Source organism: Elephas maximus, chromosome 4 (assembly GCF_024166365.1).
Source record: "Elephas maximus indicus isolate mEleMax1 chromosome 4, mEleMax1 primary haplotype, whole genome shotgun sequence".
Classification (NCBI taxonomy): domain Eukaryota; kingdom Metazoa; phylum Chordata; class Mammalia; order Proboscidea; family Elephantidae; genus Elephas; species Elephas maximus.
In genome coordinates this window covers 13458525-13530613 of record NC_064822.1, presented here as the reverse complement: position 1 = coordinate 13530613, position 72089 = coordinate 13458525, and the positions used below count along the sequence as shown (strand labels likewise).

Here is a 72089-nt window from a genome sequence, read left to right as displayed (position 1 = left end):
GAAGAGCTCCCTCCTCAAAATAGAGTCGACCTTAGTTATATAGATGGAGTAAAGCTATAGGGATCTTCATTTTTCTCATGTGGCACAACTCCAAATGAGAAGAAACAGTGGCAAACGTGTAAATTATTACCCCAAAATACTTATTGATGAAGGCCACGTGTAAAGCATTTTAGTATGTGTTGAGAATAGGGAGATGAATAGGCCAGAAATGAATGATACCAGCTTCCTATAAAAAAAACCCTTGCCATAGCATCGATTCCAACTCATAGCAACCCTATAAGACAGAGTAGAGCTGCCCTATAGGGTTTCCAAGGAGCAGCTGGTAGATTCGAACTGCCAGTCTTTTGATTTGCAGCCAAATGCTTAACCACCGTGCCACCAGGGCCCCTACTTGCTTCCAGAAAGTTTATAATCTAAAAACTGCACATATATATACACACACACCTACAAGTGTTATCTATATATACAAGTATAATCATATGTATATACAATTATATACATCTATAATTGTAATCATAAAATACTAAATTATTTTAAAGTTTTGAAAGATCATTTAAGATTGAGATTATTTATTCCTTGGTATGTGTGTGTATTATTTTAGGTAATAAGTACACAAACATACACTTACTGTCTTGTGTGTATATATGTATATTTATGATTATGCATATAAATTTTGAGCTTTTTTTTTTTTATAGTTCTTAAAGCTGTACAGCTAATTGGCCAGAAACTACACTTCGGTGGTTCTCAAACTTCAGTGTGCATAAAAATTTTCTGGAAGGTTTGTTAAAGCGCACACAGAGATATCCTTGACTGAGCCTTGGGAAGGGGCCCAGAAATTTGTTTTTTTAACAAGCTCCTCAGAAGATTTTGTTGAAGAAGCTGTACAACTGGGCATTTCATTTTAACTTTTGTTTGCAAATGCTGTTTCATTAGATGACTTTGGATACAGAACTGTCTGTGGATATTTTCAGCCAAAATTGTCACTGGATGATGGAACCTGTAAAACATCCAATGACAAAGGAAAATATTTTTCATGACATTCTAAATATTTCTGTTTTCTTATTGTTTTTTGGATTGTGTTTTTTATTTTTATGATTTTCTTAATTGGAATGATTCAGTACATTAGGCAGATATATTGTTTGCAATAGTATAATAACAGTTTTGCTCAGAATTTTAACATAATTCATTGTATAATCAGTCCCTTGGGGCTTACATAGCTTTAGACATTTTTTCTTCTTTATCTTTCCTTTCTTAAGACATATCTGGGTTAATGAAACACTCATTAGGATAATCAACTCTCTAATTTTTCCATTTGTTCAATTATTGAGCTAGTCATGGATATTGACTCATTGGGATATTCTAGATTTATTTTAGATATGCCAAATACCCAAATACTGTGCTTTCTGGTTTACAAGATGTTAGATTATCAGATTTTATTGCATGTGGAAATTAGCAGAAACTTCTGAAATAAAAATATATTTGAGATGATGTCTCGAACACTGTGTGTGATCCTTAAGCATGTTTTACTGTCTCTCAACCTGCCCTTGCAAATATTTTAATAGAGATCTGCGTTAGCCTTATAAACAGAGATGAATTACCCAATAAGCAAAGCACGCACCGGCTTTCTTGTGTTAAGTAAACACAAGTAAGCCCATGCATGCATTGCTTACTGGTTAATCTGCCCCTGCTTATAAATATTAGTAATCTGAAAATTTTTAAGTAAATTTTTACCATTTTTGAAATTTTTCTTACCTACAAGCTGCCTTATTTATTTATTTTTGGTTGTTGGTTTGGTGCTATAGGCCTCAGCTAATTTGAATGGCTTTTGAGTAACACTACAGCCAGTGTTCATCTTTTTTAGTTCATTTTCACATAAAATAATGTTTATGGGATAAATTTCTTTCTCTACCCATCTACATTTTCATATCATAGAAAGATTTTTAACTTGACTTGGTTGAAATAAATATGGTCAAATCTTGAAAGAATTGGGTATACTATTTTTGTAAACCTACGTAGATATCTATATGATGTCTAAAATACTGATTTTCCATGGGATTTGAATGCATTCTTAAGCATGTGAAATCAGAGGCTTCAATTAGTTATTTTATCAGAGTATAACTTGAGTATTAAGGGTATATATGTATATGTAGGGAAATCAGAACTTCCATCTACTTTATAACAGTATGTAATTATGTTCCACATTTTGCAATAATTTTCATTTTTTCCTTTAATGTTTTACCAATGTAGTTGGCATTTTGTATTTCTGCAAAGTCCTTTTATCTTTCGGTGTCCTCTGCTTTATATTTATCATCCTCCCATAGGTTTACGTCTTAGATTAAATGTGCTGTGCAAAAAGACTACAACCTTCTTTTTTCTTTTAAGGGCTAGTTCCTCATATAACTGAGAGTCTTCAGTAAGAGACATATTGCAATTATGGAATATTATATTGCTTTAAGACACGAGATGCTATTAAAATTCTTCAGCATGTGATGATATCCTAACCAGATTTAGTCATTGTATATGACCAAATGCCAAATTACCAAATACGTTTTTTTTTTTTTAATTTAGGAATGGGGCACAGTAAGTGTATTATTTCCAAAATATGCTAATAATTTTAAGAGGCAGTCATATGCCTGTTCATATAAATGTTGTGTCTGTTTTGTAGATGTCATGAGACTTTGACCAATACACCTCATGTTCTGTGTTTATTAATATCAATATTTTAAATCCTGCTGGAGAACTATGATTTCATAAACAGTGAGACAAAGAGAAGTATACTTTCTGTGATTTAGCTCTTTGTAACTCCTGAGCGAGCCATAACTTCTGATCATCTCTTCCTGGATATGAAGTTGCACACGTATATACTAGGCAAATACTAGGCAGCAGGCATTAAATGTTGAAGACATTAGGCGTTCTTTACTTTGGTTATTATTTCAGCGTAGGCTCCAGTTTACATAACACACACAGTTCTTAGTTTTAAGGGATCCTGCCTCAAAAGACAAGCACCCTACAGTCTTGTATCCATGGTAACAGCTCTGCCTCTCCTTTTTTCCCTTTTATTAGATAAATAGAAAATACCGTGAGGTCGTGTATTTTATTTTGTTCGTCATTCAACCCGGAACACTAAGAATAAATTGTGGCACAGAACAGGCACACAAGAAGCAGTTATTGAGAACTACCTGAATGGGTAATTCTTCTGGAACTGTGTTCTGGGGAACACAGCTTAAATTATATCAATCGTTCCTCATGGTTAGCACAGTGCCTTACTCAAAGAAACATTTCACTATAGTTTTATTAAATGAATAAATGTAAGAACATGTATCAAAGAAAAGCAGGGCTTCACACCTGTTTGTTCTGGTTCGAGCCCCTGGTGAGAATTTGCATTTCTAACAAATTCTCTGCTGAGAACTTGCACTTCCACCTCAGGTGTACTGAATCAGAATCTACATTTTGACAAGATCCCTGGGTGATTTTTATGTATGACTTCCTGGGAACTTGTTAGAAATTCAAATTCTCAGCAAGGTTCAAACCAGAATGAACCAGTGTGAAACCCTGAAGAGAAGGCTGCTGTTGGAGTGGTCTTGGTTGCTGTTGCTAGCTGCCATTGGGTTGGCTCTGACTCATAGCAACCCCATGCACAACTGAACAAAAACACTGCCTGGCCCTGTTCCATTCCCGTGACAGATTTCAGATCAGACTCTTCTGACCTATTGTGATCCATAGGGATTTGACTGGCTAATTTTTAGATGTAGATCTCCAGGCCTTTCTTCCTACTCCTTCTTAGACTGTAAGCTCCACTGAAACCTGTTGACTATGATAACAACAGGCAAACCTCCACTGACAGACTATGCTAGGGAAAGCTATGGTTTTAGGTCGGGGCAACAAAGCCAGGAAAATGATGTTGCTAATGATGGTCATCCAGCTGGCTACTAGGAGTTCTATGTTCTCCATGAGAATACTGGTTGTGAGTTTATCCCACTGGTGGAAGGGTGCATGTGATTTAAATTGTAGTTTTGTGAGACATTTCATATATATATTAAATTACTCATCTGAGAAAAATCATTTGTTGGATTGTTGATCATATTTTGATTCAAAAAATACATTTGTTAATATTCAAATGGCAGAAGAAGGTGGCTAATTTATGTTCGAATTTCTGGGGCTATGGGAGGACCCTCTTGCTTCTATTTATAGTGATCATTTATTTATTTTTCACTTGAGCCAAAGAGTTATTTCTTCTTCTATTTAAAATTGTGTTGTACTTGGGAGAGGTAACAGTAATGAATATTTTAGCTTGAATGACTTTATCAGCTGTATAGTGAAAACAGGTTTTACTACGGTGAAACATCTGGTGTGCAGAGCAGAGTTTGGGAGAATAAGTATAGCATATATTAGTGTGATGGCTTTCAGAGATGTACTGAGAGAACTGACAACTTTGAATTGTGGTGTTGGCAAAGAATATTGGATGTACCACGGACTGCCAAAAGAATGAACAGATCTGCCTTAGAAGATGTACAACCAGGATGTTCCTTAGAAGCAAGGATGGCAAAGTCTTACATACTTTGGACATCTTGTCAGGAGGGATCAGTCCCTGGAGAAGGACATCATGCTTGGTAAAGTACAGGGTCAGCAGAAAAGAGGAAGACCCTCAATGAGATGGATTGACACACTGGCTACAATGATGGTCTCAAGCATAACAACGATTATAAGGATGCCACAGGACCGGGCAGTGTTTCATTCTGTGGTACATAAGGTTGCTACGAGTCAGAATCGACTCAGCAGCACCTAACAACAACAACTGAGAGAGGCGGTTGGAGTATTCAAGATTAACTTGGCCTCCAGAGGAGTGAACGACCTCTAATCCTGAGGTGGATTTTTGCAGCCAGTATATAATAATAATAAATCATTAGATTATAGGAACAATTTTATTATAATTGTCCTGAATAATAAATAAATTACTAACTAGATATAAAATGTCATTTTTACCTCTTTTAAAACCTTTTTAATCTAAGATATGAAACCTTTTTCATATCTAAGATAAATTTATATAAAAGTGCTAGTTTTTCAGTGTGATTTAAATTCTATGTCTTTATTGAAAAGCATATTTGTCTGGTCATTATTAACTATTGGAATCTGGAAGCGCACCTTTGAGAAAACAATTGGTGTATCTAATAATTACCTTTTGGTGTGTATATTGTTTATGGAGTCCATGGGTGCTGAAAGGCTGGTAGATTCAACTCACCCAGAAGCACCTCAGGAGACAGGCCCAGCAATCTGCTTCCAAAAGGTCACAGCCTTGAAAACCCAATGGAAAAGTTCTACTCACGGGGTTGCCATGAGTCAGAATTGACTGAACAGCAACAAACAACAAACAACACCAATTTAGTGGTTTTAAGAACGTCTTTGTAATTACCCTGACCTTTATTGATGCCAATCTTTGGTTGTGATGGTATATCTTTTAATAATACAATCAGCACTACTCCATGGACACGGAGAATGACAGATATGAGTTGAAGATAGTTATGTAGTCAGCTCATTAAGCAAGGGAGATGTGTCACCAGGAGAACAAAGGATATGATCCCTGACATGGAGAGTTCAGAGAAGGCCTGTGGATGGGGCATTAAAGATGACTCAAGAACTCCGTCTGATCGCAAAGAACTGATTAAGTATTCTTCTGTTCACAGGTGATATTTTAATTAAAGAATAGTTTAGTGACAAAAATACTTTATTTTGATCCTAAAACTTTTGTGGAACAAATTGCACAACAGGTATACAAACAAGTTTCTTCAAAAAACAAACTATGTTTGTTGGGAGGAAGGGGGCAGGATAAGTCATCTTATTAAGCATTTTCGACTCCCTTTTTAGAATCTGGCAAATTGATATTTTCTTAAGACCTCCTAGAAGCAAAAAGGCAATACTAAAAAACAATGATTCGCTAAATCTGAAGGAAACATAACTTCTTCCACATACTAAACCTTTCCCCAATTCCGCATTCCCTGTCCTACCCCATTCTCCAAGTTTCCAACTAAATCCATCCTGCGGGACGAGTATCATCGGTTTAATTAAAAACACTTTCTTCATCCAGGCTGGGTTTTACCAGAATCTGTTATTCAATTTCTTAGAACAAATTGTTGCTAATGGTTACACCAACTGATTAACACGGGAACTCCTTTCACACTTGCTAGTTTGTGACCAACAGTGTATCTAGGTCAACAGTGATCTCATCTTCAGTCATGCCATTTTATTGACATTATAACGAAGAGTATCATCACTAATTTAAGGTAGATTTCAATTTACTTGCTCACCTTTTTTTTTTTTTTTTGCTTTTACCTTTTTCATTGTATGGAACTTATGCTGAAGAAACTTGAAATTTTTTCTCATTTATTTTCTTCATTATAAAAACAATGTCCAGCACATTAAATAAATATGAAAGAATAGAAAGAAGCTAAGAGTTTACTGAAAATCCCATCACCTGTGTACAAATACTGTTTATATGTTTTATTTTGAAACAAGTTTAGGACCTTCATGAACATTATTTTCATAGGTTTCAAATAACTGCAGATGAGAGCTCTTTTCTTTTTAATCTGTTCTGAAAAATGCATTCCCAAATGGTTAAATCCCAAATATTTGAGTTGAGTTAAATTTTGACCAACTAGGGTGACTAGTTTACATGCTGCGAACCCTTGCCAAATACTTTGTATCAGCGAATACCACAAACTCTGGATCCCTTGGAGTGTATACTGTGTTTGTATTCAAACATAACCCTGAAATGTTTTCTTTTCCTAAGTGTTTCAGACACATTCTTCTTATTTGAAAGCTTTGCCTATTGCTCAACAATCCCTGTATCTAAACTATGTTAAAGATACATAGAAAAGAAATGACATCATGTAACCGATTTTCTTCTTTTAGCTTTCTGTTTAGCTAATGCTGAGCAGTGCAGTGAGTCATGCAATCCTGTGACCAGTCAGGCACCTTTCCAATTAAAGGGACTGTTAAGATCTTTGTCAACAGAACCTGTAGCTATTTGAAAAGGAGATATCAACAGTGACCAGCATGCTTGGTAATACCAGGTTTTGTGGGCAACAATATTTGTTCTTATTCCTGCTGAATGACAAAACATAAATAGTGAGATAACCCTTTGTAAAAGCTGAGTCACTTCCTCATTTACAGAGGAAAGGAGCTGTCCAAGAAATGACTACCTCACAGGTGTGTAATGCTTCCTTTAGGTAATACCTGGCTGACAAAGTAAGGTTGAGTGTAACATTGGCACGTCAGTTCCTAGGTCTAGTCAAAAGCACATATGATTAGGAAATAATATCATCTGTTCGAACACAGGGCCATTTTTGTCCTTGACTCTGGGACAGTTGCAGATTTCAGATGCTATTCAGAAGAAATAGCTAGATCATGTTGCATAATCGGTTGCAAAGATGATTGAAACCTTCCAAATGATTGACATGTGAAATGAACGCAATACTTTATGCTTTATTTTCAGTGCAAGTTTTAGTGGTGGTGCTGTAGCTGTTTTGGGGCATGTCTATAGAAGATTCTCATGGCTTATCTCCTCCTAGGTCTGCAGGAAATAGGATCTGTAATGCTGCAGAAGGGCTGGATGGAGGAAGCACAGTGGGGGAGGGCCACACACCACCACATGTATCTGCGGCCACATAATTGTATGGATACGTGGGATTTTCAGTCATGTTGCATTGACCAGGTCTGACTCAGCAGGCGACCAACGTCATGGGAAAGGAACCCTTCTCTCCTTGCAGTGAGGCCTCTGCGGGAACACTGTGGGAAATCAAGCAACTTCAGCCTCCCTCGCTTGGTGTGATCTCTTGGGCTTTACCATCAGGCAGCCTTTACAAACACATTCCTCAAAGCTAGTTTGGATCATATTTATTTTTAATAATCCAAGAAGCTAAAAATAAAATATTCTTAAAAAAAATACAAGAAGCTAAATATGTTAGAAGAAAAACTTGAGTCTAGTGTGTTCCTCTCATCATCATCAAAAGACATATCTGTTTTCTCCTAGACTAGATTTTAATAGGACTTTATGAAAATGGAAGTAGGCTTCTCTAGATGGGATTGATTTATTTTCATTCATGTATAACATGTGCCTTGCCCTCTGTTGCCTCTTCCTCTGTTTGCTATGCCTGATTCTGAACTCTTGTGTAATTTTGACAGTTGTACAATTCTTTTTGTTGTTAGGAAATCACAAATTGTGAAACATGTTACTTTGAGCACATTTAAAAATAACATAGGGTTCTTCACTGTTTGGGTAAGGCCACTAGCTTGTTTTGGGTTGCTAATGAGAGTAAGTTGCCATGTGTGGCTAGCTCTAGAGCCAGCTTGTTTTCTTAGGAAAAAAAAAAAAAAAATCACTGAACAGCCACAGACTGCATTCCAGAACATTAGCCAACTACTCTGCAAATGTGTACTGCTGGGTCATAGCACAAGCCATCACCACTCCTGGAAGGGCAATTCAGAAAGCATGCCCTGTGGACAGAGATCTTAGTTTCCTGATAAAAGGCCAATGGAATTTTTAGTGTCTGGAAATCCAAGGGACTCTGCTTCCTTCAGAAGTTTGCTTTGCCATGAATTCTTCTGTGAACGTCAATCTGTGTACTGTATTGCTGGGAGGGTGGATGATTTCAAATATTTTAGGGTCCGTGACATATTTATCCCATTTTTTTTTTTTTTTTTTTTTTATTCATCTCCTAGCCCAGTAACAAATCAGATACCCAGTGTCATATCATAGCCTGAGAGATGGCAGGGATACCTCAATGGCCACCCAAGAGGCAAAGTTACAGCTCCAGGTAGGCCCTGCATCTCCTGGCTCGCTCACCACTCTTCTGTTGCTTTTATAAATTGCGCAACCCTACTTTGATCTGTTTTACAGAGTGGGCTTTAGTGTAAGAGTTAATATGAAAAAAAAGAGGGGATAAATAAATGTTTTTTTCAAAAATTGTTTAGAAGAAAATGTCAAAGAAAAACCTCAGAAAGAAGCTTGCATAGCCTCACCCAGCAACTCAGCAGAGAAGTCCAAGGCAGAGAACCACCACGAGTTACCGTTCTTGGTGTTTCTTTCTCTAGGTTCCCAGGATCTTGTCTTTAAAATAGCATAGATTGATTCATGTTTAAGAGCATTATCGTGGTGCCAAGTATTCCCTAGCTGAGTCTGGGCTACCTCGGTTACTTGCTATATGGTTTTAGGACGTTGGTTAAACTCTGTAAAATTCAGATTTTCTGTACAATGGTGACAGTAATTAGTCCTCTCTTCATAGTGACTTTTGAATGTAAAGGAGATAATGCTAATGAGGGTTTAACACACTGCCTGGGATGTATTATTTAAAAACAAAACAAACAAGAAAGACACTTTATATGAATAACTCCCAAATAAATAACCCTGGGAAGGATCTGTCCTAAATTTTGGACTCACATTTCCATTTGTCTGGAGGAATTTTCTACTTTGATGTCCTATTGATATCTACACTCCACGTGTCTGAAACCAGATTCAGTTATATTTATTGATTATCTGGTAAGACCTGTGCCCTGCGCTGCCCTAGCCAGGAGGCCGTGATGGTGAATAAGGCAGAGTCTTTGCTCATAGCCTGGAGGTGTATTAAAGAGCTGCCATTTATGCTGAGCTCACAAAGTGCTAAGCACATTATATACGTCATCTCCTTTAATCCTCATAGCAGCCCTATGATTTCGATAGTCATTATTCATTAATAAATGAGAAAAATGTGACTTTGTAGAGTTAAGCAACCTGAGGAGATTCACACAGCAAGTAAACTACCAAGTCAGAACTTTTTCTTTTGGATCTTTCATTTCAAATATCACACTGTTAACCGTATAGTATAACCTCAACATAAACAACTTCGAAGTAATCTGACAAATGCCACAATGAGGCCAGCGTGGTTTCCTAAGGAGAGTGTGAAGGAGGAGAACGTAAGCCACTAACCATCGTCCAAACTAGACCTCACTCTTAGTCAATGGTAACTTCTTTCTCCCAAACTCTTAAATTTGAGATGTCAAGAGTCATTTCTCAAAAAAAAAAAGTGATTTCCCTATCACTTCACACCCATATTACAACCTATTGCTGTCAAGTCGATTCTAACTCATAGTGACCATATCAGACAGAGTAGAACTGCCCCATAGGGTTTTGAAGGTTGTAATCTTTATGGAAGCAGGCTGCCACAACTTTCTCCCTTGGGATCGAACTGGCAATCTTTTCTTCAGTTAGCAGCTGAGTGCTTAACCACTGTACCACCAGGGCTCTTTACTCCCAGGTTAGGATAATTATTATTAAAAAAATTAATAAAATAACAAGCATTGACAAAAACGTGGAAAGATTGGACCCCATATTCATTGCTTGCGGGAACATAAAACGGTGTAACCGTCCTGGAAAACTGTGGTGGTTCCTCAAAAAGTTACACATGGAATTACCATATAATCCAGCAATTCCATTCCTGGGTATATACTCAAAAGTACCAAAAGCTGGGACTCAAACAGATACTTACTTGTACACCGATATTCATTGCAGCATTATTCAAAATAGCTAGAAAGAAGAAACAATCCAAGTGTCCATTGACTGATGAATGGATAAACAAAAGGCACACACTGGGGCAGATTAACCAGTATGGAAGGTATGCAAGGGCTTGCAGTAAATAAGGTACACTGATCTGAAAAACAGGTGAAATTGCCCACTACAGATTAGTAAGCACAAGGAAACCCGTGAATACCTTAAAATAACGCTAATAAGCTTTTAACACACTGGTTGGGATGTATTATTTAAAAAATGAAAACAAAGCAAACAAAAACAATCACTTTACGTGAATAACGCCCAAATAAGTAAGCCTACTCATGGTCTCTCCTAAATTTTGGACTTACATTTCCAATTGGTTGGAGGAATTTTCTACTTTGATTAATTTTATTATTTTAATTTGATTAATATTATTCTGCCATGAAAGGAATCAAGTTCTAATACATGCTATAACATGGATGAAACTTGAAACCATATGCTGAGTGAGTTTAAACAGACACTAAAGGATAAATACTACATGATCCTGTTTATATGAACTATCTAGACTACACAAGTGCACAGAGATAGAAAGCAGATTAGTGCTGCCGTGGGTTGTGGAGAGGAGAGGAATGGAGAGCTGTTGCTTAATGAGTAGAGAATTTCTGTCTGCAGTGATAAAATAGTTCTGGAAACAAACAGTGGTGACGGTTTCACAATATTGTGAGTTTGACTAATGCTGCTAGATCATACACTTGAAAATGGTGGACGAAAATGGTTTTTTCTCTTGCCTATCCTGACCCCTACCACTTTCGCCTTCCAAAGGTTTACAAGATTTTTTCAGTTTTGTCTTCCAAATAACTTTCAGATCTGTCCACACCATTCTATTCATATAGTGTGCTACTACTGTTCATTGTGTCGAGTCAATTCCGACATGTAGTGACCCTATAGGACAGAGTAGAACTGCCCCATAAGGTTTCCAAGGAGCAGCTGGTGGATTCCAACTGCCAACCTTTGGTAGGCAGGTGAGCTCTTAACCACTGTGCCACCAGGGCCCCATATAGTGTGCTACTATTCTGTTTTGGGCCCTCACTATGTCGGGTTAGGAGCCCTGGTGGCACAATGGTTAAGTGTTCAGCTGCTAACCAAAAGGTCAAGGAGTTCGAACTCACCAGCCATTCTTTGAGAGAAAAGACTTGGTGATCTGCTTCTGTCAATATTTCAGCCTAGGAAACCCTATGGGGCAGCTGAACTCTACCCTAGAGTTTGCTATGAGTCAGAATCGACTTGATGGCACATGACAACGTATCAGGCTAGTTTCCCTCAAACCACCCTCTACCCTCTACCCACTTCAGTTGATCATGAATTCTGCACATTATGACCAGATTAATCTTAAAATGCTTCTTTGAAAATATTGCTTTCCTAATAAAAATCTTTCCCATTTCTTTCAGTCTGTTCATATTTCATTTACCCTTTCATCTATTATTGTATTTACTTATATAGCTAGTGACTCTCCTCTGCACTAGCGTTTCATTGCTGAACAAGGGAGACACAGATCTGCGTGTGCGTTTCAGTGCACGTGTGTGTTTGAAGCCTGAGAGATTTTAACCTCCTCATCTTTTTTTTTTTCTCGCAATTTTTAATTTTTTGAATTAAAAGCAAAGGCCTGGAAAGTACACATTAACAAAATTGGTGGTGTAAATCTGACTCTGAGGGTATCACTACCGATGGTAAGTGGTAGCTTGTAGAGGTGCTCGACTTCATGAATCTTAAAGAGACAGGCCTGGCCTCATCCATCATGCAATCCAGGCTACCTGGACTCCTATTTGAAAGCCCAGTTCTTTCCCTGCCTCCTCCTTGCCATAAGACTTCTTTCACTCCTGAACTCCTCTTTTGAGCTCCTGTAATGCTTTTCCCACCACTTATATGGCACTTGTCCTTTACTTGTGGTGCCATTGGCTTTCTTACCATGTGTTCAAGTCTTACCTTTTCAACTTGATTATAGCTCCTTACAATTAGGACTTGGGTTTTATAATTTGTACCTCTCTCAGGTACTAGCCAAGCATATTTCATACACTATAAAAAGGAATATTTACTGATTGATTAACTAGTCTGAGAGATAATTAATTAAGTGGTAACTGATGTGATAGAATAGTTTGTTTTTACCTTGATTTCATTCAGGATTGGGAAAGAAAAATTGGGAGAATTATGTATATGATTCTGTATTTGAGATGTGAGAGAGTTGGTTTATTTTTCCCTAGGATCATCCAGGTAATTATCTTAGTTCTGTCCTCCAACTTATGTAAATAGATAGAACACAGGACTCCACATTCTACATAAAAAAAAAAAAAAAAAAAAAAAAACTCATTGCCGTCCAGTCGATTCCGACTCATAGTGACCCTACAGGACACTGTAGAACTGCCCCATAGAGTTTCCAAGGAGCGTCTGGTGGATTCGAACTGCTAACCTTTTGGTTAACAGGTCTAGCACTTAATCACTACGCCACCAGGGTTTCCACATTCTACAAAAGGCTCTTTAATTTTCCCTGTGTGGGGGTATTTATTGAGCGCATTCAAATCCCATTAAATTCTCTGATACTTGACCAGAGTGCTTCATACTATTCTCCTTTTTAATAATTTAATCTCTCCTTAGTAAAAAAGAAACTGTTGAACCAGACATGATTTTTTTTTTTTTTTCTACTTTAAGAGTGCTCCATTTTTCACTCTGGATGGAATAAATTTAAAAGAGAGAAGCTGAACTCTGCTCCAGTCCACACTATTTAATATAATGACAGAATTTTCAATTAACTGCAATACCCTAGAATTGACCAGAAAATAAAGGACATGTGGACAGAAATCACAATAGATTAACATCTTTTAATTTTTCTTTTAGAAGGCATGCATATGTTGTAAGATAATTGAAGAGAATTTTCATTTACATTCCTAACCTAAAATGACCGTGTGCTTAATTTACAATGCTTGATATAGGTAATTAAATCATGGCTTACCTTTCTATTAAACTGTCAAAGCATTTTTAGTTCAGACTATATTTGGGACTGTTTGTACTGATTTGATACTAAAGTTCAGAACTTTATTATCAGTGATACTGATTCTATGTAAATTTTGCATATATATATTTCATTAAGTCATGTATATTTATTATTAATAAATATATTATTAATATATATTTAATAAATATTTCCTGCAACCATTTCATTAAACTACAACATCCCAGTGAAGAAAGGTAAATTAAAACCTCATTGGTCAGTATAACTTGCATGAGCACCACTGAACTGAAGACATTGACTAGATACCTGGAAGCAAATTGGAAGAGAAAAATTGCTTAATTATCTGAAGAATTTTGGCAACTGTCTCATCCCTCAGCAAAACAAAATTGGCATTTGAAAATGATAAAAGTAATTGACATTATAAAGGTTTTCCTTTGATTGCCTTATTTCATGTCATTTGAAAACTTCTGCTATGTCAACTTTATTTAAGAATGACCATGAGTCTTAATGCAGTTAGAACTGTGTTCAGCTGCAAGTAACAGAGAGCACAACGGACACTTGTAGACCTGGTTAAGATTGTTTTTAGCTCATATAACAATAAGGGCAGTAGAAGAGCTTTCAGAATTAGTGGAGCACCTCAGTAACAGCAAAGCTCCCGTTTTCTTCTTTGATACATCATCCTTGCCTCACACCTTTAATTCTCTTACAGTTTTTGCTCTAAAATGGCTGCTGCTCCCTCAGGCATTTTTTTCAAGTTAAGTTTAGGAAAAAAAAAAAAAAAAAAGGTGTAAGAGCCGAAAGGTTCCTAATGAAGAAGATTTTGTTTGTTTTTTAAATCTATTTGGAAAGTAGAATGCTTCTAGGAAAACTTTCCTACCTTCCACAATCCAGAACTGTGTCCATGTCCATGCTTAGTTGCAAAAGAGGCTGCTAATTAATTTTCCAATCTCTACAGTGAATTAAGAGTGGTTTCACATAGCTAATCCGCAGCAACAAACCTGTGTCTTCTAAGTTGGACAGTAATTTCCATCTACTCCCTATCTTCCAAAAATCTCTTGTAGTTTCTTTATTCTTTTGGTTTATTCCTCCTTAATAAAACCACTTACTAATAGTTAATGATATTTCAGGTGGTTGGGGATAATATGTATTTTTAACCCTCTTACCACATCTTTCCTCAGAAGCCCATGACTCATTTTAAGCCATTGTGTTAAATACTTCCCCAAACTTCAGAAATTCAACTTTTCTAGGCAATGTTTCATTTTTTTACTCATGCAAACAGATCCTGCGCTTTGGGTTTTGCAAAATACCTGTCATGTTCCATGTTCTGGCGGATGTTTTCCCTAGGGAGGAATGAATAACTATGGATTCCAGTGAGGAGGCATACCTCAAGTAATGAAGGATTAAAACCAATTAGAAATGATATCTGAAGGGTAGGAGACCTAGGGGAAAGCCAAACTACAAAAATCTCTATAGGATGCATGGGAAAGTGTCATGAGAGTCATTAACAACTGAAGGAGGTGAAAATAATTAGAATAAGAGGTAGGGAGTCAGGAATCCATGATCTAGAAGACTATCAAGAAGGACCCTAGACAGTACAAGCAGAGCGTAGAGAGGAGTAGTGCTTGAGTAGGACTGCAGAAACAAACGGGCTAGAGTGAGGGAGAACTCGTTTGTGCTATTCACCAGATATTTCTGGTTCTCTTATAAACGTAGAAGAGCTGTATATATCCACTTCCTGAATTCAGTAGTAGTCAATTTACTCTGTCAATGAAATAAGAAACATATCACTTCTAGTAGAAGTTTAAGAGGTTTCCCTTATAATACCCTCCCTCTGTGTCTGTGGAAGTGACTACAAAGTCCATATGTTGGACATATAGAGAGAGTGAAAACTAACATTTTGTTGTGCATGTTCACAAAGTTACAGTTCATTGTTACTGAAACATAACCTAGACCATGCTGACTGATGCAAATGACTGGTCAGAAAATATGAAATTCCCAACTCTGTTGTGTTGCAGTTCATTATGAAAAGTTCCCTTCAATAACATTTTGTAATTTATCTCTTTTTTTCAGCAACTGTTAAGGTCAGGCATTTCACATTCATTATCTAATTTAATTCTCACACTAACATAGACATTATTATTCTCATTTTAATTTAATTTCATTATTCTGTTTAATTCCGTTACCTAATTTAATCCAATCCTCACACTAAGATAAACCGAAAAAACCAAACCCATTGCCATCGACTCAATTCCAACTCATAGCGGCTCTGCAGGACAGAGTAGAACTCCCCCACAGGGTTTCCAGGGAGCGGCTGGTGGATTGAACCACTAACATTTTGGCTAGCAACCCAAGCTCTTACCCACTATGCTACCAGGGCTCCCATACTAAAGTCAGTGTTGTTATTTTCATTTTACTGACAAATAAACTGAAGCTCAGAGAGATTAAGAGACCTATTGAATACTGTACTGAAAGTATCAGAATCTGAATTTGAGCCTGGCTCTAACTCCAAGGCATCTGGCAAATAAAGTTGCAGAGATCAAGATAGCCTTTAACGTTACTTCCAGTTTTCTCATATGTTTTGAAAAGTTTCACAACATAAGGTAGTTCAGATAGCAGGAACAAAATTCTCTCCAATTTTGCTAAGAATTTATAGCAGAAATAAAGTTAATTTAATAATTTAAACACACGTAATTGAGTATTTTTTTAAGCATCAAAAGCTTATACATTTGTATATGGCCTTTCTACAAGCCACTTAAGATGGATACCTGATCTTATGTTAAAAAGAGAAATATACGAAGTGCATGTATGTATGTATTTATATATAGGTATACATACATGCAGTGGTTAAGAGCTACAATGAGCTATGGCTGCTAACCAAAAGGTCAGCAGTTGCAGTCCACCAGCTACTCCGTGGAAGCCCTATGGGGCAGTTCTACCCTGTCCTATAGGGTTGCTAAGAGTAGGAATTGACTCACAGCAATGGGTTTGGTGTTTTTTTTTTTTTTTATATATATATATGTATATATAGTTGTAATATATACATATTATACAATATATTATAATAACTATATAAGCATAATAATATATATGTATACGTAATATAAGGAGACTGGTGGTGCAGTGGTTTAGTGTTCGGCTGCTAACCAAAAAATCAGTGGTTCCAACCCAACAGCTGGTCTGTAAGAGAAAGATGTGGCAGTCTGCTTCCAGAAAGACTACAGCCTTGGGGACTCTATGGAGCAGTTCTACTCTGTCCTATAAGGTCACTATGAGTTGGAATCGACTCCACGGCCCACAAGAACAGCAACATACATGTTATACATATATATGTGTATGGAGATTTCTGGTTCTCTTGATATTAAGTTTAAAAAAAAATTTTCAGATGATCCTTAAACCAAAAACCAAACCAAACTCATTGCTGTTGAGTTGATTCCAACTCATAGTGACCCTATAGGACAGGCAGAATTGCCCTACAGGGTTTCCAAGATGCGGCTGGTGAGTTTAAACTGCTGACCTTTTGGTTAGCAGCTAAGCTATTGACCGCTTCGCCACCAGAGCTCTAAGTGATCCTTAAAAACCCCGTTACTGTCAAGTCAATTCCGACTCATAGAGACTTTAAGTATGATTTTTTTCCTTCTTGGGGTTTGAATACAGAGAAGAGAAAAGATAATTAAGCATATAAATAAACAAACCACTATATTTCTCATGGAGCCCTGGTGGCACAGTGTTTAAGAGCTCAGGCTGCTAACCAAAATGTTGGCAGTTTGAATCCACCATCTGCTCCTTGGAAACACCATGAGGAAGTTCCACTCTGTCCTGTAGGGCCTCTATGAGTTGAAACCAACACAATGGCACACAGTAACAACAATATACTTCTCATGTTGCACACAAATAAGGGCACAACTTTACAAATTTATTCAAGTGGATATTTGCCACAATTTTTCCACTATCACAAACTTTGAAAAAGCAAACAATTCAAGTTAAAATTATGTTTTAATGTAAATTATCTGAATAATTGTCTTAGGACTTCATTTCTCCTGAGCATTTAGAAGTCACAGAGTAATTTTGACTTTTATTTGAAGAATCAAAACAATCATCCAAAACAATCAGTACAACCATGCGTCACTTAAAGTCCACGATACAGTCTGTGTAAAAGGACGTTATGTGATTTGGACATTGTGTCAAAACCATATTACATACTTAGCAAAGCTATATGGGATATCTTTTGTTTCACTTCCAGCTCCATACTTCTCCTTTGCTTCTTGCTGCTGCCACCACTAGCACTGGTTTTGCTACATTTGGGAGCCATGATGCATTTCAGGTTAATATTTTTGAAAGAAAATTAAACAGAAGGATAATTCTACCACACTCCAGAGACGCATGATACACGAGATGGGCTGCTGCTGCCTACGAGTCAAAGCATACACTGTTAATACAGTACACGTTTAATTTGTAAGTAGGGAAAGTTCACTTTAAAGTAACGACAGAGGGGAAGTCAGCACAACTGGACCAAAACAAAAGCACAGAAGTCTCCTAGACACATTCAAAGACTTAGAGCGACCAAGTAGCTGGGGCTGAGGCCTAGGGACCAGAGTCACAGGGAACATCTAGGTCAATTGGCATAACAAAGTTTATAAAGAAAATGTTCTACATCCCACTTTGGTGAGTAGTGTGTGGAGTCTTAAAAGCCTGCAAGTGGCCGTCTAAGATACATCTATTAGAACAAAGGAGAATGAAGAAAATCAAAGACACAATGAAAATACTAGCCCAAAAGACTAAAGGACCACATGAGCCAGAGACTCCACCAGCCTGAGACCGAAAGAACTAGGTGGTGTCCAGCTACCACCAATGATAACCCTGACACTTAGAGGGACCAAGTAGTTGGGGCTGAGGCCTATAGACAATAGTCTCAAGGAACATGTAGGTCAATTGGCAAAACAAAGTTTATAAAGAAAATGTTCTACATTACCAGAGAGTCCTGGACAGACAGAAAAATAAAGAAGAGAATTCAAATTCACGTAAAAAAAAAAAAAACAGACTTAATGGTCTGATAGAGATTGGAGGAACTCCCAAAACTATGGCCCCGGGACTCTCTGCTAACCTAGAACTGAAACCATTCCTGAAGTCTGTTTTTCAGACAAAGATTAGACAGGAGTATAAAACAAAAAATAACACACATGAGGAACATGCTTTGTAGTTCAATCCAAAAGTAGGAGAAGAGGTGAGAAGGCCCAGGAACTGGAGGAATGGACACAGGGAATCCAGTGTGGAAAGGGGATCATGCTATCACATTGTAGGAACTGCAACCAATGTTAAAAAACAACATGTGCATACATATTTGGAAATGAAATTAACTTGAGCTATAAACTTTTACCTAAAGCACACACACACACACACACACACACACACACACACAAAATGACAGAAAGGACAGTATAGCACATACATTAGCCAGTAGCATAAGTGTTTATTATGACTATGAAGACATAGGTGTTATAGGTTATGTATGTACTGTACATTGTAAGCCTGGCAGCACAATTGCTTTGTATACAAGAGGCATGAGATACACGTGTTGCCTGCAGGAAGTGGTGTTCACAGTGTCCGGTTGCATCCCATTTTTCATTTCTGAACTCTGTTATAGCCGTATGGAACCACAGACATACAGGCAGTGGCAGTGAAAATGGAGAAAGGGCAAGGAAGAATTGGGAAATCCTGTACTGCGAAAATGTATTAATAGTGGAAACGGAATAAATGCAGGGAACCTTCCTCAAGGAGAGCTAAGCCCAGCACTCATGGGGATGAAGGCGCCTGCATTTCCTTCGCTCCTGGGTGTATGGCAGCAATTATGCTCAAGCCTCAATGTTGACAGCTAGTTCTATCCACTGGGTAATAAAATAACAGCTACAATTATTGATTGAATAAATGACATTGTTAGTCAAAGGCTAAATGTATACATCTTATGACAGATTTTCCCTGAATCATGAACCTGTTAAGAAAATTCCAGAACATTTAAATCCTAGGCCAGTGATGTCTCCTTGCTCAAAACAGGTTGGAATTCTCCTTTTCGGTGGCCTTCAAGGTCTTTCTAACTTCAGGGTCTTTGAATTAATTATCTCTGAGACACAGTCTTTGGACTCTTCTTAGGTTTAGCTGGTGATTAATCTGGGTAATATTGACTCTATGAAAAAAAGAAAAAAATCCAAAGTTTAAGTCTAAAGTCATGAGCCTGACCATCTTGTTAATGAATTCAGTCTGAAAACATTTTCAAAAGAGGAATTCCTTAAGTGATTGGGGGACTTTGAGAGAGGAGACTTCTCATTAAATCTCTTGAGTTTTAAACCATGTGACTGCCTTACCTACTCAATTAAAAAAGTAAAGTAAAAACAGAGTAAGTGCATTGCAGCCCTTTATGCGTGCAGATAGACTCTAGGGCACCTGTGCACGCCCAGGACTTGGTTATTATTGCAGGGGAAACCCTGCTGAATGCAAGAATTCTCATATGCCTATTTTTATTTATTTATTTGTAACAATAGTCTTGATACTGTCTTGTCAAAGCACTTGTTCTGTATAGCATGTGCCCACATCTGCTATGAGGCATTAAATTTCACTTAATGGAGATGGAATTCATTCACCACACCGCCACAAGCACTTTGGGCCGCAGTGTGAGTCACAGATCACGTTATCTTCGGTTCAATTGTATGCTAGTCATTTGAGCTCACTGAGTCCACTGCTAGTGTCACAGGACTTACAGTAAATCCAGAGATTTCTCCACTCCTGCTTAAGCGTCTCATGCTCAGCTGTCAACGTTGAGGCTTGAGCATAACTGCTGCCATGCACCCAGGAGCGAAGGAACTGCACTCTTCACGCCCCCTGAGTGCTGGGCTTAGCTCTCATTGAGAACGGTTCCCTGCATTGATTCCGTTTTCACTATTAGTACAGTTCCGCAGTACAGGATTTCCCAATTCTTCCTCGCCCTTTCTCTGTTTTTTCACTGCCATTGCTGCCAAGAGGAGCCCATAGGTTTTTTTTTTTTTTTTTTTCTTGCTGATGAAAGTGCGCTTGCTCTGCATTTAATGGCACTGCAGGGAAGTCTTCCGTGATGATTCGGCACTTTCTCCACTTGTGAGAAACGTCAGCAAGTGGCAGTCAGCTGACCCTTCACTTGCAAGGGCTAGTGTCCCCTTCAGCCTGATAATTTATGGTAACTTGTGCAGGTGCTGTGTGCTCCAATGCTCCGTATTAGCAGCACTGGGTATTGGTCATTTCCATCTCCAGTTCTTTAGTTTTGGACATACAATATTAATACAATTTGTCCCTATCCCCTAAGGAGCACTTATTATGCTGGGATTTTAGTATATTTTACAAATTTATTTTTGAGAATGGCTTGCAAGTGCCTTATTTTTCAGATCTTTTGAGATGATGACTATAAACAGAGTTTATTTTCATAATAGACTGGCTCTATAATGTACTTCTAAAAAGCCAGTGGAACTTAAAACTTCGTTTTGCATATTGAGATTTTTAGTTTAGGTATTAATAATGCAACATTATAATAAAAATAATAATAGTAAGGATTTAAAAATCCATTACAAATCTCCTTAAACCCAGGTGAACTCATTAACTCTTAGATAAAAGAAAGAATTTAAAAAAAAAAGGACTTTATTTAATTCTACTTAACGTGTTGACTCTGAGGAAGAATGGGAAATAGAAACCGTCCTTCTCACTTCAAACCTAGACTTCAACTTGCTAGCCTGGCCAGAAAATAGGCTTTTAGATTTAAATATGAAAGCGAAGAAAGAAACACCCTCATCACTCTATTGACTCAAGGAGATGAAAATGATGGTAAAAGGCCATGATTTCAGCTGTTGTCATCCTGGGAAAAGTGGATGAGCGGAAACACAGGAAACACAAGAAAGAGGAATTGTGCAGCCCCAAAGGGTACAAACAAAAACAAGCTGCGATTTTCAAAGAGTGAGCCTTGTCAGGACATGTTTCCTAGCCCATTTTACTATCTAAAATATGTACTGATCCATAAAGACTATAAGAGCATAGATTCACTCAGCAGGCCTTGGGAGGAGTCTTCTAGACTCATAGGCTTTACTAGGCTCGGAGGGACTCACAAGGCTGGTCTTAGCAAGTTTCACGTGGTATTTAGTGAGCTATCCACACAAACTCTTACTAATAACCCTTGAGGCAAATCATTCATTGACTGAAAGTACAAAGAACACTTTAAACAATAAATGCTATTAGAATTCAGACAACAGCAGAGAAATGAGGAGGGTGGCAGCCCAGAAGAGTCCCATGGGTGGAAGCGTGAAAGAAATATCTGAGGGCTGTGTACAGGCCAAGAGGAGGAACACCAAGCACAGGAAAGTGAGGGACAAGAGCTTAGGCGAAACCTCTGAGCTGGCAAGGGGCCGACCTCATGGATTCTGATCTGTGCTGGGGAAGAGACCTGGGCTGGGCAGAAGCGTAAGTCGAGGAGGAGTTCCAGGAGATGGGACTGGGAAGGGAACATGCTTCATTTTGTGGAAGACGATAAGGTCATTTATGGTGCTTAACATTTCCAGCAGGACGGACATTTACTCTCTTTTTATGCCAATTTAAACAATAACATTAGAAAAGTAAAAACATAAAATTTATTTTGTTACTTCCATAATCACTCTAAAATTGGTGTAAAAATGTAAAAGTAACATGCGAGAAATAACACAAACATACTTATTGCTTTATGCCCACGGTAAAAACGTTGTTTAAAATCATTGAAGAAAATTGGATTTGTTTATAAAGATGAAAACATTTCCACTTGTACAGCTTATTAAAACTCATAGTATTTTCTTTTATTACATTTTCTACTATTCAATCCCAAGTAATGTGAAAAAGTTTTATTTAATAATTGACTTGGATTTTCTTTAAATATAATTTTGACCTGTTTTTGAGAGTTTTTTTTAAGTTTTCTGTCAGAGGGCATAATCGCTTGCTCCTGTTTGCAATGACACAGAGTAGTCTATATTATCCTTTCAACAGCTCATTCAACTCTAATTTTACTGTATAGGAAACATCATCAGAGTTTTCATTTTCATCTGAGGAAATCCCAAAACATAAGTCAAAATGCCAAGGACAGTGAGGCAAGGGAACGGCGTAAAACCAGGATGGAAATTTAATTCACACTCTGAAACTTTAAAAGTTGCAGTGTGCCACTAAAAATAATTAGTGGTCTCTAAGGCTTTGCAAGATTTCTTCTTGGATGTTCTGTAATTGTGAAATATGCTGCAAAGAATTCCCTGTTACTTAAACTCCCTGATTTGCTACGGCCAATTGAGACTTGTGATGGCAATCTGTGGCTGGCATGCAGCAATAAATGTATTTTTGATAAAATTGTACATATTTCTTTCAGCAGCAATAACAACGGAGGAGCTTTATCTAGGCCAGTGTGCTCATCAAGGATAGCAGTTTTATAACTTTATTTATTGCATTAAAAATGGCCCGTGAGTAGTTTTTGCCTTTCTTGCTAGAGATCCGAGTTTGGTCCCTGGCCAATGCCCCTCATGTGCAGTCACCACCCATAAGCCAGTGTATGTTATTACGATGTTGAACATGTCTCAGTGGAGCTTCCAGACTAAGACTAGGAAGAAAAGCCTGGTGATCTGTGTCTGAAAATCAGCCAAAGAAAATCCTATGGAACTAAAGGAACTCATCTGCAACCAATCACGGGGATGGCATAGGACCAAGTGGTGTTTTCTATAGTTGTGTATGGGGTCACCATGAATCAGGGACCATGTCAATGGCAGCTAACAATAACAACAATTCTAATGTGTTATTGCGGTAATTAAAATATAGATAGAAAGGTTGATATTATACTTAAAAATGGACATTGGAAGGATTGGACAGAGATTTGACAAAATGACAACTTGTTTAATTTGCTTCTAGATCTTCAGGTAAATAAAAGCCAACATATTAACATTTTGTTTGAGATATCCTATACTATTTTGCTTGCTGAAAGTGAAGAGGACTTGAAGCACTTACTAATGAAGATCAAAGACCACAGCCTTCAGTATGGATTGCACCTCAACATAAAGAAAACAAAAATCCTCACAAATGGACCAATGAGCAACATCATGATAAATGGAGAAAAGATTGAAGTTGTCAAGGATTTCATTTTACTTGGATCCACAATCAACAGCCATGGAAGCAGCAGTCAAGAAATCAAAAGACGCATTGCATTGGGCAAATCTGCTGCAAAGGACCTCTTCAAAGTGTTGAAGAGCAAAGATGTCACCCTGAAGACTAAGGTGTGTCTGACCCAAGCCATGGAATTTTCAATCACATCATATGCATGTTAAAGCTGGACAATGAATAAGGAAGACTGAGGAAGAGTTGACGCCTTTGAATTGTGGTGTTGGCGAAGAATATTGAATATACCATGGACTGCCAAAGAACGAACAAATCTGTCTTGGAAGAAGTGCAACCAGAATGCTCCTTAGAGGCAAGGATGGTGAGACTGCGTCTTACATACTTTGGACATGTTATGAGGAGGGATCAGTCCCTGGAGAAGGACATCATGCTTGGCAGAGTACAGGGTCAGCCGAAAAGAGGAAGACCCTCAACGAGGTGGATTGACACAGTGGCTGCAGCAATGAGCTCAAGTATAACAACGATTGTAAGGATGGCGCAGGACCGGGCAGGGTTTCATTCTGTTGTGCATAGGGTCGCTATGAGTCGGAACAGACTCGATGCACCTCACAACAACAACAACAACATACTACTTTGAAGACGAACAGCAAGTTATCATTTATTCAAAATTATTTTTTCCTAAAACCTCGTTCAATGTTTTGATAATATGGGCTCTATCTGTTAATACCTGTCTGTAGTTCAGTGGAAATAAGTGTCTTCATATAAATTAACCAATGATACTGTTTCTCATGGTGTTTACTGTGCTGTTGCTCATAATTTATCTCAGAGATAAGTGACATGTTTTAAAGGCTAAGTGTACTCACCACTACCCGTCTGTCAGTTTTATACTTCTGCGGTGGCTTGCATGTTGCTATGATGCTGGAAGCTATGCCACTGGTATTTCAAATACCAACAGGGTCACCCAGAGCCAACAAGTTTCAGTAACATTTCCTAAGACAGACAAGGAAGAAACGCCTAGTGATCTACTTAAAAGGTTGGGAGGCACACAAAATACACAGTGGATGCAACAAGGGGCTCTAGCATATCAAGAATAGTGAAGATGACACAGGATAGGGCAACATTTCCTCCTGTGATACACGGGTCACCATAAGTAGGAGCTGACTCGACGGCAACCAACAACGAAGAGAAGCATAAGCAGTCTTGGCTCCTGCTGCAGTGCTCCGCCAGAAAGTGCAGAGACGACTTTCCAACGGACGGCAAAGATCGGAACTATTCTAAACCACAGAGCAAGTAATGTTCTGAACGTTAGTCTTTGGTTTGGGGACAGCTTTCTCTTGGCTATTGCTCCCTGTGACTTCATATCTCATGACTGACCATTTACATAGAAATATCTTATCTGAAAGGAAGCAAGCAGGGTTGGCTCACCTAGAATTTTGAAATAGTCCTTAAATGCAGCCACTTTCTTAATCTGTGTTTTTGTGAAATAAGCTTGTTTTACGTTGGGTGATAACTCGTCTCAATTCACATAAATGCTGAAGGTCAGTTGCAACTGAGTTTAACGATGATCTAAACTAAAGGTCTCCAAATATTTTGGGGGACACGTGCCATCAGCAAAACCTTTTTGAGCATAAACAGCCAAAGACATCTGTATTTATTGATCTGTACATTATAGATACGCAACGTTGTGAACATTCTAAAAGGTATGCAATTAAAAAAATGAATCAGATAAAAATGAATGTAAGTGAAGTTCTAATGTTTCCTTCTTGTATTCGAATGGACTGTTTCTGTGCAGCCTTTGGGGTGCGTGCACGAAACTTTTGAGAGCCCAGAGATAATGGGAGGCCTGAGTTGCATAGGGTTGCTATGAGTCAGAATCAACTCAACGGCACGGCACTGGGTTTGGTTTTTTGGGGGTTGAGTTGTTTAGTGGTGCTCAGAATGGAAATAAAGTGCCCTTCCCCTCTTTGAGCATGTTTCCTCTATTACCAAAGTAAAGCCACTTTATCTAGTCACTCTGAATTAACAATAATGTCTAAATATTCATTAATATGATTCATTTTAATATTTATTCTTTGTAATCAGGAAGGATAAATTATTTTCTTCTAGGTAGAGTGCAGCTACATTTTTTTTTTTTTTACAATAATCACAAGAGGGGAAGCAGCAAACGATTTTATATTAAGGCACAGAAAGCCAAGATCATGGATACATGATCGTGAATAAATCTCCTATGTTGGAAGAAGATGGGAGCTGAGATTTACTGGTTACGTACCATGTGCCAGGCACAATTCCAAGTGGCTTAAATATGTTAAGATAGATTATGGCTGTAAAGCCCTTTACACAATGCTTGGTACATAGCAAATGCTATTATTATGTGTCTCGTTAAATTGTTAAAATGACTCAGAGAACTAGATGTTATTATCATCATTGATCCTGGGTGGTACAAACGGTTAACATTCGCACTCTCATTTTAGATGGAAAGGTTGGAGGTTCTAACCCACCCAGACGTGCCTTAGAGGAAAGGCCTGGTGATCTACCTTTGAAAAATCAGTCATCAAAAACTCTATGGAGCGCAGTTCTACTCTGACACACTTGGGGTCGCCATGAGTTGGAGGTGACGCGAAGGCAACTTTTTTTTTTTTTTAATATATTTTTTACTGATAAGTCAGCTAAGAATCAGAGAGGTCCAACCACTTGGCCATGGTCACATGCTAGTAAAAGTAAGAATCAGAATTTAAACTCAGGACTTTCTGATTCTATGGCTAAATTTTCGGATTTTGTTTATTTGCTCTCATCACCGTCTAATTGCTCATGTAAGAACCCCGAGCTACGGGCTGCCCCTGCTTGTTTTGCCACATCGTACTGGCAACACTGGCAGATAGTGGTTATTTGAACAAATCCACAGAATGGTTCATTGTGTCCTTTGCTGTTTTTCCCTCTGGCTCTGGTGGCATGTCCATAAAGGAGGCATTGTGATTGTATACTAAATGCCTAAGATCGTGCTTAAAAATAAATTACGTTTATGTTTCTAATTGTGTTATGTGGGTGATTATGGGTTTATGATGATTATATTTCAACAGTACTCTAGGAAAATGGGTTTATTGCAGCATTATGTTTTTCAAAATTTGCATTAATAATCTACTGCTGTCTACAATTACCTCAAAACTTAGTAACTTACAATAACCTTAAACATTTGTTATCTTACAGTTTTTTTGGCTAGGGAATTTGGTAATGGCTTAAGTGTGGGGTTCTGGCTTAGTCTCTTACTAGGTGGCAGTCCAGACGTCTGCTGAGGCTGCAGACAACTGAAAGCTTCCCTGGCACTGGAGAATTCTCTTAGAAGATGGCTCCCTCGTGGTTGAGTGTCCTTACAACATGGCAGCCGACTTGCCTCAGAGAGAGGGATTTAAGAGTGAGAAAGGATGATGCACTAAGGTCTTTTATTATTTAGTCTTGGAAGTCATGCACCATCCCTTCTGCCATTTTCTATTCATTAGAAGCGAGTCACCTTTTGAGGGGAATGTGCAGATGTATTGCAACACGACCACACAATGTATTTGACAAGCTTATGATCATAGAATTTCAAAACTGTGAAAGGGCTGAGATTTTATCCCATTTGTAAACTTAACAGTTAGCATGCCACGCTTTCATGGATGCTGGCAAAAGACATGAGCCCTCTAGGTCAGAGACAAAAAAAGGCTTTATTACTGAAGTCATAGAAATGGCCAGGTAATCAATAATTTTACTTCTTCTCCCCCAAAATTCCACATGGGTGACTCAAGGAGGGCCAGGTGACATTTGCACATGAAGGGGATTACGTTTCAGGAGAGGAAGCTGAGAAGAGAGAGGGAGAGGCTGTCTTTTATAGTGCATAGTAAGCATGCCTGCCCTTTGCTCCAGAGGACACAATGCCTCTCTCTTCTAAGGCAGTTCCCTAAAACATCCCAGGAAAAATGGTCCAGAACCAAGGCAGGGAGTGCCTCTACTCCAAAGACAGGTGAGCAATGTCAGAGGCTTATGGAGAATTTACCTTCCAACAGAAAGTACTTTCGCCTTGTTGGAAAAATGGTCTAGGATAAAAATGCTGCATTCTTTAATTGCAGGAGCTGAAAAACAAACAACAGAACAGTATTTCTTTTGCTTGCCGACCTTGTATTAAATGAGCAGCCATTTTGAAATCATTCTCCTTAAAAACAAACAGTTGCCATCCAGCTGATTCCAACTCATAGCGACCCTATACGACAGAGTAGAACTCCCCCATACAGTTTCCAAGGAGCACCTGATGGATTTGAACTGCCAACCTTTGGGTTAGCAGCCATAGCACTTAACCACTACGCCACCAGGGTTTCCTCATTCTCCTTAGGTAAGCTGTATTTCGAAATTGGATTTGGATGAAGTCTTCTTCTGTCTCTTCATTTATACATATATCCATTCATTCAGCATACTTACTGTGTGCTCAGTACGTAACAAGGCATTAGGCTGAGGGGCATAAAGGTGAAGCCTAGCTGCTCCTCTATCATTAGATATCTTCGAAACATATTTCCAAATTGAAGGGGATGATTTGATTTTTTTTTATATTCTCATTGTAATATTTCAGATTCATATTTGGTAATTTTAAAGCACATACTAACATTGTTTTCCCGAGACAAATAGGCTCAAAGCTTTATAAAATTAGAGAGTTGGATGAGACCTTAGATATCTTGTGGTTCATCAATGTAATGTTACAGCTTTTTAAAATCATGTAAATAGTTATTTGCAGGTCTGGAACTGCCAACTGGGACTTCTGACCCCCAGCTTGGCACTGTGCCCTGCCCAGGAGAGCTCTGAACCATGGTTCACGGAACCCTGAATTTATCAGCGGTGTCTCAAGAGGCCTTTAAGAGAATGGGAATGGGGGATGAACTCTAACTTAGCTTCTACCTGAGATCAAAAAAATCCAAACCCATTGCCTCCAAGCCGATTTCAACTCATGGCGACCCTATAGGACAGGGTAGAACTACGTCATATGGTTTCCGAGGACCGGCTGGTGGATGCAAACTGCTAACCTTTCAGTTAGCAGCCAAACTCTTAACCACTACACCATCTGGGCAAAGAGGTAGCATATATTGTATTGTATTGTACTACAATATCTGTAGTGTATATTGAAATACCATGAAAAATTTCATTTGAAAAAAAGATTTTGCTAAAACAAGCTTGAAAATGGCCCTCTTTCTTTTTTTATTCGCTTTAAGTGAAAGTTTACAGTTCAAGTGAGTTTCTCATACAAAAATTTATACATCATTATGTGACCCTAGTTGCTCTCCCTATAATGTGACAGCACACTCCTCCTTTCCACTCTGCATTTCTTGTGTCCATTTAACTGGCTTCTGTCCATTTTCATCTCGCCTCCAGACAGAAGCTGCCCATTTAGTCTCATGTATCTACTTGAGCTAAGAAGCACACTCTTCACTGGTATCATTTTATGTCTTATAGTCCAGTCTAATCTTTGTCAGAAGAGTTGGCTTTGGGAATGGTTTTAGTTTTGGGCTAACATGTCTTCCATGGTCCCGCGGTCTTAGTCAGACCATTAAGTCTGGTCTTTTTACTAGATTTTGAGTTCTGCACCCTACTTCTCTCCTGCTCCATCAGGGACTCTCTGTTGTGTTCCCTGTCAGGGCGGCCATTGTCAATAGCTGGGCACAATCTAGTTCTTCTGGTCTCAGGCTGATGGAATCTGATTTGTATGGCCTTTTCTATCTTTTGGGCTTGTATTTTCCTTGTATCTTTGGTGTTCTTCATCCACCTTTGCCCTAGGCGGGTTGGGACCAATTGATGCATCTTAAATGGCCACTTGATAGCTTTTAGACCCCAGACACCACTCACCAAAGTGGGATGCAGAACATTTTCTTAATACACTCTGTTATGCCAATTGACCTAGATGTCCCCTGAAACCATGGTCCCCAGACCATCTTCTCCCTTGCTACTCTGTCCCTCGAAGTATTTAGTCATATTCAGGAAACTTCTTAGCTTTTGGTTTAGTCCAATTGTGCTGACTTCCCTTGTATTGTGTGTCATCCTTCCCTTCACCCAAGATAGTTCTTGTCTACTGTCTAGTTAGTGAATTCCCCTCTCCCTCCCTCCTCACCTTCGTAACCATCAAACAGTGTTTCCTTCTATGTTCAAACCTTTTCTTGCATTCTTATAATAGTGGTCTCATACAATATTTGTCCTTTTTGTGACGGAATAATTTCACTCAACATAATGCCCTCCTGATTTATGCATGTTGTGAGATGTTTCACGGATTCATCGCAGTTCTTTATCATTGCTTAGTATTCCATTGTGTGAATATACCATAATTTATTTATCCATTCATTGGTTATAGAGCACATAGGTTGTTTCCATCTTTTTGCTATTGTGAACAGTATTGCAGTGAACATAGGTGTGTGTATATCTATTTGTGTAATGGCTCTTATTTCTCCAGGATATATTCCAAGGAGTGGGATTGCTGGATGGTACGATACTTCTATTTCTAGCTTTTTAAGGAAGGGCCAAATCAATTTCCAAAATAGTTGTACCATTTTACATTCCCACCAGCTGTTTATAAGTGTTCCAATCTCTCCACAACCTCTCCAACATTTATTATTTTGTGTTTTTTGGATTAATGCCGGACTCGTTGGGGTGAGATGGTATCTCATTGTAGTTTTGATTTGCATTTTTCTAGTGGCTAATGATCGTGAACATTTCCTCATGTATCTGTTAGCCACCTGTAGTATCTTCTCTGCTGAAGTGCTTGTTCATATCCTTTGTCCATTTCTGAATTGGGTTATTTGTCTTTTTGTTGTTGAGATTTTGCAGTATCTTATAGATTTTACAGATAAGGCCCTGATCAGATTTGTTGTAGCCAAAAACTATTTTCCAGTCTGTAGGTTGTCTTTTTACTCTTTCGGTGAAGTCTTTGGATTAGCATAGTGTTTGATTTTTAGGAGCTCCCAGTTATCTAGTTTCTCTTCTGGTGCTTGTGCATTGTTAGTTATGGTTTTTATTCTGTTTCTGCCATGTATTAGGGCTCCTAACGTTGTCCCTATTTTTTCTTCTATGATCTGTATCATTTTAGGTTTTATATTTAGGTCTTTTATCCATTTTGAGTTAGTTTTTGTGCATGGTGTGAGGTATGGGTCTTGTTTCTTTTTTTTGCAAATATGTCCACCTTGTATTCTCATGTTTTGGTGAACTCTTCTATTAGTTCCAGTAATTTTCTTGTGGATTCTTTAGGGTTTTCTGTGTATAAGATTGTATCATCTGCAAATAGAGATACTTTTACTTCTTTCTTACCAATTTGAATGGCCTTTATGTCTTTTTCTAGCCTAACTGCTCTGGCTAGGACCCCTAGCAAAATGTTGAATGAGAAAACCAAAAAACCAAACTCAGTGCCATCGAGTCGATTCCAACTCATAGCAACCCTATAGGATGGGTAGAACACCCCATAGAGTTTCCAAGTAGTGCCTGGTGGATTCAAACTGCTGACCCTTTGGTTAGCAGCCATAGCACTTAACCACTATGTCACCAGGGTTTCCCGTTGAATAAGAGGAGTAATAAAGGGCATCCTTGTTTGGTTCCTGTTCTCAAGGGGAATGCTTTCAGGCTCTCTGTTCAGGATGATGTTAGGTGTTGGCTTTGTATAAACGCCCTTTATTATGTTGAGGAATTCCCCTTCTATTCCTATTTTGGTGAAAGTTTTATCACGAATGGGTGTTGGACTTTGTCAAATGCCTTTTCTGCATCAATTGATGAGATCATGTGGTTCTTGTCTTTTGTTTTATATAATGGATTAGATTGTTTTTCTAGTGTTGAGCCATTTGTTTTATATAATGGATTAGATTGTTTTTCTAGTGTTGAACCATCCCTGCATACCTGCTATGAATCCCACTCGGTCATGGTGAATTATTTTTTTGATGTGTCATTGAATTCTATTGGCTAGAATTTTGTTCAGAATTTTTGTGCCTAAGTTCATGAGGGATATTGGTCTGTAATTATCTTTTTTTGTGTGGTATCTTTACCTGGTTTTGGTATCAGGGTTCTGCTGGCTTTGTAGAGTGAGTTTGGGAGTATTCCATCCTTTTCTGTGCTCTCTTATTTTATCTGTAATAGGTGTTCTTTTGCTACTGACCTATTTCAGTATGTGTAGTAATAATTCAGTTTCATATTTATTTTATTTAAAAAATTACAATAAATTTAATAAGATAATTAAAGTTGCCTTTTTAATAAAAAGGCAATAAATATTCATGAAGGAATTTTGGAAAATACAGAGTAGCAGAAAGAAAAAAAAAAATCAAATGTACCTATTACCTAAAGACTGCCTCTGTCGGTGTTTTTGTGTATGGCCTTTCAGTCTTTTTCCTACGCGTAGATCTCTTTCCTTACGCGGTGAGCACACTGTGTACATATACACCATTACATGTGACTTTCATAACTTATGTATCTAAGCTATTTTCCACGTTATGAAAAAAAACCCAAAACCCACTCCCGTCGAGTCGATTCCGACTTATATCGACCCTATAGGACAGAGTAGAACTGCTCTGTAGAGTTTCCAAGGAGCACCTAACGGATTTGAACTGCCGACCTTTTGGTTAGCAGCCATAGCACTTAACCATTATGCCACCAGGATTTCCAAACCCATTCCTCCAGAATGTTATGAAAGAGCCTTGGGAACATAATATTGAATGACAATGTAATTTTCCATTAGGTGCTTATAGCAATAATTAATAATTTGTTTTTGTTTCCAATTTTTTTTTTAACCATGAAAAACAAAGCTGGGATAATATCTTTGTGGATAAAATTTGCCCCATCATTCCCCCATCCCTTGTATCTTGCTTACCCACGTACTTGCTCTGTTGTCCCATTCAAACCTAACTTAAAAACGCAAGCCTGAAGACAAAATAATTAAGAATTTCAAGATGGCCACAGCAGATCATTAAACCAAGCAGGGGGCCCTCCTGAGTGTGGTGCCCACAAAGTTGGCCCTGACTCTAGGCATCTCCCCTGTGTTGTTCATATATTGGCATGAACATTTTGGCATTATTCCCCATTATTTGTCCCAGCCCAGAACAGCTCTTGGAACATGACAAAAATAGTCAATAAACATTCCGTGTTGTTGAATATGTTGTGATATGTAACTGACTCATTGTTGCTGGGTACTGTGGAGGTGATTACAACTCACAGTGACCCCATATGACAGAACAGAACTGCCCCATAGAGTTTTCTTGGCTTTGGCCTTTACAGAAGCAGATTGCCAGGTCTTTCTCCTATAGAGTTGCTAGGTGTGTTCAGACCACCAATATTCTGGTTGGCAGCTGAGCGTTTAACCATTGTACCACTAGGGCCATCATTTATTCCATAATGTCTATTACCCAGGTGTGTGGCACGTTAGTCATATCAGGGAATTGCAAAGGTGAATAAGACACGGACATTGCTTCCAGTAGAATGAAAGGTCGCCAGGAAATCAAAGTCACAGATTAGCAAAAAAAGGATTTGTATTCAGTTATGATTTCAAACGCTCATAGCATTAAAAAAAAAAAAAGATTTTTCTTTTAATAGCCCAATTTAAAATAGTATTTGGTAATTATAAGCAGGGCTTTAAAAAGCATTCTTCTATCTCAAAATGTATTAAGTGAAACATGCTTTCTGCAATTTCTCCCCATTTTAACTCTTTTAGGAAAAGTTATTTGGCCTGTAAAATACTATCAATGTGCAGCTGAGTCAAAACCAGTTTTCAATGACTTTTCTTGTTAAGTGTAAATAGGTTATGATTTGGTCAGTTAAGGAGAAGAGAGAAACTAAAAGAAGGTTGTAGAAGACACAATGAAGATTTTGAAAACAACTTAGAAATCATATCATGAGTCAAAAGATACATAACAATGCTTCTCTTACAAGAAAATAGATTTCTTCCTCTCTCCATCTCCCTGTCTCTATTCTTTTTCTTAGAATTCATAGGTTAGGTTTACATGGTTCCCCTTTTCAGTATCATTATTTACAACACTGTTACTGTTTCCATAGATATGCAGAAGGTCTGTTTCCATAGCAACATACTTAGTTTCCTAAACAAACAGTATCACAGTGTTAATCTTGTTTCAGTGTTATCGTACTATATTATTAGATACAAAATTCAAAAAATAATTTAAGCAGGGTTTGAAACTAGGTGGGTTGGTTTTATTGCTTGGTGCTTTAGGTATTAAATTTCAATTCCACATTAAAGTATATATCCATTTGAAAAATAGCAGGGATTTTGCATAGTAAACATGATATCAATTTTAGTCACTAGTTATAAAACACTATAATTTCACGAGAGGATGTTCCAATACATGAGCAATATAACATGGAAAGGCTTACAGTCTTTGGATTAAAATGACTATTTTTCAGTTGGCCTCAGTAATTTACCCTCCTCAGATCTCTAAGGTCATTTATAACCTACCCACAGCAGCATTTCCCTTTGCCATTTTTATATTTTAAGTAATTTCTACCAATTTAGCTTCTTATTTTACAGCCTCCAAGAAACAGCTATGAAATAGACTTGAAGGGATCTTTGCTACTTCCTTTTTCTCCTACAGATACAAAAGGAAAAAAAAAATTAGGTTTTTTTTTTTTTTAAGTTCCTTATTATTCCCTTAATTCCTTCTGTCAGGAGCAAAATTTGTGAACTCTTGAAAAGACAGGACTGTGTCTTACTTAGACTTAGCTCTCAGCACACATCTGACATAATACGTTTTTGTTTAATTGAACTAACAATATTTAATTCCAAAAGGTGGACATTAACACATGTATGGTGAGAGAATTGTCAATGCACAGGGTGGTGAGAGGATTGTCAATGCACAGGGTGAAAGGAAATGAAGATATTATTTTTATTTAAAAGAAGTAATAGTTGCTCTGTGAAGAATCCCTTAGCGATACCATGCTCTCTGTAAGATGGTTGGAAAAGCCCTGCTTAGCTGGGCACATCTAGTCATTGTACTCTGACCCATTTAACAAGCCATGTCAGAAACTTGTTTTTCACTTTCCTTTTGAATGTCTTCATCTACGAAAATGTGTAAGTGGGTTTCCCCTCCCTGGGTTAGCACTAAATGGGATTGGTATGGGGCTATAATATAACAATTTGCAAATGTAGAATAGATTCCGCTGCTTTAGGAACTTAAGTTAATGTCAAAATGTCAGATGGGCACCAGTCATGATCAGCAGACTTGTACTATCACAGAAAGTCCCAGGGAAAAAGAAGGCCTTTGCTTACCTCAATCTCCTCGGTATAATTTAAACCAGTGTTTCTCAACCTAACCTCAAATGAGCGTAGTAATCATCTGAGGATCTTGTTGAAAGGCAGGTTGTGATTCAGTTGGTCTCAGTAGTAGTTCAGCATTTCTGATACTAAAGTTGCTGGTCCGGAGAACTCACCTTGAATAGGAATGAGCTAAACTCCCCAAATCACAGTTTCTCAAATTTGCTAAGACTCTATTTAGGGGCCATTGCTCATAACAGTGGATTATCAAGCTACTTTGACCTAGGTGTACTTAGAATTTCTGTTCTAGTACAAGGTTCAAGCCTTTGTTACACTGAACCTTAGTTCCTTGTAAAAGGAAGAGTTTGGGTTGAACGGAATCGCTGGGGTACTTTTTAGTGATCAGATGTGTCACAATTTCTTTTTTTATTCAGGACAAATAAGGGGAGGTGCAAAGTTTCACCATTTCAGATTGGCATTATCCTAATTCTCTTCAGCTGGTTTGAGTCTTCTGCGTGGGTTCGGATCAATTCGATTCGGTTGTATTGGGAAAAAAGGATAATAGAATTGAATGATCAGAAATAGGTTAAAATACTGACATATGAATGAATATAGAAGCTGACTGTACTGTGTAATCATCAAAACTTACAATGTAATTAATGTTTCATGAATTTTAAAGAAAATGTGGTCTCATTGCCTTTTATGTCCACAGTACAACAAAACCAGGTTAAGTATTTTTAGGCAAAATTGTGTTCACCTCTGTGTTAGAATCCTGTTGGTGTTATGTTATGTTGTAATAACAATGTTTCTTTGAATGGGAACCTTTTAATGGCACTTTACTCTTTCCTGAGATTGTACTTAAAAGGAAAATGTATTTGAAAGGTCAAAAAAAAAAAAAAAGAACCTTGGGCTTTCTAGGGGATTTTGACCCCTGGGTTTTTTTGTTTTGTTTTGTTTTTTTGCTCATGATTTCATTCTCCAGGATTTTAAATCATTCTAAGAATCAAAGAAATTGTGGGTCTTAATAAATACATGTAAACAAAGAATTATTTACATTTTTATTCATATGCTGAATACTTTCACTCAGCTGGCACTGACATCAAAACAAATGATGGCAAACCCTTCTCAAAAATAACAATAACGTTGTAACACAGGAAATTTCATTGGACAAAGGAGGAAGCCACTTCCCTAACAGTGGCTCTGTTGAGTGAAAGATACCTCAACGGTCAATGAAAACCATATAAACAAAGCAAAAACGCGAATGAAAATAATATCATCTTTACATAGTGAGGAGTATATGAGCTAACGAAGCAAAACAAAACAAGGCACTTTGACCAGTACTTCGCACATACAAAGTGCTTAATAAGTATTTTCTATTGTGATTATTTCTGATACTGTCATCTTGATGTTTATAACAAGCAAGCCACAGTAGCATTGAGCTCTCTAACTCTATGGATGTGGGGGTTATTATTACTATTTCTTTTGAGTGGAACTTTTCACAAATGATGATATTAGTTGGTTATGGAAAATCTGGCACAGTATAAAACCATGCCAGCCGTCTTCTAGTCAATCCTGACTCCTGGTGGCCTCACGGGTGTCAGAGCAAATCCGTGCTGCGCAGGGTTTCAGTGACTGGTTCTCAGAAGTATGTCACCAGGCCTTTCTTCTGAGGCAGTTCAGGGTGGACTGGAACCACAGACTTTTTGGTTAGCACTCGAGTGCTTAGCTGTTTAAGCCAGGAACTCCGACACACTACATAAGAGCAAATAACGCCAATATTCACTGAAAGTAGAATGTCCAACTCACAGACCATAATACTCAATTTTCTGTGTTCATAGACTGTCATGTAGAGGATCACAATTTGTAAAGAAATTGTCTTCTAAATAGAAGAGCAGTGTACCTCAATGGAGGAAAAAAAAATGGTCTACAACACATACAAGCACATGAATGTATAGATTTCCATAAGAAATGCATATATATTTTTCTTCTAGTCATATTGAAAAATTAACATCACCCAGTAGTATCACTAGTAGTGTTATAGCGCTAATGCTAAAGTTGGGTTTTCACAAAACAAAAAGATAAACTTAGCAAATAGTTGGTGTTGTGAAGTTAACCTACCATTCCAAGTCACCTAAGCCAAACATTCTTTAGGATGGATAGTTTTCACTTATTAAGACTATTAAGTCACTCTTTTATGTTTGCTCTGTTTAAACAGGAAGAGGGATGCAAAAGGAAATTCTCCATGGTTCTGTAGGTGCTTCCCCCCAGCTTTGGAGCCCTGGTGGCACAGTGGTTCAGCGTTTGGCTGCTAACCAAAAGGTCGTGGTTCTAATCCACCAACTGCTCCTTGGAAACCCTATGGGGCAGCTCTTCTCTTCCCTATAGGGTCACTATGAGTTGGAATCGACTTGAGGGCAAGCTATTAGTTTTTTTTTTTTTTTGGTTTTCCCCCATAGTTTATTTATGCAAAGTGAAGTTCATGGTATTTTCCCTGTATAAAAATACATCATGCTAGAGTTCAGGTTTGCTGAAGATGCACAACAGCAGAGGAATGACTTAGAAGAACTCTTTGAATAAAACAGTAAATCAGATTAAATAATTAGTAAATAATTAATCAATATCCCAAGATAATGATTAAATTTGCCAAGTCACCTATCGGACTTCCTAAGTGCAATTCCAGGCTCAGCCATTTATTAACTGTTTGATTTTAAGAGTTTCCTAACTTCTCTGTGCCTCAGGTTATCTACTCCTCTATGTAATAGGGTTACTAATAGTATCTCTTTCAAAATGTGATTGTAAGAATAAACATAATCATTTATATGAAGTGGTTAAAGTAGTACCTTATATATAGTAATCAATAAACCTCAGTGATTATTAGAGAATGAATAGCATTTCCTGTAACTGTCATTAAGATCATTACTCATATGTTGTAGTTTTATGAGTTGCTTACCATTTTGTCAAAGCTGATTATATACTTACTATAGCTCGATTACATAATCTTGGTAAACACTTAGCAAGCGTAAGGCTTCTAGGTCAAGTTTAAGTCTCAAATTCTACAGAGAGCTTGGTAATCGGAATCAAATTCTGTCAGTTCAAAAGGGTCTGTGAAGATCAGGAATTTTAAGATAACGTCCAGACGACTTGGATAGTAAATAATTCTTAAACTTTCAGCTTAACAGAATTCAGATAGTAAGCACATAACCAGCCCTCAGGTTTATGTCTTTTGCATACATTCTGTACATCTGGGATGACGCTCACAGACTCTCCCCAATGTCCCTTACCAAGTCTCACTCTGCCCAGCCGTGTCTCCGTGGGTAGTCTATCCTAGTCTGCGCTCATGCTTCATGGTGGGTACAGCTTGCGGACGTACTCTCAGTGACTCAGAGGGAAGAATGGGTCTATTCTTTTGTCTGATAACTTGTAGTGTCAAATGTCTATATATGATTTAATTTTTTTTTCTTGTAGTCTTTCGGGTCATTTGCTATTAAGCCACATTTTGCTTTTGTGAAGTCCCTGCAATGATTGACAGTGGTGAGTTGCACTACCTTAGTTTTGTTTTTTGCTTTCTTTCTTTGGATGATCTCACTCATTCTTTTTCTGTTGGAGAGGAAGCAACATAAATGTTTACTGTTCATATTTGTCTAGCAAGTATTACATGCTTCTCATGTGGTCTCTGTAAGGTTGCTTGACACTGACAATCGCTAAATTTTGGGAATACAGTTTGGGCGCCATAAGTGGTGTTACTTGGGAAACCGACTGTGAGAGAGAGATTTGTAAAAACATGAGCAAGAGCTACTGAGGGGGGCGGGAGTGAAGTAGAGGGGCAGAGGGAAAAGCTGAGCTGTGACGCAGCAGCAACCAGGACCTCAGCCCATCTCACAGGGAGCTCTGAATCAGAGATGGGGCTTCAGCTATGTTCCCAGATGAACCAAGGATGCCAGAATTTTGTATCTCTGCACGGGCCAGTCACTGGATCTTGGCTGCCCCCAGGGACTGGGTCTGAACTTGAGCCCATCAGCTTCCATCAGCTGAGGTCAATCCTGTAGGAACTCAAGGGTAAGCTATCAGCAGGCAACACTCCCTGGAACTAGGGAATAAAGGCCTTTGTCCAGAAGGGGAATCTGGGTAGCACACCACAGTATCCACTACAGGAGGTAAAAATTGGATGACTCTGCATTTGAATTAGATATGGCAGTTATGAAAATTCTTCTCTGGATTTTACTGGTCAGTTAATCAATCTCTATTTGGCAAGCTACTTTGTTAAGCTGTTGCCTAAGCCCAAGTATGAGAGAAAATCTTACTCATGAAGGCTGAGATACCCACTTCACAAATGATGCCTTCTGATTGGTATTAATAGTTTCTAAGATAAGTTAAATGATCCAGTCAGGACACAGAGACCACACCAGTGATTTGAACAGAGGCCATTTCATATGCACAGCTGTTAACTACACATAAAGCTGTTAACTGGATAACAAAAATAAAAAGAGAACTCTATGGAAACTCTGGTGGCATAGTGAGTGGTTAAGAGCTACAGCTGCTAACCAAAAGGTCGGGAGTTCGAACCCACTAGGTGCTCCTTGGAAATCCTAGAGGGCGGTTCTATTCTGTCCTATAGGGTTGCTATGAGTTGGAATCCCTCGAGGACAGTGGGTTTCAACGGGTTAAGGTACCCTGAGAGTAGCTATTGCAACAAGCATCTTCCATCACCAGGCCAGAGGAACAAAGGGAAGAATTTGAAATGATTAACACTTAGGACTGCTGTGAGGGGCCTTGCAGAGCTGAAATGCAGGTCTCTGTGGAGGTGCTGCTGCCTAGCTTTTGTTGGTATCTCTCAGCTCAGTAAGGACCCTGTGGAGCCAGGACACAGGTTTCCCAGAATTGGGCCCTGTGGGAATGTGCTGGTGTCTTGGGGACAGGGGTGCAATGAAGACGGTTGTGAATGTGTGGGAAATGCTCCCAACTGGCATCAGCTGCTGCTAGAGGAAAGAACCGCTGCTGAGTAAAGAGGCACTGCTGGGAAGATGGTCAGAGTCAGGTAACAGGAAGAAAACAGGAGGGTGCTTGTCTCTTCCTCCTCCAGCTTGCAGGCCCCATCTAGCGCCCCCTACTGGCAAAACCAACTGTCAGCGGAAACATGGCTTGCAGGGTCCCAACTCCAACACAGCAAAGCAGAGGATAGAAGTGTGGGTGTGGAGCTGAGAGAAAATAAGTTAATAACAAGTACAATAAATAACATTTTACCAAGAAGAAAAACCACCAAACAGTGAAATGTTTTCCTTTAATAAAATCATAAGGTTGATACATAGACACCTGTAACAATTTATTGACAAAAGTATCAATGATGTTAGACTAGACCTCCCTGATGTGAAATAAAGAGAATACTTTCTTATGTTAACTGCAGTTTATTAACAGTGTTTTAACTAGCAAGTATACCATCGGCTGATGGATTAGAGAGAATGAAGAGGAATTTAGCACTGAGAATAAAAGAATTGATTTTAAATAGAAATATTTTCTTTCATTCACAGTAATTATGTGATTTTATAAGATGCTTGTCTTGCAAAATAAATCTCCAACGTTACTTAATAAAAATTGCTAAAATTTTGAAATGTAGTTCTAATATGCATGCAAATCAGGCAAAGAAAGCCACAGACTCCGATACTGTGGGGAAATCCCATGTAAGTGAGGGTCAGGACAGATTGGAGGACAAACAAATGGAGGGGAGTGTAGAAGCACTACACGTACAGCTAGAGTGTTCCAAACCAGAAGTTAAAACAGCGTGATATCGTATTGCTGAAGGAGTCGAATGCTGCAAAGCAGTGTTCGGGGGCAAGTGGCTAAGAAATCACTGATGAACAGTTGTTTCAGGTGGCCGGTTGGGGCAGAAACTACAGCAGCAGAGTCTCCTGGTTTAAAGGGAACAAGTAATAGAGAAATGGCAAAGGCAAGTTGTCCAACACTCATTTAGACAGGAGAAAATTCGCCCAGCAATGGGAGTATAAAGAGCCCTGGGGGCACAATGGTTAATGGCTATTAACCAGAAGGTGAGCAGTTCAGACCCCCCAGCTGCTGCATAGGAAAAAAGACCTCTTGATCTGCTCCCATAAAATTTAGGCCAAGAAAACCCTACAGGGGAGTTCTATTCTGCTGTATAGGGTTGCTATGAGTTGGAATTGACTCAACAGCACACAACAACAATGGGAGTACAAAGCTGGTTCTATGACGTCTTCCCTCGTTGAAGATAAAATCGGTCCTAATTTAGAGGAAGCAAAGAAGAAGGCAAAGCAGACCAACCAGTTTCTGTTCAGTCAGTCCTGACTGATGGCGACCTCAGGTGTGTCAGAACAGTCACAGGGTTTTTTCCATTCCCCAAGCCCACTCTTCAGATAAAGATTAGACAGGACTATAAAACAAAAAATCATACATGTGACGAGTGTGCCTCTTAGTTCAATCAGATGCATGAGACCAAATGGGCGGTTCCTGTCCGGAGGCAGGATGAGAAGGCAGGAAGGGACCGGAACTGGTTGAATGGACACAGGGAATCTGGGGTGGAACGGGGGAGTGTGTTGTCATATTGCTGGGATTGCAACCAATGTCACAAAACAGTATGTGTATAAATTTTCGTATGAGAAATTAACTTGGGCTATAAACTTTCACCTCAAGCAAAAAAAAACAAACAAAATCAATGGCTGATTTTTTGGAAGTAGATCACCAGGATTTTCTTTAAAGACACCTCTCTGAGTAGACTCAAACCTCCAACTTTTGGATTATCAGCTGAGTGTGTTAATCGTTTGCACCACCCAGGGACTCCTAAAGTAGAAAAGAAGAGGATAAAATGATGGGATGGTGGTGAAAAATGAAGGAAAAAAAAAAAAGTCTCCGAGTAGGAAAGCAGGGAATTACGAGTAGGGTAGCAGAGGTGGAGGAATTGGGTTTAAAGATGTGTGAATACAGACGGACAAAGTTAAATAACAGGTGAAGGAAAAGAGCATCAACGTGGAAACCCAACTCCGTTTCACAGCCACCACAATGTGTAATCTATAGCATGTATACTAGGTTTTCATAGCAAGTATCTTGAGACTCCTAAACTTAGAAAAATGATATTGATAATTTCATACTGAGGACCAAATCTAATTTGGGTGGCATTTGAGAAGAAAGATTTCTGTAAAGTTAATATGGCCTAACCTTATTACATTGTCTTTATGGAAATAATATTTGCATTCAACCTTTCTGAATTATACAAGTCGTTTAGCTTCTTTACGGTTAGGTTATTAACACATCCCCCATCCCCCACCACTGACACAAAGTGACACTGACTTTTGTGGTTCTGTAAAAAGGAAAGCGCCCACACATCTGCCCGCCTGGTCTTAGCGCCATCAATACCATTGCCGTTTGATTCTCTGGGAGCTCTTTGAACTGAACCAACTTGGCTAATGACTTTCAGTCAGAAATAACTAACTTTCATCAGAGTCAAATACACCTTAAGTACTTACTCTAAATTTTCTCCCTCTCTATTTGCATAGAAGCCTGGTGGCTGTAGTGGTTAAGAGCTTGGCTACTAACCCAAAGGTTGGAAGTTCAAATTCACTAGCCACTCCTAGGGCAGCTCTACTCTGTAACACATGGGATCACCATGAGTCAGAACTGACTCCAGGGCAACAAGTTTGTTTTTCTGTTTGCTTGTGTTTTACTTGCATGTGTCCTATACCAACGAGTGAGAAACACGATTATAAAATGAGATAGTCTAACCTCTGTAATGACCACTCCCTTTTCTTTACTCCTTTGTTTCAAGCAGCTCCCTATCTGGTAACTGGTTGGAGCCAGCATTTACCAATGGTAAGATATTCAAACAATTTTTTCTGCATTTTTCTGTCTTTAGCAGCTCTGGAGCCAGCCTGACTCAGGACCACCGACAGGTATTTGATGCTTTTTCAGGTAGCAATATATTGAAGGTCTGAGGGGTAGCTTGTGATTCTTCACCCCCAGTTTACCAACGATAGAGCCTAGTTTCTTTTCCCCTTGGCTGGCTTACTCGAAGCCTTAAATGTTTCGCATTATTGTTTCTTTGTAAAGGAGGAAGTGTGAGCTCAGTTTTCCTTGTGCTAAAAGAAGAAGGAAGAGACAGGACAGGAGCAATACCTGCTGCGCAGGAGGGAAGAAAAACCCCCCGCCCCTCGCCCCCCGCCCCCTGCCCCCTGTACTGGCCCCTGCTTCTCAGTGACCTCTGAGCCCCGCCCACCCCTCTGAGCCCCGCCCACCCCTCTGAGCCCCGCCCAACCAGCGCTGACAATCTTCCTTTGTTTCTGAGCTGCTTGAGAAGCTCACGCTGGGACAGAAATGAAATCGTTTTCATTATCCTTTAAACACCAAGGCTTTCAGGGAAAGGCTTTTTGGGTGTGTGTGTGTGTGTGTGTGTGTGTGTGTGTGTGTGTGTGTGTGTGAGCATGAGAAATACTGATTTTTTTTCCTGTCATATTTATCTCCATTTTTTTTTTAACTCAGTACTGATATTTTTCTAAAATTATAGTGCCCTTCATTTTTCAGAAATTTCAAGGAACTTCTCTTATTCCCTACTTTTATTGATCAGCACAGTATCCACGCTGAGCTGACTGCCTTCAGGTGAGGAGAGAGGTCACATTTGCAACTGCTTTGAAATCCAGACACTTCCAGCAACTCAGAAAAAGGGTTTGACCTCGGGGTCTGAACAGCTAATGGGAGTTGTTTGCTGATGAGGTAATCTGTGGCTGACTCAGGCTGAGCCTGCTTTCCTAAGGTGACTTGCTGAGGAGGGTTTTGGCGAAGGTCTGTGTTAGCTCAGAGAACATTTGCATTACAGGTTACATTACAGTCTTATCCGAGGTGGAAAAAAAGGCATTAGAAACTCGCCTGTGGACTGTTCCTTAGAATTCTGCATGTATACTCAGGTCTCCCAGGGGAGCTCTCTCTTTGGATATTTCCTATTCCTAATTATGTGCTAAACAAGGTAATGATTTCTGATTGCCTTTTCTTTTCAACCTCTGCTTTTGGATCAGCAGCCTGGGGACCTAGATAAGTAGGTCAGTTATTGCTGACGTCAGAGGGAACTCCAGGCCTTAGGTTAACCACGCAAGATACAGAGTTGGAAGCAAGACATGGAATGGTATGATTAAAAATGTAAGTAGGGCTAGTTCATTTTTAATGATGACAAATTCTAGCAGCGGAGGAAGAATAAGAATAAATCATGAAAGTTCCTCCTTGAGCCATATAATCAGGGAATAAAATGACTCATTTTTATTAGCTAATTTTAAGGTGTAATCACATGTGTGGGGGTGGGGAGATCTGTCAATTCCTGCCCTGATTCTAGCATATTCCTTTCCTCATTGTGGGTGTGTTCTCTTCCTCAAACCTGACTGGTCAAACCAGACAAACGGTCAAATACCTCAGATTACTTAGGGAGTAACCATTGTTTCCACGGTACTTTATTATCACAGTCTCAGGGGATTTGCTGTGTTTCACATTTTATTTATCTGTACTTTCAAAGTTCCAGACTTTTCCTGAGACTCCTGCATTCAAGGCAGTAGTGGAAGGAATAAGTTAGAACAGACTAATCCTTCTCACTTAGGAGAATGTCCCAGCAAATTTGAACTTCGAATGTCATGTCTAAAACAAAAACAAAAACAGAAAAATCCATTGCCATGGAGTTGATTCTGACTCACAGAGACCCTGTAGGACAGAGGAGAGCTACCCATAGGGTTTCCAAGGAACAGATGGTAGATTCGAAGTGCCGACCTTTTGGTTAGCTGCTGAGCTTTTCATCACTGCGCCACCAGGGCTCCATGTGGTGTCTAAAAAAAACCAGAGGTTAGTTATTATTACTGCAGTTCTAGGATTTATGAACCACCAAGGCTTAAAGTTGCCCCAGATACAAAATAGTCTTCCCAAACTCTTCAAAGTATCCCCAGCCCTCTCGCATTCTGTTCCCCATGTTGTTAATTCGTTTATTCTTTGAATAGACGTTATGTACACTATGCTAGCCACTGAGGATAGAGCTGTGGCAGTGGTGGCTCAGAGGTAGAATGCTCACATTCCATGCGGGAGGCCTGGGTTTGATTCCAGGCCAGTGCACCTCATGGGCAACTACAACCTGCCTGTCCATAGAAGCTTGTGTGTTGCCATGATGCTGAGCAGATTTCAGCAGCACTTCCAGACTCAGATGAACTAGGAAGAAAGACCTGGCAATCTACTACCAAAAATCAGCCATTAAAAACCCTATGGATCACAACCATCATGAGGATGGCACAGGACCAGGGAAACTTTTTTTCCCTTGAGCATGGGGTCACGTACCCACCTGATGACAGCTAACAACAACAACAAGGACTAAAAAAAAAAGTTGCCATCAAGTTAATTCTGGCTCATAGTGACCCTATAGGACAGAATAGAACTGCCCCCCACAGTTTCCAAGGAGCAACTGGTAGGTTCAAACTGCCGACCTGTTTGTTAGCAGCTGTAGCTCTTAACCACTGTGCCACCAGGGCTCCAAACCATGAGGATAGAGCCATAAAAAAGCGTATTCCTTAACCTCAAGGGGTTAACAAAATAAATAAATGCTTACATGCAGTGTGATAGTGGTAACACAGGATGCATCCGGGGGAGACCTCCCTGCGGGCAAAGTCACAGTGGGTCTGTTTTGCAGGCTATGTGCGTATCATTGTGCCTGGCACATAAGACCTCTCTATAAATACATGTGACTTAAATAAGTGAATGAATTGGAGCAAAAAGATAGGCAGCTCTTTTCCAGGGCACTTATAGCATAGTTACCCTGCCATGAGACCAAGATATACTTGATGCCCACGATCAAGCAACACAGTAGTACAGTAGTTTCTGGATGGACGATGACATGGAATTCGTTAGGAAAATGTAAGATATACATACCCAAGGAGCCCTGGTGGCACAATGGTTAAGTGCTCAGCTGCTAACTGAAGGGTTGGCAGTTCAAACTCACCAGTGTCTCCTCAGGAGAAAGCCCGGCTGATCTTCTTCCATGAAGATTGCAGCCTAGAAAACCCTATGGGCCAGTTCTGCTCCATCCTAAAGGGTCACTATGAGTCAGAATCATCTCGACAGCACACAACAGCAACAAGGACAACATATATATATATTCCTTAAATTTCTATTTTTTATATTCTTTTTGAAGTTGTAAATTTTAATATTTGCAATCTGAAATACTGAGTTTCTTTTAACATCAGCAGTAAATATCCAAATTTCCTTTTTACTTCTGCATACTTAGCTGGTCTTGCTGAAGCTACATTAAAAAAACAAACAAACCAAACCAAACAAACAAAAAACACACTACTTTATTAGTGGTCTAGTTTGAACCAGTCATTTTGAACTGGTGGAAACATGTAATATTTTTTCATTATACAGAAATATACCAATAATTTTGTATCTGAATGGAAAGTTGAGAATAATCGCTCCTAATGGATTGTGAACACGGCCTTCACACACACCCCAACATACACACACACACACAAAACCCTTGTTGTTGAGTCAATTCTGACTCATTAGCAATCTTATAGGACACAGTAGAATTGCCCCACAGGGTTTCCAAGGAGAGGCCTGTGGATTCCAACCTTCCGGTTAGCAGCCAAGCTCTTAACCACTGAGCCACCAGGACTCCCCCACACACCCCAGTCCTATGTAAAAGTTACACTGAAACAGATTTGATACATTCAGTTTTCTGTAATTTTATTCAGTCCTAAATACCTGGATTGTTTGGGAGCTACTGGCATAAAGAATTAAGATTCTTATCACATGAATAAATTAATGGGAATTTCTTTCCAAGATCAAAACCAATCTTTATTTCTATGAAGTTCCTTTTTTTTTTCCCCAGTGGTGGTGTTTATTTTTTGTATACATTGTTCTTTTCGTTTGTTATCTAAAATATAAAAATATTACTGTAAAATAGCAGAATCCAGTTGCGCTCTTTGGTGTCACATTTCTCTGGAAGTCTGTGTTCACAATGGTCCCTGTGCAATTTCCCGGGTTCACCTGATCTAGCTTTTGCCACCAACCTACCTTTTCCCTGGGACCATCCATCATGCCCACTCCCTTTGTTATCAATGGCTCTTTATCTTTAGCCAGAAGGAAGATATTTCAGCTTCATTGTGTTGTGTGTTGGACCTCAAGAATGTTTAGCACGAGGAAAAAAAAAAAAGATTAGTTTCACGTGAGACCAGATGACCTCAGAAGTCCTTTCCCACAAATGACATGGCTATGGTTTCAGCTTTCTTATGACTGCCTTCTGTGATAGCATCAGAACATCTACATTCCACGTTCGTGAATTAACCAACCTAGTAAATTTTAACATCAGTAAGATACATACCGAGCGTCTAACCCCCTCTCCTTTCTGCCCCAGTCTCCTCGCTTCAGTAGATGCAAACCAGCAAGCAGATTCAGCTGTTCATATGCTTTCCTGGCCCACTATATTGATCCACATGGTGTTTTAGGGGAAAAAAAAAATATGAACCGACATTTTAAAACGGGAAGATTTCATAGACACATTTCAGTGTCCACTATCCCTTGAAAAAAGTTGGAAATTTAACAAGACTAGATTTGCACTTCCCTGATGCAACAACTGGCCAGAGCCGAATACCCGCTGGCCTCTTTAGGAGACAGACTCAGTCTCCGCTTTTCCACAGTCTTCAGCACTCCCTATAGTTGCCTACTGCTGAGTTTGAGAACTTGCCAAACATTACGATGCATATTTATTTTTCTTTTTCCCAGCCTGCGCTTCACATTACATGACCTTCTGGGTCCATGTAGACATTTGAGTTTGTAACTCCTACTCCATATCCTATTTTATTCATAAAATACTACCTTTGGGGGTTATTATAGAGATAATCCAATGAAACTAATACCAAACCAAACCAGTTGCTGCCAAGTGGATTACAACTCGTATTGGCCCCATGTATTGCAGAGTAGAATTGTGCTCCACAGGGTTTGCAAATCTGGGAACTTTTGGAAGCAGATCACCAGGTCTTTCTTCCAATGTACCTTGGATGGGTTTGAATTGTCAACTCTTGGGGGAGTAGTCAAGTGCTTAGCCTTATGGGTCACCCAGGGACTCTTAAACCACTGATAGTACTTTGTTAATGGCATTGACTTCCCCTACCCTTGTGTCACAGTTATTATGATTCCTTTCACCCTCTTTTATTAGGAGCAAGTTAGTATCATTGGCATCACTTTTTAACACCTACATAAAAAAACCCCTGCTTATCGATGTCATTCTGTCTGTATTTGGTAGATAACACTCACGTGGTGTTTCAAAGTGCTTTTCAAATGTCTGAGCTTACTTAAATCTCGGGACAATTCCACTGGAGAGGCTTGACCATCTCTAGTTTGTAGGTGGGAAACCGAGGTTTAGAGGGGCAGCTTAGTAACGTGCCCAAGGTCACACAGTAAGTGATAGAGCTCAAACCCAGTCCAAGACTTCCTGACACCAAATCTCACAGTCTTTCCGCTGTGAATGTTGCCTCCTTGATAAGCTCTGGGCTTTACAGTTTAAAATTTCTTTATGTTATTGGCAACTATGAGTCGGAATCGACTCGACGGCAGTGGGAAGTGGGTTTTAAAACAAATGGACATCTGAGCTGCCTGCTAGAACTGTCCAACTAGTTGTTTTGAAGATAAGAGTTCAAGTATTTAATAATAAGGCAAAGAGGAAATTTACTGCAAGGAGTGATTTCTGGGTTCAGAGACTCTAGAATGATTTTTTTCAAAGAACTGGATACATTATGAACAATAAACTTCTTTATTAATATAATAAATACATTAGTGCCATCATCTCCAGTGTGTTCATGAGGGCATTGATGATGGTTCAGTGGTAGAATTCTCACCTTCCATGTGGGAGACCCCGGTTTGATTCCCGGGCAGTGCACCTCATGCCCAGCCAGTACCCGTCTGTCAGTGGACGCTTATGTGTTGCTGTGATGCTGAACAGGCTTCAGTGGAGCTTCCAGACTAAGGCGAAATAAAAAGAAAGGGCTGGTGATCTACTTGTGAAAACTGCCAGTGGAACCCTATGGATCACAAGGAAATGTTTTCCGACCTGCAACTGATCATGGGGATAGCACCGTACCGGGCAGCTTTTTGTTGTCTTGTGCGTGGCATCACCATGAGTTGGGCTGGCTTGAGGGCATTTAACGACAACAAGCGTGTTACTGCGTGTGTGTTGACTGGCAAATAATTGGTGGCGTGAGCTAAAGGACATGCTGATTTTTCGATTTTCAGGTTTGGTGTGGGTAACATAAATTGTTGTTTACATGTTTTTTTTTTTTTTTTTCTGAATAGCTCCGTACTTGAGTTACGATCTGCTAGTGAAAATAAACTGAGTCTGATGTTATAGACTTGACTTTAACCGGTTTAGAATAACAATAACGAGCTGGCTAACGGAGTGCTTAACACATTTATGTATTCATCTGAGAACTATGTCGTTGTCCGTATCCTTTTTTCTGTGTAAAAGTTTAAAGTTTCAAAAGAGTGGGCAGCTCTTGCTAATTTGCTCTAAACTGCCTGTTTCCTGCTGTGCCCAAAAGCTCGGTGATGATCCTGATGACAATTGCCAAGCTGCCTGTGCAGAGCCGCGTGCTCTTTGTGCGGTCAGTCAGCACCCTCTCCCTGGGCGCGCCCCCCATCCGGAGCAATTAGCGTACACTGAAAGAATCCAGCAGTGTGGGTGTACTCAAGGCTCAGGACAGCCCCAGAGGCTACTGTGTGGACCACTTCCTAGCAAATTGTGTTTAGCAAGACCCTCTGCTCTATTATTTCTCAATTATATGTGCCTAAGACGTTTTCTCTTCATTTTGACATTTCAGAAATGCCATTTGCTATGTTAACTGTCATTGCCATTTTTGCTCAAACACTTTTTGAAAAGGTGTGTTTCTTTTCAATTACTGACTTCTCCAGGGATTGTCACTTACACTTTGGAGGACTTTTTCCTCTCATATTAAGGCTACTGTCTGTAACACATCCACAAAAAATAATGGCAATGCTCTCAAGGTTTATAACCCTTTCATGTGTTCCAGCTACATTTTCCGCCCCTGGAGGGTTACTGGCAGGCATCTGAGCCACTTTAGTACATACTAGCATAGTGGCGGATACTGACACAACTGCCTAAAAACTAAGGAAGTTGATCTGAGCCACACCGGAGTGTTGAGAGCCATCCGTATGAGGGGATGCTTCCCAGAGGGGTGATTGTGTGAAACCTTTCTGTCTTTTAGGCTTGTAAGTATGTTTACTATTTCCTTTGTGTTATTGGGAAGACAGTCACTGGGATTCAGAAATAGTCAAGTAAATGAGTTATTTTTGGGATGAAAGCAGTTTGTGATGCACTTTCTTGGCCATGGTACCAATATGTACAGCATGTGTGATATGCTTCATGGTACATGGGACTGATGGCCTACTTGCATTAGTCACCTCCCTGATGGGACATTTTATAAAGTGCTCGCTGGAAAGTCAAGTAAGGTATTTTATGGCTCAAGTGTAACCAGGAGGTGTGATGCCCTTGTCTGTGATGTACTTCCTGGAACATTGTACCGATATGGACCACTAGCAATTGGCACCCTATTTTTTTCAAATAACAAAAAACTACCAACAAACAATGATTCAGCAGCCATTCCATTAGTGAGTAAACACAGCACTACCAAAAAAATTACAAAAAAAAAATTCACCCATGATAGCGTTTTAAAAGGATTTCTCTGAAATAGAATATCTAAATACATTGATGAGTTTCAATAAAATCCATTTATACTGAAGGGAAAAATGATTTCTGTGGCCCCTCTAACTTGTCACCTCATTCATTTCTGGACAGTGACTTTGAACAGAGTCACAAGAAAGGAGTTGTTGCTGGCTGTCATTGAGTCAGTGCTGGACTCACTGCCTCCTCAAGAACAATGGAACCAAATGCTGCCTGCTTTTGGATCAGCCCGTTACGGTCCACAGGGTTTTCACTGACCAACTTTCAGAAGTTGAGCACCGTGTCTTTCTTCCTAGTTCCTCTTAGTCTGGAAACTCTGCCGAAGCCTGTTCAGCGTCATAGCAACATGCAATGTCTCCACTGACGGATAGGTAGTGGCTACACCTGAGATGCATTGGCTTGTTGGGAATGGAATCCAGGTCTTCCACAAGGAAGGCAAGAGTCCTATCACTGTACCACCGCTGCCTCGAGAAAGCGGTAACTCATATCAATGCTTGCATATTTCCTTTTGAAAATTTAATTTATACCAACGAGTTAACTTTCAGAGAAGTTTCTTGGCTTAAAAACAATTGGATAAACACAATCTGATCACACACCCAAACTATCAAAAGTGTTTCTACATCAGGAATTAACTTACTGTATTCGCTTGCCTCTCTTGTTTTCTGGGCCACGCAGGCATCTCCAGGCCCATCCACTGGCTTTCTGTTGGGACTTCATGTTCCCTAAAAAAATTTTTTTTTTTGGTAAGGAATTACAGTAAGAAAATTTGTCAAAGTAGGAAAGAGTTAGTTGTCATATTTACTCATATTTAGCTCTGGACTGAATATTGACTGGGATTCACAGAGTGGAACTTTTTACAGCTGCAGTGAATTAGAAAAAAAAAAAAAATCTTAGTTTGAAAAAAAGAAAACCACAACAGACTGTTGAACTTTGTTCACCATTGAAACTACATTTAGCATCATCAACTAGAACAGAAAATTCTAAAGGGGGAACTACAGATGACATAATTTGTTGTTACCTTTCTGACATTCTAAAGACATATGGAAATGAAATGACATTGCCTGAAGATAGTGCCTATATTTAAGGTTTGCTTTTGAGCTATTGTTGTTTCCACTTCTAGGCGTATATAACTTTATTAGAGTAGTCGGTACATCAGTACGGTAGGAGGGTTGAGGAAATTGTCAGGGCTGAGACCCAGAAGGGGGTGACTGGGTCTGGTGGATGAGGACTCCGCATCTGCCTCTCCCTGCTTGTTCCCTCAAGTCTTTAGGAGAAAAGCACATGATTTTTCATTATGAATCTAAATAGAGGTTTTCAGATGAGATGTGTTCATTCAATTAAAAAGAAAACCAAAGCTATTGTCATTGAGTCGGCTCCGACTCATGGTGACCCCAAGTGCATCAGAGTAGAACTGTGCTCAATAGGATTTTCATTGGCTTGTAGTCTCCTGGAAGTAGATCACCAGATCTTTGTTTTGAGGTGCCTATAGGTGCATTCAAACTGCCAACCTTTTGGTTAGTAGGCAAATGCTTAAACGTTTGCTCCACCCAGCAACTCCAATTCTGTCAATAACATCTTCTAAAAAGTCTGCCACCTGCTAGCAAGTGTATTAGCCATGCTGAGGAGAAAATTGCAGGGGAAAAAAAAATATAGATATGGTCTGATTTCTGCTGGTATACCTGGTCAGCCCCCAGTTCTTCTTCCAGCTGTTCTAACAAAATCTCCCATCTGACTGCAACCACATGACAGACACCAAGTTAGAAATCCTCAATCAAGCCCTTCTCCAATCCCCCCAAAACAAAAACCTATTGCCATCGAATCGATTCCAAGTCATAGCTACCCTATAGGACAGAGTAGAACTGTCTCACAGGGTTTCCAAGGAGTGGCTGGTGGATTTGAACTGCCAACATTTTGGTTAGAAGCCAAGCTCTTAACCACTGTGCTTCTTGGGCTCCCTCCAATCCTTGATCCCCCAAAGTTGTAAGCAAAATCAAATAGCTATTTTATACCAGAAATTTTGGGGTAATTTATTACATGGCAATAAATAACCAGAAAAATGAGTTTAATATATTGACTAAGAATGGAGACTTGGGAATCTGGGCATAGTTTTCCTGCTACGACCTAGTCACAGGTACGTTTTACCCATGTGTTTTATTTATTATTTCTAAGCCGATCACAAAATTCATTGCTGTATCTTTTAGCAGAATTGATATGATTTATTTCAAATAGGATAATATACCTCTGAAAAAAATAAAAACTTTAAGGTGAATGCAATAGTATTTTTAAAGTTTTGCAGAAGAGGTGATAAAGTGAAATTAAGGTATTTAAGTAGATGATTCTAGAAAAAAAACTGAAAATATGTTATGCTTTTGTGGTGTGTGTATAGGAAGGAATATTCTATTCTAACTCTGTTTACATTGATCCTTTTTACTACAGCTGTATATTATCATTGTTGCTGTTATTATTATCATTATTTTGAGAAGTAGTTAAATGGCTCTCCAGTCAACCTGTCTGGATTTGATCCCAGTTGCATCATTTACTGTTCAAGTCATGGTGGAATCCCTGGATGCCACAAACAGTTAAGGCATTCAGAAGCAAATGGGAAGGTTGGAGGTTCGAGCCTACCTGGAGGTGCCTTGGAAGAAAGTCCTGGAGATCTACTTTAGAAAAATCAGCCATTGAAAACCCTCTGGTGCACAGTTCTATTCTGACGCACATGAGGTCGCCATGAGTTGGAGTCCAACTCAGTGGCAAATGCTTTTGGATGTTGGACAAATTACCTAATAAATCTGTTATTTGATAACTGCTAACTCAACACGGTTGTCCCTCCTGTAAGCTTTTCAGCTTCTACTATCCCTTTCCTACTTGCACACATCATTCTTTGACTACACAATCCCTATTTGTCTTAGTCTTCAGCTCCGACTTATCTTTAGACCATCTCAGGGTGAAAGACCCTCCCAGCAGAGTCACAACTTCTATGGGGCCCACACTGTGCTTACTTCTTTGCTAGCACGTATAACAATGAGTTGTTATCCACTGTTGACTTTTCTATTATCCTGAGTAGAGTGTGACCCTCAGGGAAGAGACCACGCCCTATATTTTTTTCTATCTGCTGGTATCTAGTGTCTTACACAGAGTACAGCACAGAGAAGCTGAATTTAAATGAATGAACGAAAGTGAATGGATGAATTATACATTTTTCTTTAAACACAAATAATGCAATTTCAAAAGTGTCTGAGGCAAAATACTTCTAAAACTGCACATATGCCATGTGTAAAGTATCTTATCCTGATAAGTACAGGCAATCCCTGGGTTACAAAAGTCTGATTTATGTGCCATCATACAAACACTAGTTACAGACCAACCCTCGTAAAGCTTATTATATTAAAACAGTATTACTACAGTTATTACAGTACTATCACATTAAAGACATTTTTGTGGGCCTGGAGGTGTTTCTTTAACGTTTTTTATACATACAAAAGTACACTATATGCTGAGACAAACATTTGACTAATGTTAGATATGAACCTTATTTAACTGTTCTGATTTATGTACAAATTCGACTTAAAGACAGATTTAGGAATGGAACGCCTTCATAATCCAGGGTCTGTCTGTAATGTGGTAATTTATTGAATTTGCCATAGCTTTAAAAAAGAAGTTGTAAGGGTTTGGAATTCCGATTGAAGAATTTGTGACATTTTTCTAGCCTTTTTCATTCATAAGGAACCCTGATGGCACAGTGGTTAAAGTGCTTGGCTACTAACCAAAAGGTCGACAGTTCAAACCCAGCTGCTCCGAGGGGAAAGATGTGACTCTTCCTACAGGGTCGCTATGACTTGGTGGCAGTGGGTTTCTTATCCATAGGCAGTGTCATCAGATAATTATAATTAACATTTTCCCGTGAATGGCAACCTGTGCATTTAATTAGAGGCAGATATTTTATGAAGTTAAAGAAGATTCTGGGCCCCTGGGAGGGCCCTAGCAATGAGTTTACGTGGTCATATGTTTGAGCGTATTTTTTCAAAAGGGACATGAGTGCATGGGTTAAGGCCTCTGCCTTCTTTCCTTCTACATCCTTACATTATGCCCCTGCTGTCAGGTGGTGTTGGAAGGCTGTAGGAACTTTTGAGATCTGGCGAAGGGTAAGTTCAGTAGGAAATATGCCATTTTGACAGCAATTTGGAAAGCCAGTTTGGACTATTTCAATAAAGTCAGAAATTCCAGGCTTCTCGTTCTGTGAACAAAAAGAAAGGGCACCCTTTCTAGTCATCTTTAAATCTATTTACTAGAGAACTAAGGGAAAAATTGAGATAAAAATTAGTGGAATATAAAACAAAACCAACAAATATGAGCAATGACATCGATAAAAATTATTCTCATATTGAGATGCAAATTGTACAAAAATTTCAGTTCATACTGAAAGCAGCATTTTCTAAAAGGAAGAGATAAATTCTAATAAGAGGAACGAATAATAATATATAATTAGTAATTTGCAATAAAACATAAAATACTATGATGTCTTTACAGCTTATGTGTGAAAGAAGTTGATAGACTATCCCAAATTTGATAAGGAGCCTAGAAGTCCACACGTTTTTATCAGCAAGGAGTTGTGAAGTTGAAACAAGCTTTTCTAAGCAATGACCAGGAAAAAAACAAGTTTTGATCATATATGTGAGAGGGAAGACTGAATTTTCTATTATCTCTATAGAAAATTATGTTAAAAAATCATTGACATAAAGGGACAAAGACTACGTAACTTAAAAATGTAGGAAAGTAGTGTTAGATAGGTCAGCCAGTTAATTAATCAAATATTCTGTGATTCCTTTGGAAATTCAATATTTGTGGTATTTGTTAAGTTTATAGCACTTATTGTTTGTTTTGATTTCTCTGCTATTTCCTCATAAACATTGATTTGTGTATTTATATATTCCTTGTTCATAAAGTGGGACCCATAAACTTCATACCTGTTGCCGTCAAGTCAATTCAGTCTCACGGTGGCCGTATTGGACAGAGAAGAACTGCCCCCTCAGGTTTCCAAGGAGCAGATGGTGGATTTGAACTGCTGACCTTTTAGTTAGCAACCAAACATTTAACCACTCTGCTACTACCAAAGCTCCACCTAAACTGCATGGGCATTAAAAAAATAATATAAAAACCCATTGGCATCAACTCATAGCAACCCTATGGGACACAGTAGAACATCCCCATAGGGTTTCCAAGAAGCAACTGATGAATTCAAACTGCTGACCTTTCGGATAGCAGTCAAGCTCTTAGGCACTGCACCTCCAGGGCTCCGCAGAAGCGTTGGACCCCACAGATACTAGCTCTACCCCTCGTATGATTATTTTAATTGTACACCCTATTTCTGATGTCTATACTTTCAGTGTATTGTCTAATACCCCTGAACCTGAGAGGCTTCACATCACCACACAGTTTCTAGTTAATTAATGGTTAATTTTCATTTAAGCCTGTGTGAAAAAAATCTTTCACCTCTCTTCTAAAGGATATTTACCTTTTTATTAGTGTTGGCTAAACTTCTTTTAGAAGACAACATTGATCAAGGAAGAAAGAAGTAAATGTAACATGGAAATTGGGTTGGCATGTATTTAAAATGATACGTATATCTGGGGACTCAAATATTGATTCAGTTGAGTGACCAACAGTGCTAACAAAGCATTAAGGTCATAGCATACGATATTCACTCAATGCAGCCACTAGTTCTGTACACTTAAAGCAATGAGTTCTGGATTTGGGGGACCTAAAAGATTTTTTAAAAGATTTTTGTAAATAGCAATTTGCATCAGCAAGGGACTTAAGTGTTGGCAGGAAAGAAGTTACCAGCTTTAAAATCAGCTTGTGGGCAACTATGCCTCATGGTAGGGTTAGGGTACAAATTGCTAAAGAATATGTTGGCTATTGTTAAGCAAACTCAGTTTTCATTTCAAAGAAACTAGCTGACATGTCCCCTTTATGACAAACAATTTTTTAACAGTAAAACTAGTTTGTCTTGAAACGTTTTCAGCCTTTATCTCATGTACATTGTGAAAATAAAATAAATTAAAAATGGCTTAGCCCTGACTAGGAAATACAGATATTTCTATTCAGGAGGACCACTTAAACTAGATTATTGCCCACAATTTTTTTTTCTTTTTTCCCTTGAACCCACAATTATTCTTAACCTATCTATGACACTGGCATTAGTTTTCTTTCCCTCCTCTTTGAAATGCTTCCTTCAGTTGTCTTCCAGGAGAGCTCTCTCCTCTAGTTTTCCTTCCACAGTACCGTTCCTCATTTTCCCAACATCTAACATTAGCGCACCCCAGGACACTTTACTTCTCATGGTTCTAAATACCATATAATGCTGATAACCTGTCAATCTTTATTTCTATCCAAGTCTTCCCCCTCAAGTTCCAGATTTGTTTATCCAACTACCTACTCAATATTTCTACCATTAAGAATACATAAATTTAGCTTGTAAAAAGTCAGCTCCTGGTTTTATCTTGTCCAACCCATTCCTCTCAAAGATGTACCTATCTTAGTTACCTCCATTATCTCTGTGGCTTAAGTAAAAATCTTAAATCCAGTCTCTATTCTTCACTGTCTTTCCATCTAATATCTAGTTCATTAGCAAATCTAGTTGATTTTACACTCACAACATAGCCAGGATCGCATCACTTCTCCTGCTACCACCCTGGTCTAAGCCTTTATCATTTCTTGTCTGCATTTACTGCAGTGGTCCCCTCCCCTTCAGCCTTCAGCCAATGTGTCCTGTATTAGCTATCTACTGCTGTGTAACAAACTGCCCCCAAACTTCCAGCATTTATTATCTCACCATTTCTGTGGGCCGGGAATCTAAATTCATATTAGCTGGGTGCCCCTGGCTCAGGGTCTCTCATGAAGTTAAAGGCAGAGTGTCAGCCAGGGCTACAGTCTCATCTGAAGGCTGAATTGGGAGAGTTTGCTTCCCGGTTCATTCACAAGTGGTTGGCAGGCCTTAGTTCGTCACGGGTTGTTGAACTGAGGGTATCAATCTCCTGCTGGCTGTTGGCCAAAAACCGTGGGTCCATGCCATGTGAACCTTTCCATGGGGGTTGTCAGGGCAAGTGAGAGCGAGGCAGAGCCCCCGAGATGGAAGCCATACTCTTTATGTAACTTAGTCTCAGACATAATTTTCCATGGCTTCTGCAGTACTCTGTTTATTGAAAGAAAGTCAATAAATCCAACCCACACTCAAGGAGAAAGTTTTAAACATAGGCATGAAGACCAAGAGATGGAGAGATTGGAGGTCATCTGAGAGGCTGCCTACCACATCCACTTGCGATTTGTTCTCAGCCGAGCAGCCATTGCTTTGTACTAACATGTGGATCAGGTTCTGAACCTTTTAAGGGTTTCCATTTCATGCAGAGCTTATAATACCTGAAAGCCTCTCACAATGTGGGTCTACCTGATCTGCCTGCCATTGCTTTTTGGATCTAACCTCCTAAAACACTCTCCTCTTTAAATGTTCCTGCCTCAAGGCCATTGCCTCCATCTGAAATGCTTTCTACTCGCATGCCATTTTCTCAGAGGTATTCTATTTAAAATTGCACCCCTCCCCGTATCCTGACACCACTTGTCCCTCTCTATGCTTTGTTTTTCTCCACAGCACCTAAAACTGTATGACCAACTAAACGTGCTGCTTATTATTTAGGATGTGCCCCCATGAAGGCAGGGATAGGGCTGTGTTGCTTACTGCTTCCATGGGTGCTGGCACAGAACTCAATCATTCTTTTGCTGTTTTTGAATTTTTTCGTCACCAGGAACATTCAGTCTTGGCTTCTTGCACAGCTCTTGAACTATGTTAAATTTGTTAAATATATAAATCTATAATTTTTAGATTGACTTTATATACGGTAATTTTATTTCATCATCTACTTAACCCTGGGAAATAAGCTCTTTATTATTCCCTTTTACGTACAAAGAAGCTAAGGCTCAGATAGTTTGAGTGAAGGTTACATAATTAGGATTCAGTAAAGTCAAAATTTCAGCTTGAAGCAAATACTAATGAAGATCAAAGACCACAGACCTCAGTGTGGATTGCACCTCAACATAAAGAAAACAAAAGTCCTTACAACTGGACCAATGAGCAACATCATGATAAACGGAGAAAAGATTGAAGTTGTCAAGGATTTCATTTTACTTGGATCCACAATCAACAGCCATGGAAGCAGCAGTCAAGAAATCAAAAGATGCATTGCTTTGGGTAAATCTGCTGCAAAGGACCTCTTCAGAGTGTTGAAGAGCAAAGATGTCACCTTGAAGACTAAGGTGCGCCTGACCCAAGCCATGGTATTTTCAATCGCATCATATGCATGTGAAAGCTGGACCATGAATAAGGAAGACCGAAGAAGAATTGACGCCTTTGAATTGTGGTGTTGGTGAAGAATATTGAATATACCATGGACTGCCAAAAGAATGAACAAATCTGTCTTAGAAGATGCACAACCAGAATGCTCCTTAGAAGCAAGAATGGTGAGACTGCATCTTACATCCTTTGGACATGCTGTCAGGAGGGATCAGTCCCTGGAGAAGGACATCATGGTTGGCAGAGTACAGGGTCAGCGGAAAAGAGGAAGACCCTCAAGGAGGTGGATTGACAGAGTGGCTGCAACAATGAGCTCACGCATAAGAACGATTGTAAGGATGGCGCAGGACCAGGCAGTGTTTTGTTCTTTTGTGCACAGGGTAGCTGTGAGTCGGAACCGACTCGATGGCACCTAACGACAATAACAAAGTCAAAATGGAAGCTTGTATCTTAGATTCTAATTGTGTTCCTTCTGTCTTTTCATGCTGCTTTCTAGGAAGAAAGGGTGAGAAGATGTGGTGCTCAGAGACACAGTATTATTGAAGAAACTTCTCTAGAAGACCAGAAAGAAACTTGGCAAACTTAAAACAATTATAAAATCAAATCAGACTTAGCTTATGAAGAATTGAAAGTACTTAACTGAGACATAGTGTAACAGTCACTGAACTAAAAGTCAGGGTACATGATTTTAAGAGCATTCTTAAAACCTTGGACACATTCACATTTCTTAAGCTTCGAGCACCTCATCTGTAAAATGGGGTTAACAATAAAACCAGTGATTTGGAGTCAATTTCGACTCATGATGACCCCTTGTGTGTCCGAGTGTTCCACAGGGTTTTCAATGGTTGATTTTCTGGAAGTAGATTGCCAGGGCTTTCTCCCAAGGTGTCTCTAGTTGGACTGGAAACTCCAATCTTCTGATTAGCATCCAAATGCTTAATTGTTTACACCACCCAGGGAGTGCTGATGATTATATGAGACGATAGAATATGAAAAAACCTTTATAAATTCCTATATGAATATAACGTATTAGTGTTATAACTGTGGAAGGTACTGTGGCACTGAATGTAAAAAAAATCTACACATTTAAATGAGTACATTTCAAATACATCTATTTGAAATTTATAGAATTTGGAAAAGTTATTTAATGATCAAGGTATATTAGCATCTCAACAAATACACATTGAGTTTTCATTATATAAAATGAAACAAGGCCCCTCCCCTTAGGATGAGAACAGTAATTGTGTTTATCAGTAGAAAATAATGAAAAATTACCTGAGAAAGTGCAAATTACTCTCGAGTTATTTATAGAGACAAAATTTCATACATGCCTATTATAGTCAATTTAGGTTTCTACAATGGGATAGTCAGTGTTCAGGTTTAGATTTGCAAGTTCAGCACAATAGAGGCAGTTTAAGGCTCTGTGAGAACACAGAATTCAGTTAAGCTGCCACCAAGTGGTACCTTAATTTGAACTTCATACTTTCTCTTACAGGAGAGAGTAAATGTAGTCTATTCTAACTAAATATATTTCCTTTCAATTAGCTTATTTTTTACACCCACTTTAGATACCAATAGTATACAATTTAGATGACTTCTAAAGTTATGTAAAATAGTTCACACTTAGCCTAAAGTAGGAGCCCTGGTGGTGCAGTGGTTAAGAACTTGGCTGCTAACCAAAAGGTTGGCAGTTCAAATCTATCAGCCACTTCTTGGAAACCCTATGGAAACTCTCTGTCCTGTAGGGTTGCTATGAGTCGAAGTCAATTCTTAGGCAACCGGTTTGGTATTTTGGTTTGGAGCCTAAACTAAGAGTTAAGGAATCATTTTATTAGGGTGACACTCAGGATGTTTGAGAAACTCTGGACAAGAAAATTGTGACTAAAATCATCTTACAGAATTTATACTCTTTTGGAGTTAATTTATAGAAATATATACAGGTTTTATTTTTGTTGTTTTATTGTGTTATTGTTTCTGGGCTTGTTTTTAATATGAGAATTTGTTACGATGTCCAACAGATATGTTGAGAATAATTGAACCTTTTTTTGGGCTTGGAAGCCTGTATATTGAGAGATCATGATAAGCATGAATGTATTAAAAAAACAAAAACAAAAAACCAGGAGTACGTGCAGTGAGGTTTTCCATAAAATTTCCAGTCAGTGCTGGCTAAGGGGCCAGGCTCTTCTGGGGCATCAGCCAATGGAAGGCAGGGCCCCCCGAGGCATCTCTAAACCCTCTGTAGCTGGAAAGTCCCTCCCTGTTGATTTCCCCACGCCTTTTTGCCCTCCTTTGTTCATATGAAAACAGAAACAGAAAGGCCTACGTAAATAATGGCATTATCATGCTACTTCCTAGACCTTTTATAAGGGTAGCTCCCTAATCACTTGTTAACTTCTCAGTTTGTAAAAGGCAGAACATGATTTCCTGCTGTTTAAAATAATTAATCACACTTCACAATAAATACCTTTCTTCTGGCTCTCTTAGCATTGGATCGCGGGTTCCAGACCCTGATCCAGCTGGCTTTTACTGACAATTCCAGCTTAGTAGACAATAAAGTTTAAAGAATATTAAGTCAAATAACACATGATTTATAAGCAGAAATAAAGGGATTTTAATAAAAGGAGTAGCAGTTCAGGGAAGGATGACATCACGGTAACATGGTGTTATCAGGGAGAGGTTTTTCTGTGGAACTGGAATCTGAGTTGTGTCTGGGAGGATGGGAGAGAGACATTGCGTTTCTAGAGCGAAGGGAAAACCATATCAGGCGAAGAAAAGACATCTGGAAAGTCAGGGAGGCAGGAGCCAGCTGTGGGTATTTACCGGAAACATAGTAAGATGTGTCAGGCATTGTGTTGGTGTTGAGAGTGGGCGGTGGAGGTTGGTGGTTTATAAAGATGAACCCAGTCTAGTGGGAATTAAATCCAGTTATTAATTCAATAAATATTTATTAAGTGCTTACTATGTGACACTGAGATGGAGTGTTGAACAAGTCACATAAAATGTCTACCCTCATCTATAATACCAAAAAACCAAAAACCCAATGCCGTTGAGTTGATTCTGACTCATAGCGACCCTATAGGACAGAGTAGAACTGCCCCATAGAGTTTCCAAGGAGCACCTGGTGGATTCAAACTGCCAACCCTTTGGTTACCAGCCGTAGCACTTAACCATTACGCCACTAGGGTTTCCATCTATAATAATATCAGGCAACAGTAAAAGCTACTGAAAACAAACAGAAAACCAAAACTAAGTAATAAAATGCAGAGATGATGGAGGAGCGAGCATAGTTCATACAGTAAAGTGCAGAAAGGCCTCTCTGAGGAGGTGACCTTGTCTGTTTCCATTCCGAAGGGCTGACTGGCTGCTGAATGGTGAATGTGTTGTCGAGTTTTGAGCAGAAGAAGAATACCAGTTAGGAGTCACTATTGCAGGGACCTGGGTAAGAGGTGGTGGAGGCTTGTACTGGGAGGGTGGCAGCAGGAAGTGAGAAGTGGTTGGATTAGGGATATATTTTGAAGATAATGCTGATAGGTCTTGCTAATAATTGGTTGTGAAGTGTGAGGTATGGAGAATGATGACGGAGGACTGGTATTTTCTCACCTTGGCAAATGGGTGAATGGTTGTGGTATTTTCTGAGATAGGGAAGATTGAAGAAGTAGTTTTTTGTTTTCTTTTATTTGTAGATATCAAGAATTCAGTTATAGATATATGATATTTTAATGGCCTATTGGATATTCAAAGAGCCCCTCAGCTACTCACTAAAAGGTGGCAGCTTGAATTCACCCAGAGGTGCTTCAGAAGAAAGGCCGGTGATCTGCCTCTGAAGGATCACAGCCGTGGAAAACTCTGCGGAGCTCAGTTCTACTCTGAAACACATGGGCTCGCCATAAGTCAGAACTGACCTGGCAACTCGTTTGGTTTTTTAATTAGATGTTCAAGCAAAGATGACATCTATGCATTTGGATAGAAATAAATAAGGCATGTTGAGTGCTGGGTAAAAATAAGACAGACATGTTAAAATGGACCAGAACTCAAACCAAAAATTGAGGTTAGAAGTGATGGATTCAGTCTCACATTACAGTATGGTCAACAGATGTTCATTTGGTCCTGGCATAAAATCCAAAGCATTGTCTTAGGTACCATGGGGATAAATTAGGCAGCCCTCACAAATCAGTCTGGAGAGACACATATGAAAAGCACTCTGATACAAAGTATATTACGATCCATTTTATAACAAAAAACAAGTTACTGTGGAGTAGATACCAACTCATGGGGGTGCATGTATGTTACAGTAGAACTATTATCCATAGGGTTTTCAATGTCTGGTGTTTTTGGAAGTAGATTGCCAGGCATTTCTTCTGAGGCACCCCCAGTTGGACTCGAACTTTCAACCTTTTGTTAGCAGCTGAGCATGTTAACTGCACCATCCAGGGACTTCATAACAATAAAGCAAGTCCAGTACAGGAAACAGAGAGAGAGAGATTCTGATAGGAAATAATCACCTGAGGTAAGATTTAGGACAAGCCTCAAAAAAATGGGTAGATCTGTTACAAATGCTTAAGGGTAAGCCTTTTTCAAATGCACAACTCATCTTAACAATAGTGCAGCTTGGGAGCATGTGTGAGGAATGGTGGTAGACTGGTCAGGCTAGAACATAGGGTGATGGAGTTTTGCAGTGGTAGAAAGGCAGGAAAGGGAGATTGAGGAAAATTTTTTGAGTGCTTTGATGTCAGCCTGGGGACTTTGGATTTAATTCTGAATGTAATGAGGAACCAGAAAAGCTTTATGACTGGGGGGAGTCCCATGATCACATTGCTGTTTTAGGAGACTGAAGAGAAAAGAAGAGTCATCGTGTGGAATACTGGAAACAATGGCCACTTTTTCTACCTGGGTAATTGTTAACAATTAACATGGTTAGAGCTGAGAGATTCCATGTCTTTACGTGGTTCTTGGTGGCTCAGAAAGAGGAGAGTTCCTGGTTGAGAGTTTCAACAAAGCTTAGAAGAGTGAGGGACTTCAAGGAGATCAAGAAGTAACTAACCCGCCGTATGGGATGGGAGAGGTGGGGAAGAAATTCAGTGATTCCTGTCCTCTGAGTTAGGAGAGTTAAAGTGAGGATGTTTTAACATCTATGTGAATATAAATCCAATATGTTTTCAACCATCTCTCCTCTGATGGATCCTCATAGCATTCTTGTTTTTAGCTGCCCTAGAGTCAACCCATGATCCATGGTTACCCCATGCACAAACCAAAACACTGCTTGGTCCTGTGTCATCCCTATGATGAGTTGCAGATTGAACCATTGTGATCTATAGGGTTTTCACTGGTTGATTATCAAAAGTAGATGTTCAGGTCTTTCTTCCTAGTCCGTCTTTTTCTGGAAACTCCACTGAAACCTGTTCAGCGTCTTTGTGACATGTGAGCTGGGAATCTGGGACTCAAACCTGGGTCTCCCTCATGGAAGGTGAGAATTCTACCACTGAATCACCACTGCCCCCATGCTCACACCATTTGTTGTTGTTGTTGTTAGGTGCTGTTGAGTCGGTTCCGACTCATAACAACCCTATGCACAACAGAACGAAACACTGCCCGGTCCTGAGCCATCCTTACAATCGTTGTTATGCTTGAGCTCATTGTTGCCGCCACTGTGTCAATCCACCTCGTTGAGGGTCTTCCTCTTCTCCGCTGACCCTGTACTTTGCCAAGCATGATATCCTTCTCCAGGGACTGATACCTCCTGACTACATGTCCAAAGTAGGTAAGATGCAGTCTCGCCATTCTTACTTCTAAGGAGCATTCTGGCTGTACTTCTTCTAAGACAGATTTGTTCATTCTTTTGGCAGTCCATGGTATATTCAATATTCTTCGCCAACACCACAATTCAAAGACATCAATTCTTCTTCAGTCTTCCTTATTCATTGTCCAGCTTTCACGTGCGAATGATGCGATTGAAAATACCATGGCTTGGGTCAGGTGCACCTTAGTTTTCAAGGTGACATCTTTGCTCTTCAACACTTTGAAGAGGTCCTTTGCAGCAGATTTACCCAAAGCAATGCATCTTTTGATTTCCTGACTGCTGCTTCCATGTCTGTTGATTGTGGATCCAAATAAAATGAAATCCTTGACAACTTCAATCTTTTCTCCGTTTATCATGATGTTGCTCATTGGTCCAGTTGTGAGGATTTTTGTTTTCTTTATGTTGAGGTGCAATCCATACTGAAGGCTGTGGTCTTTGATATTTGTTAATAAGTGCTTCAAGTCCTTTTCGCTTTCAGCAAGCAAGGTTGTGTCATCTGCAAAATGCAGGTTGTTAATGAGTCTTCCTCCAATCCTGATGCCCCGTTTTTCTTCATATAGTCCAGCTTCTCGTATTATTTGCTCAACATACAGATTGAATAGGTATGGTGAAAGAATACAGCCCTGACTTACACCTTTCCTGACTTTAAACCAATCAATCTGTCAGGTTGTTGTACTGTGGGGCTTATGTGTTGCTGTGATGCTGGAAGCTATGTCACCAGTGTTCAGATACCAGCATAGTCACCCATGGAGGACAGGTTTCAGCTGAGCTTCCAGACTAAGACTGGCTAGGAAGAAGGACCCAGCAGACTACTTCTGAAAAGCATTAGCCAATGAAAACCTTATGAATAGCAGCAGAACACTGTCTGGTATAGTGCTGGAAGATGAGCCCCCGAGGTTGGAAGGCACTCAAAAGATGACTGTGGAACAGCTGCCTCCTCAAAGTAGAAAACCCAGTTCCATCAAGTCAATCCGACTCCTAGTGACCCTATAGGACAGAGTAGAACTGCTTCATAGAGTTTCCAAGGAGTGCCTGGTGGATTCGAACTGCCAACCCTTTGGTTAGCAGTCGTAGCACTTAACCACTACACCACCAGGGTTTCAAGGTAGAGTGGCCTTAATGATGTGGATAGAGTCAAGCTTTCGGGACCGTCATTTGCTGATGTGGCAGGACTCAAAATGAGAAGAAACAGCTGTAAACATCTGTTAATAATTGGAACCTGGAATGTACAAAGTATGAATCTAGGAAAATTGGAAACTGTCAAAGATGAAATGGAAGGCATAAACATCGACATCCTAGGCATTAGTGAGCTGAAATGGACTGGCATTGGCCATTTTGAATTGGACAATCATATAGTCTACTATGCTGGGAATGACAACTCGAAGAGGAATGGTGTTGCATTCATTGTCAAAAAGAACATTTCAAGATGTATCTTGAAGTACAATGCTGTCAGTGATAGGATAATATCTGTAAGTCTACAAGGAAGACCAGTTAATACGACTATTATTCATATTTATACACCAACCACTAAGGCCAAAATGAAGAAATAGAAGAAAATAGACCTCACACCCTTAGATGAAGAAAATTGTATCACCATATAATTTAGGCCGGAGAGTAACTAAAGTAACCCTTCCCTGGAGAACCTTAAAGAAAGGGAAACATTTTTCACACTTTTTTTCAGGCTTGTTTTCAGAACTTTATTAGCCACGATACTCACACGCCTTTGGAACTGCTCTTATTTCTTTATTTTCATTTTTGAGCTTATGTATTGGACACACACTTATTTTTAAGCACAAAGGGGTTCAGTTTTGTACTGAAAGCTATGCTTTCAAATTGGCGCAATTTTTTTTTTTTCTTTTTCTCTTCAGCTTCTTTATCTGTAATATTGGCAAAGTGACGATAATCTTACGTGGCCCCTGTGGGAATTTAAGGGGTTAGGCAAGTACATACCTTGAAAATAGAAATTGCAATGGAGAATTTTACTGCCTTTCAGATTTGGCCAAAATGGCCACAAAAGGGTAACTTCCTTTTTAATATTCTTAAATAAGCTTAGTTCTCTTAGCAGGAATAAGAAGGAAAGAGAGAGAAAAGCAAGAGTAGGCAACAGACCACTGTGATTTTGTTTTTTTCCTAGTTTAGTATTTGTCATGAATTGAATTGTGTTCCCCCAAATATATGTGTTGACTTGGTTAGGCCATGATTCCCAGTATTGTGTGGTTGTCCTCCATTTTGTGATTGTAATTTTATGTTAAAAGGATTAGGGTGGGATTGTAACACCATCCTTACTCAGGCCACCTCCCTGATCCAGTGTAAAGGGAGTTTCCTGGGGTGTGGTTTGCACCACCTTTTATCTCTCAAGAGATAAAAAGAAAGGGAAGCAAACAGAGAGTTGGGGACCTCATAACACCAAGAAAGCAGCACTGGGAGCAGAGTGCTTTGGACCTGGGGCCCCTGTGCCTGAGGAACTCCTTGACCGGGGGAAGATTGAGGACAAAGACCTTCCTCCAGAGCCAACAGACAGAGAACGACTTCCTCTGCAACCGATGCCCTGAATTTGGACTTGTAACCTACTAGACTATGAGAGAATAAATTTCTATTTGTTAAAGCCATCCAGTTGTGGCATTTCTGTTATAGCAGCACTAGATGACTAAGACTGTATTTGAAAATATCCCCATGAAATAGGGAACTGAGGCTTATAGAAGCCATGTGTGTGCAAGTTCACATGGCTAATTAGTGATGGGGAAGTAAGTCTGTAAGTCTGAAATCATTTCAAATAACAGTTAAAAAAAAAAAAAAGTAATCCCACATAGACTTTCTATGACTAAGATAGGGCTAAACGACCTATTGCATTGGGAAAAAATGCTGCAAAAGACCTCTTTATAAAGTATTAAAAAGCAAAGAAGTCACTTTGAGGACTAAGGTGTGCCAGACCCAAACCATTGGTATTTTCATTCTCCTCATGTGCACGTGAAAGCTGGACAGTGAATAAAAAAAACAAAGAAGAATTTCTACCTTTGAATTATGGCCTTGGAGAAGAATATTGAATATACCATGAACTGCCAGAAGAACGAAAAAGTCTGTCTTGAAAGAAGTACAACCAGAGTGCTTCTTAGATATGAGGATGGCTAGACTTGGTCTCATATCCTTTGGACATGTTATCAGGAGGGACCATTCCTTGGACAAGAACCTCATGCTTGGTAAAGTAGACTGTCAGCAAAGAAGAGGAAGACCCTCAATGAGATGGATTGACACAGTGGCTGCAACAATGGGCTCAGACATAACGATGATTGTCAGGATGGCGCAGGACCAGGCAGTATTTCACTCTGTTGCACATAGGATTGCTAAGAGTTGGAACTGACTCAACAGCACCTAACAACAACAATGTCAGCCTGCAGAAAAAAAGACTTAGCAATCTGCACCTATAAAGATTACAGCCTGGGAAACCCCATGGGGCAGTTCTACTCTGTCATATAGAGTCGCTACAAGTTGAAGTCTACTGGATGGCACACAACAACAACAATGTCACCTACTCACTTTGTTCATTTTGTGGAATGCAGTATTAGTCTAAGAGTCTCTTCCGTATCTGAAGAATAGTATTATTTACTGTAATATTCAAACGTCTAACAGTGGATTGGAACAGGATGTCACCCACTGAGATTTCCGCAATGGCTTATGACAACAGAGCAAAGTTAAATTATTCAGCCTGGTCAAGGCTGTCTTTCTCTCCATTTGTCTTGAAATCCACATCATTATAAAAAACAATTCCGGAAGGAATTTATGAATCACAACCTGTGGTAGTGTTCAAACTTAATCAAAGAGAAGGAATGGAAAAATCTGGTCCTGTACACAGGGGATGGAATTCTAGGTACTAGAAGAGTTACATCTTGGGAAAAGGGCTAGTTTTTATGTAAGAAACCATTCCCATCATAGCCAAGGGAGTGAAAATCAGCAAACAAACCAACCACACATAACTCTTAGAGATGTCCATTTTCTGAGAGAAAGCTAGGATTATTTTTTTCCTTACAGTTTTTGATAACCAAAATGTGGATTCAGTGTTCACCATTTTAATTTGGGAACGAATGAACTACAACAAAAGCAACATTACAGGGGAAATATTTGTAAGTTTACTGATTCTCTTAGACATGTTTATCATCCAGTGTGGTGGATGTGACATAAACACTCTGTTCCCTGCACATTAATCCTTTCCAAGCAAGGCGTAGGCATTCTTTCACAGCCATTGTAGCGGGAGGCAAATCTCACTAGGAGTCTTAGATCTTCTTGGTATTTTCCAAATCATGAGGCAGTTTCTTTTTTTTTTATTATTTTTTACACAAATGTGTTCAAACTCTATATGTTTGCATCAATCAGAGTCTTTGAAGGAAACAAAATTCTCATTAGATGTTTCAAATGAAGAGCTGTTAATGAGGGGACAATCACAGAAGTGTGGGCAGGGTTGATGCTAAGCATACAAGAAAAATAGTTATCACTGTTTACTACCTAGGTCCAATGGAATTTTTCAATTTGTTTACTTTAAGTATTTTAACTCTAAATATGATTTTATTGATAATTATTTTTATATTTAATTTATATTACAAATTAATAATAAACATTAATTTTAAAATTACAGTGAAACCTGCAAAAGCCAGAATCTGTGTAAGGAGGAAGCCTGTCAGAGACAGAAAACTCAAATATTTTCCATTAAAACAAGCAATAGAAAAGTGATAACACAAGATCCTGTCAAAGGTAGAAAATTTGTGAGACCCAGAAAAATAAGGCAGTCTCGTTGAGTTCCATCTCTCACAGCTTTTGCCGTAAATATTCTAAATTTTTTACAGGTAATTTAAAGAAGTAAGAATAGAAGCATAGTAGAAACCAATTTCATTATAAATTTTAAGAAGAATTTTAATATGGAAAACCTCTTTGTATCAAGGAAATTCTGGAGCACAAACGTCACAAAAGATGAAGGAATACTCTAATAAATCATTGTAGTAAAATTGGATGCAGGAAAATTATCATCCTTCCCTTTTGTCCATAGAAGTATATTTATGGTTCCACTCATTAGAATATGTCTTAGAGAAATGAGTCATCACACGAATAGACATATGCACACCCATGTTCATTGCAGCATCTTTCACAATAGCAAAAAGACGGAAACAACCTAAGTGCCCATCAACAGAAGAATGGATAAACAAACTATGGTACATACACACAATGGAGTACTATGCAACGATGACTCCTTGAAGCATCTCACAACGCGGATGAATCTGGAGGCCATTATGCTGAGTGAAATAAGTCAATCACAAAGGAACAAATATTATATGAAACCACTCAGGAAACAGTTTACACACAAAAATAAACAATCTTTGACGGTTATGAGGGAGGGGAAGGGTAGGGATAGAAAACCACTAAATAGACAATAAATAAGCGGTAATTTTGGTGAAGGGTGAGACAGTACAGAATACTGGGGAAGCCAGTACAATTTGTTCACAGCAAGGTCTTAGAAGCTCCATGGACACATCTAAACTCCCTGAGGGACTGAATTACTGGGCAGAGGCTGTGGGGACCACAGTCTCAGGCAACACCTCATTGGCATAACAGAGTTTATAAATGTTCTACATTCTACTTTGGTGAATAGTGTCTAGGGTCTTAAAATCTTGTGAGCGGCCATCTAAGATACTCCATGGTCTCACCCTGTCTGGAGCAACGGAGAATGAAGAAAACCAAAGACACAGGGAAGGATTAGTCCAAATGACTGATGGACCACAAGTACCATAGCCTCCACCAGACTGAGTCCAGCACAAGTAAATGGTGCCTGGCTACCACCACCAACTTCTCTGACAGTTATCATGATAGAGGGTCCCGGACTGAGCCGGAGAAAAATGTAGAACAAAATCCTAACTCACACACACACACACACACACAAAACCAAAAAAACAGCCTTACTTGTACTAGCTTGACAGAGACTGAAGAAACCCCGAGAGTATGACTCCTGGGCACTCTTTTGGCTCAGTAATGAAGTCACTCGTGAAGTTCAACCTTTAACCAAAAATTAGAGAGACCCTTAAAATAAAACGAGACTAAAGGGACACACCAGCTCAGGGGCAAGGATGAGCAGTCAGGAGGGGACAGGAAAGCTAGTAATAGGTAACCCAAGTTCAAGGAGAGAGTTTTGAGGTATAGTGTGGTTGGCAACCGATGTCACAAAACAATATGTGTACTAATTGTTTAATGAGAAGCTAGTTTGTTCTGTAAATCTTCATCTAAAGTAGGATAATAAAAAAATAATTAATTAAAAAAAAATATATTTGTGGTAGGCAGACTTCTAAACAGCCGCCATATAACTACTGTCTCCTGGTATTCTCGATTCCGACTCATAGCAACCCTGTAGGACAGCATAGAGCTCCCTCATAAGGTTTCCAAGCAGCAGCTGGTAGATTCAAACTGCTGACTTTTGGTTAGCAGCCAGAATGCTTAACCATTGCACCACCAGGGCTCCCCTGGTATTCATGCCCTGGTGGACTCCCTTCCTCTTCAGAGTGGACTGGATTTAGTGCCTTTCTTCTTACCAATAGAATATAGAAAAGCTCATGGGTTTCATTTTGATTATCAGCTATAAAATGTAATGATATCTGCATTGCTGGCAGACTCTACTGCCTTCTTGGCTTACAAGCTGCCATACTAAAAAAAAAAATTTGGCAAGGAACAAAGGGTGGTCTCCAGGCAACAGCTCCCAAGGAACCAAGTCCTGCCAACAGCCATGGGAGCTTGGAAGTGGATCCTTCCCCAGTTGAGCATTGTGATGGTTCCAGGTCAGCCAACACCTTGACTGCAGCCAGTGGAGACTCTGTTATAGAGGATCAAGCTAAGCTGTGCCTAGATTCTCGACCTAAAGAAGTTGGGAGATAATAAATGCATGCTGTTTTTAGCCACTAAGCCTTGGGTTAATGTATTATGCAGCAATAGATAATTAATACAATGTTGCTTATTACAATGTTATCTGTTCTCCGCTCCGCGCCCCCAGTCTTCTTGAGGCATACTTCTCATATAGTGAAGTTCACCAGTTTTATGTGCACGATTTTTTCAAATATATACGCAGTATAAACACATTCACAATCAGCTTATAGAACACTTGCCTCACCCCTCCCCCAGTCTTTTCCTTTTCCTCAGCCCCTACTACCACTTTTTGATTCTTGAGTTTAAGAAAATTCACCCAAAATATTGTCATCTGAAGACTTATGTCGTGGATTGAATTGCGTCCCCCAAAAGTATCTGTCAACTTGGCTAGGTCATGATTCCCTTGTATGATTGTCTACCATTTTATCTTCTGA

The 72089-nt window shown here is 39.2% G+C and overlaps 1 long non-coding RNA gene across 1 annotated transcript; it reads right to left on the bottom strand.

Annotated features, from left to right (window-relative positions):
- Positions 1-47259: 47259 nt before the first annotated feature.
- LOC126076569 (uncharacterized) lies at positions 47260-51306 on the bottom strand. Its single transcript, XR_007517508.1, has 3 exons — positions 51258-51306; positions 48762-48885; positions 47260-47346 (listed from the first exon to the last, which is right to left on the bottom strand). It is a non-coding gene; the product is annotated as an uncharacterized LOC126076569 (long non-coding RNA).
- Between the last annotated feature and the right edge of the window lie 20783 nt (positions 51307-72089).